This window comes from Lichenostomus cassidix, chromosome 9 (assembly GCF_008360975.1).
Source record: "Lichenostomus cassidix isolate B80296 chromosome 9, HeHo_3.0, whole genome shotgun sequence".
Lineage (NCBI taxonomy): Eukaryota > Metazoa > Chordata > Aves > Passeriformes > Meliphagidae > Lichenostomus > Lichenostomus cassidix.
In genome coordinates, this window is record NC_139490.1 from 823,268 (window position 1) to 875,445 (window position 52,178).

General features: G+C 45.0%; 2 protein-coding genes across 4 annotated transcripts; one reads left to right on the top strand and one right to left on the bottom strand.

Annotated features, from left to right (window-relative positions):
* The first annotated feature begins 287 nt into the window (after positions 1 to 287).
* Positions 288 to 30,448, top strand: MME (membrane metalloendopeptidase). Of its 3 annotated transcripts, none has more exons than XM_085068881.1 (23): positions 288 to 796; positions 3,808 to 3,977; positions 5,096 to 5,131; positions 8,647 to 8,808; positions 9,644 to 9,724; positions 10,397 to 10,492; positions 10,594 to 10,712; positions 11,409 to 11,474; positions 14,104 to 14,238; positions 15,595 to 15,696; positions 17,288 to 17,424; positions 17,517 to 17,610; positions 18,305 to 18,433; positions 19,092 to 19,190; positions 19,678 to 19,758; positions 20,439 to 20,542; positions 20,715 to 20,773; positions 22,672 to 22,791; positions 23,041 to 23,174; positions 24,135 to 24,200; positions 26,050 to 26,145; positions 26,536 to 26,612; positions 29,121 to 30,448. In XM_085068881.1, the coding sequence occupies exons 2-23, from the start codon at positions 3,818 to 3,820 to the stop codon at positions 29,218 to 29,220; spliced, it is 2,253 nt and encodes a 750-aa protein (XP_084925007.1). In that variant the 5' UTR covers positions 288 to 796; positions 3,808 to 3,817; the 3' UTR covers positions 29,221 to 30,448. The 3 variants fall into 3 exon arrangements, with proteins under 3 accessions (XP_084925007.1, XP_084925009.1, XP_084925006.1); XM_085068883.1 differs by lacking the exon at positions 288 to 796 and adding an exon at positions 3,456 to 3,494; XM_085068880.1 differs by lacking the exon at positions 288 to 796 and adding an exon at positions 3,481 to 3,613.
* A 3,343-nt stretch (positions 30,449 to 33,791) lies between these two features.
* On the bottom strand, positions 33,792 to 36,443 carry STRIT1 (small transmembrane regulator of ion transport 1). The gene is made up of 3 exons (XM_085068885.1): positions 36,255 to 36,443; positions 33,986 to 34,119; positions 33,792 to 33,893 (listed from the first exon to the last, which is right to left on the bottom strand). The coding sequence occupies exons 1-2, from the start codon at positions 36,265 to 36,267 to the stop codon at positions 34,025 to 34,027; spliced, it is 108 nt and encodes a 35-aa protein (XP_084925011.1). The 5' UTR covers positions 36,268 to 36,443; the 3' UTR covers positions 33,792 to 33,893; positions 33,986 to 34,024.
* Between the last annotated feature and the right edge of the window lie 15,735 nt (positions 36,444 to 52,178).

Genomic DNA, 52,178 nt, shown 5'->3' on the forward strand with positions numbered 1-52,178 from the left:
AGCTATCTCCCTCCCGAGGAGAAATCACTCGGTGAATGAGGATGCAAGATCCTGCAGAGCGTATGTGACTGCATTAATTTGACAAAGGCGATGAGTGTGCATGGAAGCAGTCACCGAGCCGCAGACATGCAGCCGCTAACCTTGCCCGTGCATCCTCTCCCTCCTTCTCCCGAACCGCCCGGGGAGCGATGAGCAGCCGGCGCGGGCGGGCAGGTGCAGGGGCCGCTCCATCGGACACGGCGCTCCTCCGCCCCGCCCGGCCCGCGCCGCAGCTCCTGCCCCCGCCGCTGCCCCGCCGCCGGGGGAGGCTTGGCGAGGTGCACGGCGTGCTTCGCCGGGGCGGGGGGGCTTGTTTGTTTGTTTCCTGCCCCATCCCGTTTTTATGATCGCGAAGAGGAAGAAGCCTTCAGGTCAGCCGGAGAACTGCTCGTCCGGCGGCCGGCGGACAAGGGCTCCTTTGATCGGCGAGCGGCGGGCAGCGGGGAGCGCCCCGGGCTCTGATGTCCCGGCGATGCGGGCGCCCCGCGGCCCCGCCGCTGCCCGCGGGCGCTGAGCCCCGCCGGCGGCCGCCTGGCACAGCCACGCCAGCCCGAGCCTGAGCCTGAGCCTGAGCCCGAGCCCGAGCCCGAGCCCGAGCCCGAGCCCGAGCCTGAGCCTGAGCCCGAGCCTGCGCCGCCTCCCCCCGGGACCCGCGGGCGCGGACCCGCCGGCTCGGGGCGCCTCCGCCGCCTCCGCCCGGCGCCGCTCGGGGATGTGCGAGGCGGACCCGCAGCCGGAGCCCTGCGAGCGCCAGCGGGTGAGTGCGGAACGGGGCTGCGGGAGCGGGGCGGACGGACGGACGGACGGACGGGGCCGCCCGCGGTTCCCCGAGCCGGGAGCTCCCAGCCGGGAGCTGTGCTACCTAAGCCGGGACGCTGGGTCTGGGGCCAGCCCGCCCTCGGGGGCGGCGGGCCGCGCTCGGCCGGGACTCGCATCCCGGGAGCAGCGCCCCGAGCCCGCGGACGCCCCAGCGGAGCCGGCCCGGGCAGCGGCCGCGGCGGGAGCTGAGAGCGCTCCCCGCCCAGGGCGGCCCGGCCCGGCCCCAGGCGCCTCCCCGGGGGCCGGAGCGGCGCTCGGAGGTCGGCGGAGCTGTGCCCGGCTCCGGGGCTGTGCCCGGCTCCGAGACTGTACCGGGCTCCGGGACTACACCGGGCTCCGGGACTACACCGGGCTCCGGGACTACACCGGGCTCCGGGCTTCGGGCGGTGGAAGAAGTGCAGCCCCCGAAGGCTGCCCGCCGATGCCCCGGGGCACTGCCCAGCCTGCACGGGACAAGCTGCACAAGTTAATGAAAAAAAGTGAACTATTCCTGTGACGTGCTACATTTTCTGTAGAGGCGACGCTGGGAACTAAGTAAGCCACAAACCGATTTTAACAAACCCATTCTAAACCCAAAAACCAATGCATTAATTAACTCCCTGTGCCATCTAGACCAGGATCAGGCGGGACATCATCTCTCTGTGGTGTCTAAGCTTCAGTAGACAGAGCAGAGGGGATCACATAAGCATCAGGAGAAGTGTAAGAAAACCACAATACCGAGGCTTGTATCTGCTTAAATTATTCCTACAGTTTCGCTGTGCTTGCAGTAGCACATAAAGCAGCTTCTACCTGGCGGTTGTTAATGCAGATGGGCTCAACTCTCTAAATAACTAGAAGTAAAAATTAGCCAGATGCCTTTAGACACGAGGAGAACTCCTGCAGGAACAGAATGATTTGCCCGCTTGGAAATCTTAACTGACTGCAAAGAACATATTTGCACATGAAAGGTGCACTGTTTCCTGCTGCTCCACCGAACTGTTTTTTCAGGGCTCAAAGACACCAACAGAGTCAGGAGATAAGCATCATTGCTTCAATGAGGCTCCAACTACTCCGAGGATTCTGGGGACTGGGTAGTATTCACTCCATATAAATAACTTTTTTTTTTTTGCTGCTTAATATGACTGAAAGTGAGGAGATAATGATTAATTTACTTTTTTATTACCGATGAACTTCTAGCTCACAGTTAGTACAGGGCAGTTTTCTCATGCCTTTGCATGGCTCAGTGCGATTTCAGTCCTATGCATCAGAAACCACTGGCTCATTTGACCAAAAATCTTGTTCTTCAGAGAAAAACAGCAGCTCATGAGGAATGTGAAAGCAGTTGTGATGGTCACTGCAGGTGACAAAAGACAGAGGCTGGGCAGACCTTGCAGGATTCCAGCCTCCTGAACCATGGAAGAGCTGCAGTTCTGGCACTGCCAGTCACCTCCTACATCTTGAAGTCCCAGGAGCAGTGACAGAAGGGCAGTTGAGACACACAGAAATAAAATGTCCTCTCATTTATGTAGAGGAATAGTGTGAGAATGTGCAGTGAGTCACTGAGACAGGTGTTGGTAAACCCATGGAAAATGAAATCTCTCTTCACTTACGTCTGTAACACTGGGTTATTTGACATCTTTAGTTTATTAATAAACATACTGTTTAGTGACCTGTTTTTGCAGCAGAGGAGCTGCATTCTAGGGGAGGTGGACATCAGAGGGAGGAAGAAATTATTGGAAACTAAAGCATGTGAATCGGGGAGAAAACGGAGGTCCAGTGGAAAAGCAAAGACTGGAGCCCTGAGAGATTGCAGCAGTTTGAGGAGAGTTTGAGTTGGGATGAACACAAGTCAGCAATTCAACTAAGCTAGTTTAAAATAACGAAGTTCCAAGTCTTAGACTTGACTGGATGCAGAACCTGTGAAGGGTCTCTCACTGACTTATGGGGGGAGGAAAAGGGTGTAAGGAAGGTTGACCTTTGTGTGAGGGGTCTGGGAAATGTAGTGTTCCCATTATTTATCCCAGTGGAATTCCCATGTTCTTTCCCACTGACTGGAAGGACTGTGTACTGCCTGTGGATGTACAGAGCCCCAGGAAATGCTGTGAGGGAGTTTTCATTGTGAAATACTGAGAAATACATGGCTGTGTGTAGGGATTGGAGTCTGGCCTGGATAAGCGGGAGCAGGTGAGGGGAGAGCACAGAGCTGCCAGCAGCAGCACTGCAGAGGTGGCCCAGTTACCTCTGAAGAGCAACAGAAAGACAATCCCCAAACCTACTGCTCGAGTTGCACGAGTGAGTGTGAGCTGGCTGCCACCGGCGTTGCGTGACTCCTGTTTCCCAGAGCTCTAACCTCCAAAGACAGGCCTGCTTGCAGTTCTTTAAAAATTACTGTGAAGACTCACTGTCTTCAGTGTGAATTTGACAGCCTCCTAGCAGAGCCTGATTTTTTTTTTCTATTTTTAGAGCCAGCTGTAAAGCTGTAGTCAAGAACTGCTTACATAATATTTCAGAAATGACAGCGAAGCACAATGGCATATTTTGACCTTTGGCATTAGATAAGTAATTGGCAGGTTAAGTTAATTTTTATTCAAGCAGAGAGACTTGCTTTTTACTTGCTTGTGAACTCCTGTACCTTCACACAAGATTAAACCTCACGGGTACGTTTTAAAAATAGGTTTTGGTTTGCTGGCCTTCCTTTTCTGTGTAGTGTGAAGGAAGCTCCTCCACGTGCAGGAACACCACTCTTGTGCTCTCCATCCATGACACGAAGTGCATGGTATGTGTGTGTTTGTGAGCACGCGGGCCTGGCAGAGGTCAGGAGTCTTCATTTCCTGACTGACAGCCCAGTACTATTACAAATAATTGGAAAACTCACCTAGAAAACACCTTTGTTACTGTGCAGTTGAGGAGCCGGTTTGAAGCCTATGACTCAGGGTAAGTGCTCAGTGAATATTCCCTTTTCCGTTCCAGACGCTGGGTTATGGGCAAGTCGGAAAGCCAGATGGATATAACTGAAATGAATACTCCAAAACCAAAGAAGAAATTGGGATGGAGTGGCCTGGAAATAGGGCTGGCTGTGGTCGTGGTGCTGCTGGCCATCGTGGCCATCACCATGATCGCCCTGTACGCCACGTATGACGGTGAGTACACAGGGACTGGCTGCATGCACAAATACAAGGGAATGGGGAAGGATTTTGGCTGAAATGTTAAGCTGCATCTACACGTCTTATAGCTGGAAAAACTCAGAAACCGTGTCTTTCCAACTGGAACTCGGTAAATTCATTTGTTCATGCAGAGTTGTGGTAAACACAAACCATCTGCTTGCTCTGACTTACGAATACTTCTGTTTGTAATTAATGCTTCAGTAAGCAAAAATCCCAACAAATCACAACATTGCTGAAGAAAATCAAACTCCAGGGCTTCCTTCATGTTCCTGTAGATTTATGAAAATCGTATTTTTTCCTTTGTCAGGCTTTTGCAGCAAGGACTCTCCATGAGTATAGTCATCCTGAGAGGTTTTGTGCTTCAGCAGTCACAGCAAAATGCTAAGAATAATTTCATTCAGGGGTAAATACCCTGATAATTTCTGGAAAAGATAATACAGAGAAACTGAAATTTCCATTTAGGGTCAAACTAGAATATTTCCTGATATTGGAAATTAAGTGCTTTGTTTAATTTTGAAGTACTTAATAGTTTTGTTTAAGCTTTTTATTGAAGCATAGTTCAACTACGGGATGGAAAAATGCCATTATGGAGGGGGGGGGGAAGTTTTATTTCTAAATTCTCAAAAGGAAATATTTTATGTTCCTGAATCCTGTATATTGTTCAGAAGACTTCAGAGTGAATGTCTCAGAATTTTCACATAATTCCTTGAAAATCCTTTTGATATTGTAAAGTATTGCTAAATTCAAACTGACCTTGTCATTCTCTCCAGTCATTGTGATATTTTTCTCTAAATTTCTTCTTTGTTTTAAAAATAGTACTTTTCCCACCTTCAATAGATAGGACATTTTCCTCTGATGACTACAAAAATTCCACATGATGAGTGACTAGCACTGAATGACCCTAAAGGGATGAAGATTATGATATTTTTAGAATCTGATCCTATAAATATTCCCTTACTGAGTGTAAGGTGTCCATTCATATTTATCTTACTGTACACTGCAATTAAATTGACTGTCAATGAAAATATTTACAGTAGGTTTTATTATATTGACATTGAATAAAGAATTAAGACTATGATTGTATTCTCTTTTAGATGGGGTTTGCAAGACGCCAGACTGTATCAAATCAGGTAAGAATGAAAATATATACCTTTTAACTTAATTTATGTGTTTTTAAACAAAATTACTGCCACACACAGAATGTTCCCATCTAAATGCAGGCAAGTATGGCATATGGGAGCCTGATTTTCTTAGTATAGTTGTACACAAGTAAAATCTTGTGCTGTGATATTGTCAGATCTTACAAAGTCATCCTCCATGTCCAAAAGATTCCAAATTTTATAGTCTGACAAGCTACTCCAACCTTCAGTAACAAGTGCATATGAATTCTTGGTTTACATCCCAATCTGAATTCTACAGGAAAGCTGCTACAATGCATCAGGGAAATGCTGAGTCCCACATTCTGTATCCTCTCAGAGAAGGTGAAGGGATTGTTATTTCTGCCCTCCCTTTCCCCTCACCTATAGTCCTCTTGGCCTTTCTGTTTTCTCCTCCAGAGCAATTAATTCCACTTCCTTTGTTTGCCTAATTTACCTTTAAATCACAGAAGGGTTTGAGTTGGAAGAGACCTTCAAGTTCATCTCATTTCACTCCCTGCCATGGGCAGGGAAACCTTCCTGATCAACATCTCTGATGATGATCATTTTCAGCCAAATACACATTGCTAGAAAGGACTGTCACAGACTATGTGATTTTCCAAAAGGAAAAGCAGGAAGAGTTTGGAGAAATGAGGCACAATGTAGCAAGAAATGCCTAAATTATTTAGGCAGAACAATTTTGCTCTTTTATGCTTCCATTAAAAGCTTTAACAGCATTTAACTACTAGAAAGGATAAAGTGAAGATACTGACAGAACTGATTGTTGAGAGAAGAGCTGCAAATAAATGACCAGAGGAAAAAAATGTAGTGAAATAAATAATGAATTAAAAAAATAAGAAAAAATGTAATGAGAAGTCATTGGTTATACCCAGTGTAAAATACCAGTAACTGCATGATGCTGTTGTCCATGGATTTGTGAGAGTACCTGCAGTGCAGCACAGGGAAGTACCATGCAATTTGTACATTTGAGCATTTTTTTGATAAGCTGACATTCTCTGCTAACTTCCTTGAACCCAGACAGCACAGCCTAAAGGAACAGGGGATTTTGATCTCTGTTTCACCTAAGTAAGCACATTGTGTTGCTCCTGAATCCTCCCCAGGTCACTGGTTGTTATGCCAGCTTATATTACTTGTTTGTAAGCTATTAAAGCAGCAGCTGACAATCAGGAGTACTACAATAAGATTAATCATTACAAGGAATTGATATCAAGCTCTACATTCTTGGTGACAGGTAGGAACTGAGTAAACAAGTGACAGTAGGAACAAAGCCAAACACTGGTTTGTCAGAGCATGAAAAGTACACTGCATATTACCTGTATTTGTACAAATTCACCTGGGTTAGACATAAAATAACAAAATATTCATAACATAATCACAGTTCCTTGATTATAATGTATCTGTGGTATCAGCCAAATAATGAGTGGTTACCTTGGAGTTCAGGTGTGCAAATAACACCTTTGAGGAGAGTGTTCTGCATGGTCATACTTAATGTAGATATTTCACATGCAACCCTAAATGGAAGACCACAGTTCCCACGACTGAGCTCTTTCTGGTACTTTTACAGTATGTAAGCTACAAGTTCTGATAAAAGTTATTTAGCTAATATTGGCTGGCCTGAACCTTGGAGCAGGAAAGTTATGAGAGATGATTACTTCTGTGTGACATGAGTAGGCATGGAGGATTATCCAGGTGCTGACTCCAAGCAGAGCAACCCAGCTGCACAGTTCAAGCCTGGTTTGATATTAGACTGTTAATGATTACTCAGATTTAAGCAAGATGTGGATTTCTCCTGGGTTTTGTTGTGAGGTTTTTCCCAAAGTGACACGACTGTGGATAAGGGCTCTTTCCTTGGTGTCAGAAGACACTCTGTCCTACTGTTACTGTTTGGCAGGGCTGTGAATGAGCCAGCTGGGGTGTCTAATCCTGGCTAGGGAAGTCTGTGCTGCTGGACTGACACATGCCAAGGGAATCCAAGGGACAATTCTGCCCTTCAGATGCTGCCCCAGCCTGGCAGAGACTCAGAGGGATACCCAAAAAACAGGAGATGTTAGGGACAATTACAACCTTCATCTTTCACAGCAAACAGGTGGAGTTAGGATGGGAATAAAGTGCAGCATTCAAAACACTCCCCCTAAATGAAAGAGGGCAAAGGAGACAGAGACCAGAACCAGAGCTTCCACAGTCCCAGAGCAGCTGGGCTGCAGCGAGTGTCACACTTACTAAAAACATGACTGAATTTCCCAGTCTCTGTTGGCTTGATCCCTTCAAATAGAAGTCACCCTGAAGCCATTAACTTCAGAAGGGAAACCACCAGGTGCAATGCTTTGTATCTACTTCCATTGTGGGTTTTATGCTACTGAAGCAGTCTGAGATTGAAAATGTACCTGTCCATGGCTTTTTCCATGTTCCAGGCACCAGAACATTGTAAAACCATCAGATTTTGGCCTAGAATGTAACACTTCTAAGCCAGCTGAAAAATGGGAGTAGGCAAGTCAACACAAACACTACAGGCTGTCTCTCCACCTCTCACTTCCACCACCACAAGAGACATGGAAAATATTGAAAGTACTGGAAAAATAACTATAAATATTTGACTTGCCCATGTGGAGGAATGAACACTTGAAATCACAAGCCTCATAATTTACTAAAAATAATGTCAGAAAAATGGGAAGAATATTCAGAATCCTGAGAAGTTCAGAGGTATCCCTATCTCTTGCCTGACTCCTAATTACTCTCCTTTCTGTGAGAGACTCTGTGCTGGCATACTAGTGCTAGAAGCAGTCTGGGTGGAAGAGGAATAGGAATAGGAAAGAGCCCAGAAGGTTTATGGACAGTGGCTACAAAGCTGTCACCAAGGAGTTGGATTTCACTGGAGAATTCCTGTCAGATCAGTGACCAGCCAGTCTTGGACAAGCCACTTATGAGGATCAAAGGGATAGCAAAGAGGCAGTATCAGTTCTAGAGTAAAATGTGGCGCAGGTCTGAAAATGAGTGTAGCTTCAGGAAAGCATTAACAGAAAAATTTTCCTGACAAAAACTGAAATGGTCCAAGTCAGTATTTTATTGAAAGAGACTGGATTCAGTTGAGCCTAAATCATACTTTACCAAAATTGCAGTGGATACTTAACCTCTGCTGTGTCTTGTGCTTTTAACCTCTCTTTTCACCACATTTAAGTACAAAGAAGGGGCAAGTGAAGGGTAAATGAAACATCCTGCATTTTACTTAGATATGTGAGCAACCACTCGCAAGGAGCAGGAATATCTGTCAGTTTACCACCAGTAAACACAGGCAACTGGAAAGTATGGAAGTTGTGGTCAGCACAGGACTAGTAATTCCTTGTTCACTGATGAGTACTTTGTTTGATCTAGAACACTCAAGTAAGCTTGAGCCTATTCTAAACTAAATATATTTATGACTTCCCTCTTCAGAGAAAACAAGTGTATTTGTGTGTTTCTGTAAAGACTCTTTGTGCCATGTGTCCCTGCAGCTGCCCGGATCCTGGAGAACATGGACCCCAGTGCCAGGCCCTGCGAGGACTTCTACCAGTACGCCTGTGGGGGGTGGCTCAAGAGGAACGTCATCCCCGAGACCAGCTCCCGTTATAGCAACTTTGACATTTTGAGAGACGAACTAGAAGTTGTTTTAAAAGGTCAGTGGAGTTTGGGGACTAAATAAAGTTTCTTCTGTGCCTTACTTGTTATCCCAAGAAGCTGTGGTTTTCTAGCAAAGCTTAAAATACTACCAGATATTTCAGGTTTTTGTGTTTGGTTTGGGAGAAATCTACCCCAAACTCTTTGCCTGGAGTAGGCTGCGGGAGTTGTGCTGCAGTTTGACACGAGCAGAGCTGAGCAGACCTGCCTTTGGTGGTATCTGCAGATCAGAGCAACTGTACCAGCGACAGCAGCAGGCAGGTGAAGGAGGAGGAGGAGGAGGTCTGTCTGTGGCAACATCAGCTGAAATGCTGGAAGCTGCTCTGTGGCAGCCCTATGTCCTATATCTGTGTTCCATCAGAAATCCCAAAGAGCAGGCAAGCCATTTTCCAGCCTGTCACATCAACAGTGTCAAATCATTCACATGCCTTTTTTTGGTGAAAATAACAGAGTCAAAGAAGCCAGTTTGTGCTCATGTAACACTCTCCAATCCACTGTCTCCAGACTAAATATCCTTTTTTCACTTGTCTGGTTTTGCCAGCTGTGTCTTCACACAATAGCCTGGTTGCTTAAAACCTGTCCCTGAGAAGTCAGAGCATTTGTCTTTCCCCAAGGGTGACCCACAGAGTACCTACTCCTTTATGTTCCACACATTAACACAGACCGAAGCCATTGCAAGGCATTTCACCTCCAGAGCTTTTCCCCCCAGCTTCTGAAAGGCAGAGCCTCGGTGGAGTTAAGAGATGGACAAGGAGCACTCCTCACCCAGCCCTACTCCTCAGAATGCTGCCAGGACAGAGCAGGAGTGACCATTATTTGCTGTGTGTGTTTCAGATGTCCTCGACACCCCTAGCACTAATGATATCCCAGCAGTGCAGAAGGCAAAAACTCTGTACAGGTCCTGCATAAATGAAAGTAAGTGTCTCCTCAATACATGATATCTAAATAGCAACTAAAAGAGCTCACCTCAGTCACCTACACCTGTATCCTATTCTGTGCATAATTTTTCAGATATGCTTTGTGAAAACTAAAATGTATCTATTCTACAGAGTCTAACAAGAATGCCAGTAAAATTGGTATAGTACCTCCAGCTTTACTAACTTGGGTATTTTAGGTAACTCTTCAGTTACCAGTTTACTGCAGATATATAAGCTCTAGTCCTTTCAGTTAAATGTGAGTTAACTTCTTTTGTAGAAAATACCAGGGATGACGTGAAAGCTACCTGGCACACCAGGCTCTGCCACTAGAACAAAGAGCAGTAGAACTTTGAAGTGCTTCCTAAATCATATCTTTTTAGTTTCTGTAATACAATGAATACTTTTCAAAACTATTATTTCAAGCTATATGCAGAGAGGAAAGAAAAAAGACAGTAGTTTTTCAGCATCGTGGTCTCAACGATCTGCATATGCTGTTTGTAACTGGAACATTTTTACATTAAATGTTAAAGCACAGTCATACATCAGAGCAAACTGCTGCTGTGGTGATGGGGGAAACAATTCTTAGCTTCATTGTTTTGAACTCATTCTAATATATAACATTTGTGACGTTTAAAATGTTGTGGTAACTCATTTCATTTTTTTCCAAAAGCTGTCATTGATAGCAGAGGTGGAAGGCCTTTAATTAGTTTATTGCCAAGTGTGTCTGAGTGGCCTGTAGCAACAACTAACTGGGATGATTCCTATGGTAAGATAACCTGTGCTTATTTCCTTTTAGTTAAAATATCTAAATTATTTGATTTATTGCTTACCCAAAATAGAGACTGACTGTACCTTTCATTTGCTTAGGTACTGCTTGGACAGCTGAGACAGCTATTGCACAACTCAACTCCAGATATGGAAAAAAGGTCCTTATTAATTTTTTTGTTGGCACAGACGATAAAAATTCCACAGCACATATCATTCACGTAAGTCTGCCTGGGTGCCGTGGCCTTGTTGATCATAAACGTGCAGCAAATGACTGGAAGCACAGACATAAATGTTAACCAGGAGAAACATCAGTGAACAGAATTTGATCCAAGTACATTGTAGATGAATTTGTGAATTGATGTTGTTTTCAATTGAAATTCCGGGTTTCACAGTGCCCTGTCTGTTCTCCAAGCTGACATCCTTGTTCTGTGCACTCTTACACTGTTACTGTCAGCGAGATCGGAGTAACAGACAGAAAGGTCATCTCTGAAACTTGAACATCCAGAGGAGGCAGAGAGCCTCTGCTGACTGCTGGGATGCAGCAGTTAGAGGAGCAAAGGGCCAATCTCTCCTGTCAGTGAGTAAATGGATGTGTGAGCACTTCACATGCAGGAATTTCAGAGATGCAGGAGCTGCCTGGCTGTCTGGGCTGTTGTGTCATCTGTACTTCACCTGTTTTCACACTGGCTACCAGCGGCTTGCAGTGTTCAGTAACAGAAAAAAAAAGACTGAAAAGAAAAACAAAAACTATAACAAGAATGAAAATAATTAAAGGTGGGCAAGAGAGTAAAGCCCCTGTGGCCAGAAGATAATTTGGCCCGAGTGAAGCATCAGCACCTGTAGCTGCCAAAAGAACAGTACAAGGCTCTGCCATTTCCCCTTAAGCACTTCTCAGTTTTGATTTGCATTTACAGATTGATCAGCCTGGGCTGGGCCTGCCTTCTCGGGACTACTACGAGTGCACTGGTGCATACAAAGAGGTGAGGGGGAGCTGACACACCACTGATGACAGTTCTCATGTTTTAACTTGTATTTTCAAGGCAGCTGCTTGACTTTTTAGGACCTTTTGGAAGGAGATAAACATGAAACAATTTAGCTTTGTTATACAGCCTCTGCCAGTCTTCACAGCTGGATCAAGAGCTATCCCCTGACTGTCAGAGCTGTATTAAGACAGAATACAAGTGGTCATGGATCAGCCCTGTTCTGCCACTGCAAAAAGGAGGCCACTTATGAGCTATGACTGACTGGCAGCAACTGGCAAATGCTGCAGGTGAACTCCTACCAGTAATAGGCTTGGAAAGAAAAACAGAACCATTCAGAACCAAAGAGACACTGCTGCAGTAAAGACCTGAAAAGATCACAGTCCTCTTCATCAACTGCTGAACACAAACACAGCAGGAAAAGGATGTGATACTGTAGAAATGGCTCAGATACTTGAGACCTCGTGTGGGCTCCTTTAATTTTTGTTTACTCATTACTTCTACAGGTCTCATTAAACTGTTAGCACTGATATTATATCCCTGTTGCTAATCTTGGATGTGCTTTAAGTCCTTGAGAGTGAAGTGTCTGTGCTGAAGTCATGGAGCTGAAACTTCTACCACAGTGACCTTTAATTAACCACATCTCTTCTGTGTAATTAAATGCAGAAGCAATGAGAAAGTGGACAAACCTTTTGGGGTTTGTAGGTATTTTGCTGATGTGCCAACAGTTAATAGTGATTACATTTAATTACAGCTCACATGCTCATTAAGACAATCATTGCCATCTGACCTGCTCAGTTCCATTTGAGATGGCCTTTAGGAGCTGGCTCACATAGCACAGTCTGCTCCTTCCATGTGTTGCGTCAACTGTAGCACTGAGAGACAATTCCTGTCCTCTGACCTACCTGACTATCAGCTCTGCACTGCTGGAAAGTAGAGGAGGAAGTGTCCTTGAAAAATAGCTTTATCACTGGCAGGCAGTAGCTCAGTGTCCTTCCAAGCAAGAGCCGTTCCCCTTCCATCCCCACTCTGCAGCAAAGCCCATTCTTGGCTCTGGTTCTTGCTGTGTTATTCCACTCCAGGAGTTGTACAGAGCAAACATCATCTCTGCCTCCTGCTTTTTCCAGGCCTCTGCCTCCATCAGGACTTCCCAACCCAGAGCTACAAGTGGAATCTGCCAATAAGATAATTTTAAAATCTTTTTCTCTTGTAAGATACAGGATGGCTCTGCTCAGACAGGAATGATTACAATATCCTAAGTTCCCACTGAAAAAGCTGAGTATTTACACAGTCCAGCTGAAATTAGCTGACTTGGTTCTTTGCTACCTGACCTAAGAGCTGCACTTTCAGACAAAAATTCACTGATTGGTACCTGAAAATCTCTGTTGACTTACTGGTGTGAGGTAATAGCTGCACTGAATTTCAAGATGCCTTTTACAGAGTTGGTATGCACTGTCTTCTGTGACTTCTTGTAGCTGTCAGTGATTTCATGGGCTTTTCTGTTTTTGCAATGATTTCCCTTGCTTGCAGCTGGCACTTGCAGCTCAGCCCTTTGGGCTGCTGCAAGGCCTGTCCCTGTCCCTGTCCCCATCCCTGTCCCTGTCCCTGTCGGCAGCCCTGCCCAGAACTGCCCAGTCCCGTGGTGCCACAGCCCCAGCTGGGCACAGCCTGGCCCTGCTGGCAGGGAGGGATGCCCAGGAGGGAATTAGGGAATGGCTGCACACATGGAGCAGTCATTAAAGAGGTGTGTCCCCTGCCTTAGGAGCCGAACATACCAAAATACTTCTATTAATAAAGCTGATAACACGCACACCTTATTAATCCTAGGCTTAATCACTGCTTTGGTACATTACATTGCATGAGCCAGATTTATTATTTGATAGCTAATCCAGTGGTATGTATTTTTTTATTTGCATTGAAAAAGAATATTGAAAACAACATTTCTGTTGACTGAAAAATGAGTGTGACTTATCAATGAGGAATTAGAATTACAAATAATAATGGAATTAAAGTAATACTGAGTTCCACAAAACATAATGACATCTTAAGATATTTGACAGTGTGACATTTGAGAGAATTTGCTGGTGTATTTACATTCTTATCCTTAGTGAATTCTTTTATGTTAAATTTTGTATATACTGTTTATAGTATACCTAACTCTGCATACAGCAACATGAGTTCTGACTGTTCCAAGAAGTACTGGAGGAGGTTCACTGCCTCTGGGAGTGCTTTTCCCACAAAGCCAATTCCCTCATTTTATGTTCCTGGGAACATGGCTCTTTGGAAGCAGTATTTTTGGAAGTTGTAATTAAAGTCAGCTAGAAAAAACATGGCTGGTGGTTTAAATATGGACATACAAATGTCTCATTTTAAATAATGAAAACACAGTGCAGTCATTGAGAGTGTTTAGCTTTGAACAGTGCTCCAATTACACGGCAGTGCTCCATGAGGGAATGTTCAAAGTTAATTTCTAGTTGTGATCTAACAGTATTTCAGATAAAACTGAACTGTTTAAATAAGGGATAAAGAGCTGTAGTTCATAAAAACCAAGATGAAATCTTGAAGATAATCAAGATATGCTCTACTTTGAAGAGTTCTGTCTTTAAAATGTTCCTATTTTTTCCTGCAGGCATGTTCTGCCTATGTTGATTTCATGATTTCTGTAGCTAAACTAATTCTACAAGAAAGAAATATTTCTGTCAGTGAGAGCATGGTTTCTGAACAAATGAGAAGAGTTATGGACCTGGAGAAAGAGATTGCCAATGTAAGAAAAACATTTTCTAACTATCTTTTAAATAACTTACTTTTGCTTTTGACTGTAAACTGAGTTGTTAACATCCTTGCTGATGCTATTTTGTGGGACCAGAAATGAGTGGAGCCTGTTACACCTGAAGGAACAGACAGTAATACAGCCATGTCCTGGGTGGAGCAAGGGAAGGTATTTTAGCCAAGCAATGCCAAGTTTTCCAAGCAACAAAATGTTTTATCCTGATCTGTTCACAGAAGCCCTGCAGAGCAGAGAGAGACAGACTTGGGTTTTGTGTAATGTGGTTTAGAGTGTAAGTTTTGGGAGACGCTTTGGGGCCTCTCCTCCCTTTGTCCTATTTTCCCGTGGGCTGTTTGGATCCCAGAGCAGCAGATTCCTAGCCCTTGGCCTGTTGTGAACACAAAGTCATGTTTGTGCTGCACAAGCTCCTCCACAATGCTGATTGTTCCAAGGGCATTTTTAACCAAACACTGTTCTCCTTTAAAAGAAAAGGACAAAGGAAAAATAATATCATGAGTTTGACTTTGGAGAAATAGTGAGAGTTCGAATGTGCATGGACAAAACCAAAGGCGTTCACAAGCAAACCACAGCTGATTATTATTAACCATTGCAGCAGGACCTGAAGCTGAGGATGGTGGTGAAACAGGATTATACGTATTTTATAACTTCAGCTATTTTTGAAGTTACACTGATAGTAAGGGCATGTACTTGGGAAAACCATTTGTATAAACTAAAACCATTTGATTCTGATTTTCTTCTTTTTCCTGAGAAACACACCTCTGGGCTTGGATCAGAGATGGGCAATTATTATCAAAAAAGGAATTAACTGAAGAAAGGTTTTAAAGAGGAGTATGAAAGGACCCCACACCTGCAATGACCCTGCAGCAGTTGCTGCTGGTGGTGTCCAGCTGGTGCTGGGGAAGCTGCCACTGCCTGGGATTTGAACCTCTCATCCAAAACTCAGTATCAGCCTGAATGTGACTGAAGAGAGCTGGCATTGTGCTCTTGGGAATTTGTTAAAAAACACAGAAAAAACCCACTGAATGCACAATGGAATAGGAAAGAGGAAGCAGAAGAGAAGGATAGAGATAAAAGGAGGCTTGGCATAACTGATTTTTCGAAGCACTTTAAAAGGATAACATCTGCTATTGTGGATGCAGATGCTTAACGCAGCGGTGCAAACCCCCAGTGCCCAGAGCAGCACAGAGCTGTGTGAGCTGTGGGCTGTGCCTCCCCAGCAGCACAGCAGGTCACAAAGAATGGATAGGGCAGCACATGCATCCTGAGCAGAACTGAAATTCCTGGGAACTGACCCAATGTACTTAGTAATATTCTCCTGATTAACTCTGACAGGCAACAACCAAATCTGAAGACAGAAATGATCCACTTTTGCTGTACAATAAAATGACCTTGGCACAACTCCAAAACAACTTCTCACTGGAAATCAATCATAAGGTGAGTGATCAATAATACTGATCACTGATATTTCAACCTTTAATTTATCACTGATGGGATTAAACGATGAAGCCTGAAATTTTTTCTGTTAAAGACATGACATATTTGCAATTGAATAGTATCCCTGATGCACACAGTCTTACCTACACTTCTGATGACACTGAACTGTACGTACGTTCTGTACCCACTGCTTCTCCTAACCTGAAGGCACATCTTCCCATCTGCCTCAACATAAAGAGATGGAAAAAGACAAAAGAAAAAAAAATATCCTGTGGAAGGTGTCTCTGCCTATGGCAGAGGGTTGGAACTAGATGATCTTTAGGGTCCCTTCCAATCCCAATTGTGTGATTCTATTACTTAGCCTGATGAGCTCAGGGCCCAGGACAAAAGTCAAGCCCATAGCCACCAACTAGTTCAGGGGTGTTGTAGTGGACTACTCAGCCCAACTCTGTTAGTCCAGTGCTGCAGATTCAGAACAAAAGGCCCTGTTTGTCCAATATTCCCTCTGTAAATATAGCTCCCACGGCAAGCAGAAAGGAGCCCAGGCATCAGGCCCACGAAATAGGACAATTCTCCACATCCCTCCCACTGCAGCTCCCCCAGGATGTGTCAGCTCTACACTTTACCCTGAGCCACATGCTGTTTGTGCAGAGCAGCCTTTAACTCACGGCACCAAAGCCCAGCTGAAAACCAGCCCAAGCTTTGCTAACACAGCTCTGTCTCCTCAGGAACATTATGTTGTACTAGACATGGGTAGTTTTTATTCTCATTACTTTTACTGAAGTTTCTAAAGCCAGTAAGGTGCTATGAAACACGATTATTCTTGGCACTTTTTCATAATCACTGCAATTCTATTGACTTTAGATTCTTCACCTTTAATTCTCTGACAGTTCCCTCCTGCCTGGTTTAATTGGTTTCATAATTCACCATCTCCCACAGGTGTAGTTGGTTACCATTACAGTCATCCTGTCAGAAAACAACTTCTCCTGTCACAGAATGGCATTGCCCTGGTTATTATTAGTTCCTGGGGCGTGCTGCAGATCAGCACTAATTGAAATTTATTCCAAAATGCTCAAAAGTCACTTGATGGGAGTTGGTAGTGTTGTAATGTCTAAGCATAGAACAGCAATTATTCCCAAGATTAGCCTAAGTTTGTTGCTTGTCTCTCAGACCTGCAGTGACTTCTCCTGAAAGCTTATCTGCTCTCCTCAGCTACATTCCTCTGTCTGATGGAAGACTTTACCTCTTCCAACAAACCTTTCCAAAGACAGACTGGGAAAAATCACCAACACTTTTCAAAGTAACAGGCAGAACAAAAAATTTAAAAATTAACAAAAAATTGTGTTGGTTTGAAATCAAAACGATTTATTGTCCCTTTCTGCCAAATACCCCACTATGTTAACAGGATTTTAGAGTCATTAAAGATCTCAGACCAGTTATTATTACAATGACCCCATTTACAAGCAGGGCAACTATGAGGGAAACTAAAGGCAGAGTATTTGTGTCATGCAAACATATTCAAACTGGAAAAAGCAGCTAAATGCTGACTGTTTATGACTGAACCATGTAATAATGCATGTTAATTTTCCAGGTGTTCAACTGGTCAGAATTCATAAATGCTATCATGTCAACTGTCCAAATCAACATTGACAACACTGAACACGTCATTGTTTATGACCCCGACTACCTTCTCAAGCTCAGGTCTATTCTCAAAAAATACTCTCCTAGGTAAGTGTGTTATGGATTCTTGGTATTTTTTTCCAGAAAATTTAAAAAGCCTCAAAACATTACCAGCTTACTATTGTTGTTTTGTTAAATAGAGACCTTCAAAATTACATGACCTGGCGATTTGTGATGGATCTTGTCAACAGCCTCAGCCGGGACTACAAGGACACAAGGAATGCTTTCCGTAAGGTGCAGAAATTCATCTCTCTTCCCAAGTTTTAAAGATGGCTTTTGTGAGCCACAAGAGATAGTTTTTTATGTAGGTGTAGTATATAAATATTTAATGTATTTTGGATTTTGCACACAAAAGCCAGATGTGCTTGCTGAGCCTCTGCTGGAGTGTATCTATAATTTATGGGATTTATGCCTGACAGCTGAGTGGATTTGAAAGCACAGCTCTGGCACTTGGTCTCTTGTTTTTCTGAATCTAAATGAATCCCCATTTTGGTATCATAACAGTCCCATTTATTTGCAAGGGATTACCGTTCTGACTGACTTGTTACAAACTCTTCATCATCCGAAGGAATGTATTCCAAGGCAAACATTATGGACTCAATCTTGGTTTTCAGTCATTCGATCCTGCAGATAGCTTAGTGCTTTCAAGGAAGTGCTGCACAATTTCAGCAACTGGGCATGGAAGTTCTATGTATTTCCACAGCAGAACTTCTTCCTCTGTAAGAATTTTGCTAATGATCCTCCCATTACAGAGTGAGTCCACCTAAGAGCCCTAAACATGAGTATGAATTTACTGTGTGCCCTGAAGGTCGAGGAGGCTCCTGTGAAACACACAGCTGCCAGTCAGTGGCTGTCCTGCTCCCCCGGGTGGGCCCGGATGTGCCCGTTTGCCCAGATGTGCTGTCAGCCCTGATGTTGTGTCCCACAGGCCCTGTATGGCACCACCTCCGAGACTGCTGTGTGGCGCCGCTGCGCCAACTACGTCAACGGGAACATGGAGAACGCCGTGGGCCGGCTCTACGTGGAGGAGGCCTTTGCTGGGGACAGCAAACATGTGGTAAAGCCTTCAGCAAACTCAGCCACAGTGACACCAAAGCGGCACTTGATCATCACTGTGCACTTCTTTACACAGCTTTGATTGCACTTTTCATTACAGTGTAATCAAAGGGCGTTTGATTTCTAAGTCTTTATTGAAGTGTTAATAACAGTTATTATAAAGGTTTAAAAACTAAAGTTTTTATTACTGTTCTGTGTGAAATGTGAGGATTGCACATGCACAGCTGGAGGGGGAGAGGCACCTGCCTGCTCCCTTGGCTGTCTGAGCCAGATCCATGGATGGGCTGTGCACAAGCCAATCCTCACATCCCAGGAATAGCACTCACTGGCACCAATAGTCACTGCTGTTCTTTGAGACTGACACTAATTCATAACCTGCCACCACTGGGCACAGGGGCAGTTGGTTATTTCTGTTTGCCTTCAGCCACACAGAAAATGCCTAAAAATGAACCTGAAGTGAAGCCTTAGTTGATTTCGATCACCACTGGAATCCTGGTGTGAAACAACCCATTTTTGGAGTTGGCATAAACACAACAATTCCATTGGATGCACAACATCCAGCGGGGCAATGTCTGCCAGGTTTTGGTCACCTGAATGACTGAACTGCACTGCCTACAGTCTTACTCTGTGGGTTTGTAACATTCTGATGTTTTTTCCAGGTTGAGGAAATGATTGCAGATATACGTGATGTTTTTATAAAAACCTTAGATGAACTTCCCTGGATGGATGCAGAGACCAAAAAGAGAGCAGAACAAAAAGTAAGTTCTGTCTTAAATATTGGTAATGCGTAGTTCTGTAAAATCAGTATTTCAGTCCTGACAAAAAGTAAGCAATAACTTCTATTACTATTTTATAATACAAACACATTTATACTTGTGTTCATGTAGGCACAGCAGCTTCCATGGGAGGGAGCCTCTGGAGATAGGAACACAAAATAGGAGAAATCTGTATAAAGATTAAGACCTCTCAGGCAAATCAGTGACTAAGGGGCTAGATAATGAGTATCAATAGGAAAATAATACTGAAAATGAGAAGGAATGATTTCTGGTGATTTGACAAGCTTTTAGGAGCAACAGGATAAAAACCATGAACTAGTGCTTTCAGTGAATAAAACTGTAAACAAAACCTATATATAATTAACATCCTGGGGTTTCTGCAGTAGCTTTCATACTGCCTTTCTTATATTATTTATGATTTAAAAACATAGCTGGATTTGCTATGGATATCAAATTCCCTTGTCCCTAGGCAACAGCAATTAGAGAGAGGATTGGTTATCCTGATGAGATTGTGACAGATGACAACAAGCTCAACAGTGAGTACCAGGAGGTAAGTTTACACAATGGGCAGGAGGATTACAAAAGGATCTTCAGAGAAAAAAACCATACGTTTGCCCTCCTTGCCATGTTGAACCCCGTGCACCTGCAGAGAGCAGCCCTGTGTGTGCTCAGCTGCACGGGGAGGGGAGGATGTGAGCAGCCAGTCTGGCACGGCTGAGCCAGGCCTGATGTGGCAGGGTTTGATGGCATTCCGAGGACATGTGTACATTCTAGAGGGATTATGCTAGGATGAGCGTGGAGCCAGCATTCCATGTGCACAGCCTGACCCAGCACTGGGTGCAGTGGACGCACAGGCACAGAGCAACTGCTGTGCTCTGTCCAGGTGGAACCACACCTCACCAAAATGGCAGCGGCTGGTTTGGAACAGCTCTGACCTTCCAGAGGTGCAGGTCAGCACCAACAACTGCTGAACTCTGCTCAAAATATGTGCAGAAAGAGAGAATAAAGAACTCTGAAAATATATCCAGCTGCTAACATATTTCCAGATACAATATCAAGTCTGTGATGTAGAAGAGCTCTACAAACCAAGGTCTAATTGCATATCAAAAAATACTCTCAGAAATTCATTGCTTAGCTCATCATGCTTAAGACCAGATTTTCCTCATCCGTGTGTCTTTTATCCCAAATCAATAACACCACCACTAACTCCTTTTCCCCCTGTCTTTTCAGTTGAACTACAAAGAAGAAGAATACTTTGAAAACATTATTCAAAATTTAGTATTTACCCAGAAGAAAAGGTTGAAAAAGCTTAGAGAAAAGGTGGACAAAGAGGAGTAAGTATTTAATAATACTGTGTCTAGTCTTTTATCCAGTTTGCAAAGGAGAATATTTTCTGACTTAGAATATTCTGTGATTCTGCTACATGGTTTCTAGGTTTATTCTAGCAATCATTAACTTTGCCATTAATAACTGAAATTCTAACGTTTATTCTTCTGGTGTTACCAGGTGGATAAGTGGAGCTGCTGTTGTCAATGCTTTTTACTCAGCAAGTAGGAATCAGATAGGTAAGGTTTACCAACTTATTAATGTGATTCAGATTTAATGGCAAATTATCTGTTTTATACATATGTATGTATTTTTTAAATCAGGAAGTGAAACAATCTCGATATTACAAATTTGAATATAAAGATTTCTAATGGCAGCCTATCCAAAGCCATCCATGGAAATAAAAAACCCATCCATTCTAGCTAAAGATTAGAAGCACATGGAGGCCCTGAGGTTTCTCATCTTGTGAGCCATCCCAGCTCCTTTCACAGTGCTGCAAGGCTTGCAAGAGTTACAAAACATTTCACAACAGTAATTATGCCTCTCCTTATTTCTGTCATGTCCATTCTGCAAATAGTGTTTCAATTTTAGTCATGCAAATGTCACAGACTGCAGTGTCCTTTCTGGGCCATCAGTGAGGTACTGTGATCCACCTGTAACCCCTGAAAACAAGTCTAAAAAAATGGAAAAACCTTGTCCTGCACAGAAGTGAAACAAGATTATTCCCTGATGTGACCATGTAGCTCTTTACTGAGCAGTTAACACAAAAACTTGCAGAAGGCTTTATTTAAAATAGCTTTGTTCAGTAATTTGTAGGAAAGGAATCTTGATGTGGAAGACTGATACTGGTGACTGGCAGTTAATGTGAGTCATAAATTCTTACCTCATCCTTTAACTATGGCATGCACAGGATAATTAAAGCAGTCTGATCTTTAGAGTGATGTCTGAATTAGCTTAGAACTAGGCTTTTGAAAAACCCCTCTAAAATGCAGTTCTGCACATGATGTTTAGGGAGCTTAGAGCTCTGTTACTACATTTGAGTATGACCCAACCTGCACTGCTCCATCAGCAGCTCGGACCATCAGGAAGCCCTCAGCTTCCAGAGATCACTCCTCTACCAGGAGCCCTTCACTTACACTGTTGTTACTATCAGTGCTTTCTGTTAACAGCATAAAACATTGGGATATTCAAGTCCAGAGCAAACCAGCACTGTACTGGGACTGCTGTGGCAGCAGCTTACATAGACAGCAGAACTGGGTTATTTCTAACCTGTTTATTATTTTCTGATTTTCTCAGTTTTTTCTCCTCCTAAAAGGAACCCCTAGAACTGAACTGGATTTATACTGAAATGCAAGAAGTATCAATCTTCTTCCTTTTGCTCTGTGGAAATTGTCACACAGTTCTTCCTGTCTGTTCATGCTCTCCAGAGTTACATCCACCTCCGTCTCAGGGAGAATTAACACTTTACATTGTTGCAGTGAGCAGGGGGACAGAAAAAGGCCTGCACTAGATACTGAGTGGAACTGAATATTTTATAGTATTTTATTACTCTTAATTTATAGAAATATCAGAATTGCAACATAGTTTCTTTTTAATTGATTTGTTTCTTAGAAGCCTAGAAAAATGAATGCAGAAGTGGGTAAAAAGAACTGCCTTGTTCCAGTTCTTTTATTGCCAGCTTGGCCTATTTTTATTGATTCTAGTGGGAGTTACTTGTATTTTATGGAGAAGAATAAATTCCTGTCTCGGAGATTGATTTGTGATGGAATGATCAAATAATTTATTCTTCTAGGGGGACACCCTCCCACTTCTCACAATGTTGTGAGGTTTACTGAGATGAGACAGAAGTCTGCAAATGCTAACTGATGTAAATTGGAACAAACTGCTTTTTTTTGCAAAGCAAAATAGTAGCAAAGCAAAAGCTGGTCATGATTTTGGAAGTGTCGGAAGAGGGGGGTGGTCCTGCTGCTCTGTTCCTCCTGTCCTACAGCATTCCCATGTGTCAGTCACTTATTGCTGGCAGGAGATCAGAGGGAACAGCGTGATTTTGGTTAAAGCCCATAAAGGTTGTCTAGCTCCGCTGCACATGCAGGATAACGAGGCAGGGCCTTAACTGCGGTGTTGCCTTTTTTTTCAGTCTTCCCTGCAGGCATTTTGCAGCCCCCTTTCTTCAGTGCCTCCCAGCCCAAATCTCTGAATTACGGCGGCATAGGAATGGTCATCGGGCACGAGATCACACACGGCTTTGACGACAACGGTGAGGCACTGAGCTTCTGGCAACAAAACACTCAATGCACAGGGTGTTTTACATGCTTTAGTGTTAACCCTTTCAGGGACCACATAAAAGAAAGATGAATTTCTGTATGTAAGATCAAATCTGGATTTCTGAGGCATGACAATGTTTCTATCCCAAAAGTGCAATCCAAAGACTTTTACTCACTCCCCTCCTCACTGCACCAAACCCTCTCTTCCTGTATAAGTAATTCTGTTTAACATACTGTTACAGGCAGGAATTTTAATGAGAATGGAGACCTTGTGGACTGGTGGACTGAAAAATCAGCACAGAATTTCAAGGAGCTGTCGCAGTGCATGGTGTACCAGTATGGGAACTTCTCGTGGGACCTGGCAGGTGGACAGAACGTATGTCCTGCTTGTGTAACTCCCTGTGCTGGTTGCATGAGACAGCACTGCTTGTGGTGCTACATGGAAGGCACAAAAAGTTATTTCTCTCAATTCTGCTGGCTGGTTTTTTATAGCCTGACAGTATAATCACACAGAATAGGGAAAAGATAAAACTCCCAGCCCTGAGGTTTTCCCAAACCATGTGTTGAAGTGTTGTGACTCAGAGAGAGGCCAGTAAAAAGAGAGAAGAAAATTTCAATATATCTTTCTGCCCTTTTTTTCATACATTAAGTTCAGTCAAAGGACATTTCTAGATTTTGCAGCTTTGACTATCATAAATCAGTATGTTGGGCTAAAGGTTAAAACCATGTTTTCTTAAAAATAAAATTAGGGATTTCCCATTACCAAAGCTTCATCATCTTTGGTGATATTTGACTGACTGTAGAATACCTGCTAAATAGAAACTGTCTATGTATCTGGCTGCCAAAAAGCTACTGAACTTGCCAAACATGCAGAAAAACACCTTGTAGCAGGTTTGCTGATGACTGTTAACAGTTAATTTCAGCAATTTGGAGTTTGAATTTTAACTTGTTCTGCAGACTGTACAAATTCTGCCCAATTCCTCTAACTGGGACTGTGGTAAGAAACTGAGAATTAAAGACAAGGAGAAAAGAGGAAAAATAAATGAGCAATGACTAAATAGCAGAAAATCTGGGTGAAAGCGATAGAGAGCTGAGAAAGTTGCCTGGAGGGGAAGGAAGAGGATTAGAGAAAACAATAGAATCTCAAAATACAGATTTTGAGACAAGAGGCACAAAGACTTTTCAGAGATGTTAACATAATCTTCCGCTTAATCTGCAGATCTTAATCTGCAGTAATCCTTGGCTTTATAAAGTGGAAAATGCACAAAGTTTAGCGTTACAGGTCCTGGATGAGCTCATTTTTCAGAAACCAATACTCTTCCTTTCTATTTCACAGCTGAGTGGAATCAACACACTAGGAGAAAATATTGCTGATAATGGGGGTGTGAGACAAGCATACAAGGTAAGAAGTATCCATTTTTCTATTTTAGCTGAAACTGTCAGAGATTAAGAAAATCGGTTTCAGAGTCTTGGAAGAAGAAACATGATTTCAGTGGTAGGGATGGTAGCAGACCTACTGTGCCGTCCAGGCATGGATTAAAGCTACTGGCCAGCTGAGCTATTTCTCTCACCCTGTTAATCATGTCAGGCTACATATTACCTGGTCCTAGGGAACTCTTTTTCAACTGACTTTTTTTTCCCCTTTGTGATTAAGGAATGTGTAGAATGGAAACATTCACTGGCTCACAATTAGCCCATGACCTAACTGAAGTGTTGATGTTCTTGAGATTGTGGGGATGTTTCATCTTTTCCAAAGAATTCTGAACGAGGCTAGAATACAAGAGTTATAAACATGTGAAGCTAAAGCTACAGCCTTACCAAGCAGCGAACCTGCTAAAAAAAATAAAATAAAATAGCCCGAAAAGCTATCAAAGCTACCAGTCCAACTGAGTGCTGTCGCTGCTCAACCTCTGGGATGCATGGGCCAACTCATACTTCTGCAAGTTACCATTGCAGCTTCTGCAAGGAAAGCTCTCAGCAACACTTTCCTCACTGCAAATGGACGTGTTTGAGAGCAAATAAAATTACTAATGAGAGTTTAAAGAATTATTTGGAAGGCTAAAAGAGGCATCAGGCTTATTATATTAGTCTGAGCTTCAGTTACTGTAACATTTGTACAAAGTACAAAGCCATGAAAGGGGATACTCTTTCTGACAGCAATGGGAGTAGCCAGAAAAATTAGGTCAGAAGTATTAAAAATTATTATGACATCATATAAATAGTAAAAAAGGTCCAAAAGGAATCTTGAGAGGTTACTAGTCCACCCCCCTCTCCAAGCAGGTAGAATCAACCCTTTCTGTATCCTTCCAACTTCCTGCAGGAGCATTCCCAGTCCCTCCTTGTGGCACTGCCCAGTGCCATCATGGCCCTGCTTCCAACAGTGCAAACACAACAATCCGCTCCTTTCTCTCCTGTGACCTTTCACATATTTGAAGACTTACATGCTTCAAGGCCCAGACTTCTCTCCTTTAGACTAAACAAACCCAATTCCTTCGATCTTTCCTCATAGGTCATGTTTGCTAGACCTCTGCTCATTTTTGCTGCTTTCTTCTGGACTCTGTCCAGTTGGTCCACATCTTTCTTGAAGGGCAGTGCCCAAAACTGGACAGAGCACTCCAGCTGAGGCCTGGCCAGCGCCAAGTGGAGTAGAAAGATTACTTCGTGTATTTCATATAAGCCACTCCTGTTTACACATCCCAGTATGACACTTGCCTTTTTTGAAGTGCTGTGGTACTGTTGGCTCTTGTTCAGCTGTTATCCACTGAAACTTCCAGAGCCTTTTCCATGGACGTGCTATCTGTTCACTCCTCAGCTGTGCTTGGGCAGATGATTGGCTTTACTCGGGCGGTACTTTGGCCCTGACTTCAGGCAGAACATTTTTGCAGCATCTTTCGTCAGTAATGATCCACTAACAACACATCATTTGACACATGTCTCCATAAGAAATATGAAAGCAGCTGTTCTTTCAGTGGCAAGGTTTTAAAGCCTTCTGCAAGTCACTTTAAAAAAACCAAAACCCAAAAACCCACAGTGGAAAAAATCTCCTTTTCATGATGCAGCATTAGATAATTGATACCACAGTACTAAGAACTGGCCCTGTAGTCTTCTGCTCAAAGGTGGTACATGTGGGACGGATGGCCAAGGGAGGCAACGATTAATTACGTCAAAGGATCCATGTTCCTCTTTGTCATAATTTTGTTTTGTTTGTCCGGGCTGGAAGTTTTAACATTTCTACTCACTTCATTCTACAGGCTTATGAAAACTTTGTGAGAAAACATGGAAAAGAAAAGCTTCTTCCTGGTCTCGACATGAACCACAAACAGCTGTTTTTTCTGAACTTTGCACAGGTATCCTTTACTTCTTGCCTGAAGGCTTTGAAAACCACCTGACATTACAGTTTAACAGCAAGTCAAAACAGGCTGACTCCTATGGGTTAACTAGGAGCTGGCAGAGCTGCAGCGCTGAGCAGTGTTCACTGCAAAGCAGTGTTAGGTGATTTTTATCTTCCCTAAAGAAATAAATTCAGCCACTCATAAGCCTGGTAGGAAGTTTCTTGTGCCCAAGTGCCTTTGTCTGAGGACAATGACGTACTTTTTTAACAAAATACACCCTTTTTTCTCTATGGTCTAATGTGGAATTTATTCTCATGAACATTAGGTGTTTCATAGTTAAAAGACAGCAGGTCTCTTCCTGGACAATCTAAGGGCTAATGATGCTTTTCTTTGTTACCTGTGCAGGTCTGGTGTGGAACATACAGACCAGAATATGCAGTGAACTCCATCAAGACAGACGTGCACAGTCCAGGCAAATTCAGGTCAGCACAGACAACAGTCCTCAGTGCAACCCTGAGGTGTAACACAGCTGTGTGTGGTGGAACTGGAAGGATCCTGCCCAAGGGCTGGGCTTCCCTTGCCAGGGGAGGTTTAACATACACACATCTACAGGCAGAGCACACTGGGGCTGGTTAAGAGGAGATAGACACAGTTTCCCTCTCCCTTCCAGCCCGGCACAGCCCTGTGCTGCACAAACAGGCAAAGCCCTTTCCAGGAAGCTCCACCGGCAGAGTAAGGATGTGGGAGAGTTGTCTCATCCTTGAGAAGATCCAACTTCACTCTGTCCACACCATGGAGCAGCTTTGAACAGTCTATATCACAGGACACACACACCATCAGCTGGCTGTCACTGCCTGACTGTTACAGCAGGGTCCCAGTGAGTGTGCCTGGGATCCAGGGCTCTGCCACAAGGCCCCTGGTTCCTGCAATAGCTCCTGACAGGGTTCTTATAAAACAACAGCACAGATGGACTTTTGTCCTCCACCGAAGTCACAGTAAAATCAGTGGGAGATCACTGCCCCCCACACTTAACAAACCCATGGGCTGTGGTACAATAGCAGACATGTATTTTGTGTCTGGTGTGCTCAGCCAGCCTTCCCAAGATCAGCTGGGCTCAGTTCAGTAGAGCCGTGCAGGAAATGTGGCTGCCCAGGGTGGAAGCCTTTGGGCCAGACTAGGATGTTTTCTTTCCATCTGAAGTCAGAGCAGCCTATTCATCAGCAGTGTAACAATGCGCTCTAATAAACCTGTTTGGTCCAATGCCACGAGATCAGTGTAGTGCAGTTATCACAGCATCTGGCTGGCTCTGGAAGGCTGAGTCATCTCCAGGGTCCTTGTCCACAATAGCCAAGTTCTGTACTGATACAATCCACTACATTAATTCCAGTATCTTTCTTTCAGAGGCTTTTCACCAAATCTTGTTTATCCCACACACTCAAATATTTAGTGAAAGCAGCGACTGTTCCCTCACAGCTCCTTGCCTGGTTTCACTGCGGGTGGGTTGTGCTATCTGAGATCTCTCCCAGAGGCAGTTTGTGCACCAGATCCTACAGTCATTCCTGTCTGGTCTCAGTGCTAATGAGGCTCCAGAGGCTCTTCAGAACCTCAGCACATCTGATTTGGATGAGGCACAAGGCCTTTGAAGTTCACTCGTTCAGCACCTCTGTGACAAACTGTGCTTGTGTGTACCCTGGGTATCTTAGATCGTGTTGTGCTGTCTGTACCTCGGTAGGACAGGCTGTAAACTTTATATGCAATGATACAAGTGTTCATGAGAAACCAGACAACATTCTTAGAATGGGAAGTCATTTCCAAGATGAGGCCCCCCAAGAGCTCTAAAGCAGAAAGCATTTCATGAGACTTACCCACAAAATTAATGCCTAATAACATACTGTAGAAGTGTCACAAAGGCTCCCAATGTGCCTTTTCCGATTATTATTTGGGGACTGGGATGGGCCTTTTCAACACCTGCTACACTGACTGCAGGCTGTTTCTCCTTACAAGTAGGACAGGCAACTCTTTGTAAAAACTTTTAATTGCATAGCATCCCATTTTAGCAGTTCTAGTTCTTTGGAGCAGTGAAGCACACCAAAATGCATGACTTTTTTGATAAGCCTTTTTCTGTGCCATCTCCTATTCCACTTCTGGCCTTGTAGAACAGTTAAAGTATTGCAGGTGTCACTGCTAACTTCACCATGGCTTCTGTGGGCACATCCTGGTTCTAATGGTGAACATTATTCTCAGAAAAATCATTAGTTACTCAAAGAAACAGTTCTTTAAAGAGCTCCTGGGCCACAATCAAGGTCCACCAGTATCTGTGTTTGACACTGGAGGCTGCTTCCCTGTGTAGGTATGTGCTGCTGTATTGCCATTCGTGAGGGAACAAGTGACTCTTAACAGATCTATCCACACATGTTCACAATTACACATATAAAATCAGCCTTAGCTGGAATGGCCTCATACTCACTTCTCATGTTCGGTTGAAAGCCATTGTTTGTATGAGTCTTTTTGCCAAGGAAACTCATTCACTGGAAAATCTGTGCAGAACGTCCAGAGGACAAGCATGATCTGAGTTAAAACTTGGTCGATGTAAAAATGTAAATGAACATTCACTGACAAGTTACCACCACAGCCTTTGACCTCAAGGTCTTGTTTTCCCTTCACCAAGAAAATTGTCAGCAAAACATAGCTGAAAAAATCCTCTGTGAAAACTACTGACAAGCAAGAAATCTGTTCTAGGTGAAAGAACTGGTTTGTGAGAGCCAGCCATGAGGAAGGGACAGGTCCTGTATTTTTGGGGTTGCAATAGCATACTTGGCCATACAAACTGAAAAAGAAAGGACAGCCAGCCCTCGAGGTGAAATGAAGCAACAGGGCGTTCCTCACACTCCTGTGAGGTGACACAAAAAAACAAGTTACAAAATATGGGTCATGTTGTTTGTTTCAAACCAAGGCAAGCAGCAATGACAGCGTGTTATTTTGCTTTGAAGGGTCCTGGGATCACTGCAGAACTCCCCAGAGTTTTCAGAAGCCTTTTCATGCACCACAGCAGACAACATGGATCCTGCTAAGAAGTGCTGCGTTTGGTGATGGACTGCAAACCTCACATCTCGAGGAGCTTTCCAGGAAAACAGACCTTTCCAATTGATTTTGAGATGGAGGAGGAAGAAAACAGAGGGGGAATATGCTAGAGACATGACTGTAATTCTTGGTAACGTGCAAACCCCAAATCATCACCCATCAAAGCACTGAAGAAGGACTGAGGCAGCACTGAGCTGCTGTGGCTGCTGGGCTGCTTCTCCCCCATGGAGCCCTGCAGGACCTTAACTCACCTGGCAGTGTACAGCAACACTTCACCTGTAGATTTAACCCTGCTCCCCACAGCCAGGGGCTTTCTGGATTCATTTTAAAATGGCAAAGATCTCCCCCCAGTCAGTGAGTGCAGATTTCTGATCGGGGGAGGAAGGAAATACTCAGCAACACACATTTTAGCCATCATAACGTGATAGACAACAGTTTATATCCCAGTGTCAGACTTTGTACCCTCTGCTCCTATGGGAAATCTGTTCTACCAAATGTTTTCATTTTTACTTGAAACCATTTATACAAGAGGCGTCCAAAGACCTGCTGTACTTAAGTAACTTCTCACTAATTACTCCAGCGTGTATTACCTAAAATCCCTATTTACAACAGTTTATTTACAGCTTTCCAGCCCAACTGAAAGTGTCGGTAATTTATTAATTTTTTAATCTGTAATCTGTAAGATTGTGATCAAAGACCCTTTCACCATTTTCTAAGCTTTTTCTTGCTTTCTCTAAAGTTGCTCTTTTTAAAATTTTCTAGTAATGTATAAATCATAGTTTTTATATTTAAATCTAGAGCTACACTTTTGACTTGAAGTATTGTAACATATTTTATCAGTGGCTGCATAGAACTGGGAAATTGGAGTAGAGCATGGTATCAGGCAATAAGATGTAAAGCCTACAAAACTGAGTTCTTCAATGGAAGCAACCAGCACTGGAGTGTTCAGGCTGACTGTCAGTGCTTAGGCTCTGATCCTGCACCTAACTGTACATCGTTATATGTTTTATGAGGGTAAAAGGCTTTAAATCTGCAATGATATGTATTTAACATCCTCATGCAGATTGCAAAGGAACTTACTGCTTTGTTTATCAAAGCAAAGAAATTTCCAAACCAATTACCAGATACCTCAGATGACTGCTACAATAGGTCTATTTAAAAACCTATGTCCTTTTAGCTTTCTGAGTTTGCCATCTGATCAAAACATTTTGATAATAAACTGAAATTACGAGCCAAATACAGCGTGTGTTCTTCACAGGAATTATAAAAGTACAAAACAAAAATTCTCCACAAATAAATATCTGCACTTGCCCCTCATGCCCGCAGCTCAGCAATCTCAGCCCACAGCAAACACATCCCTCACACATCTCCAGGGTTGGCTTTGCACAGCAGCGAGCCTCTCACAGAGACGGGAAACCCAGAGCTCCTCTGTTTTCACACAGAAACCAACATTTCCCACAGGAACCAACATTCCCCACAGCTTTGCACAGAACAAGGACAGAGAAAAGCCTCCAGCTCTCGGAAAGAAGCTGGGACGGGGCTGGAGAGCAGGCGGGCGGGCCCTGCGCAGGTGAGGGAGGGAGCGCCGCACCTGGCTGCGAACCGCTGCCCTGATGGATCCCGGGGCAGGGCCGGGGCACACCGCCGCTCACAGCGGCCGGGGCTCCTACCTGAGCCGTGCCGCGGCTCCGGGCGGTGAGGCTGCCGGCGGTGAGGCTGCGGGCGGTGAGGCTCCAGGTGCTCCAGGAGCTCCAGGCGCTCCGCGGGGTCAGCCGGGCTGCCCGGGGCTGAGCGGCATGGCGCCTCAGGGCGGTGAGGGCAGCTGCGACAGCGCCCCCCAGCGGACACCGCGAGCCGCGCTCCTCCCGCGCAGAGCAGAGCAGAGCAGAGCAGCGGGAGCTGCACCGGGATCGGTGTGACAGTAACGGGGACACCGCCGGGATCGGTGTGACAGTAACGGGGACACCGCCGGGGTCTGTGTGACAGTAACGGGGACACCGCCGGGGTCTGTGTGACAGTAACGGGGACACCGCCGGGGTCTGTGTGACACAGCAATGGGGACAGCGCTGGGGTCTGTGTGACAGTAATGGGGACAGCGCTGGGGTCTGTGTGACAGTAATGGGGACAGCGCTGGGGTCTGTGTGACACAGTAATGGGGACACCGCCGGGGTCTGTGTGACAGTAATGGGGACAGCGCCGGGGTCTGTGTGCCACAGTAATGGGGACACCGCCGGGGTCTGTGTGACAGTAATGGGGACAGCGCCGGGGTCTGTGTGCCACAGTAATGGGGACACCGCCGGGGTCTGTGTGCCACAGTAATGGGGACACCGCCGGGGTCTGTGTGACAGTAATGGGGACAGCGCCGGGGTCTGTGTGACAGTAACGGGGACACCGCTGGGGTCTGTGTGACAGTAATGGGGACAGCGCTGGGGTCTGTGTGACAGTAACGGGGACACCGCCGGGGGTCTGTGTGCGACAATAGTGGGGACAACGCTGAGCCCGGCCGTGAGCGCTGAGAGCCAGCAGCACGTTCACCTGGAAGGCTGGGAACCTGCCTGGGCTGGAGCAGGAGGGACACGGGAGGGACAGCGCCCTGGAGCTGCTGGCATTGGCGTGGGACTGGGAATGTGCCATGATAAACGCTCACAGGCAGGTGTCATCCCTGTCCCACACCAAACTCTAGCTCACAGGTAGGTGTTACCCCACAGCTCTGCTCTACACCACAGAGAAGAACACAGCCATGCTTAAATTGGATTACAAGCATTAAAATAATATAAACATGAGCCTGGAGCAGTTTCCAGGATGCCACATGCAGCATCCCAGGGCAGGTGGGCAGATTTGCCCCTTCTTGATTTACTCCAAGAGCTGTTCAGGGCAAACAAGGACAGCCAGGCAGTAAGCAGAGCTTCACACTTACAGCTGCACCATGAGTAGATTCATGGGCTGTCCGAAGGTGGTTACAGAAGGTCACTCTGCAGAGTGCTCAGTGATCTTCCAACAGTGTGGGGGATGCATATTTTCTTGGAATAATCCTGTCTTTATTACCCCACAAAACTGGCAGGAACTTTTCCTTTGTATACAGCAAGTCAGCTTGACGATACTGAAGCCAGCCTAGAAACTTATTTTGGTTTGTTCTGCCAAATCAGATCTCAAAAATCAGGTAAAATCACTACCACATTGTAGTGTTTATGTTTTAGCTCTGTAACATTTTAATTGGAAACATTTGATTTCCAGCTTTGCAGGACACCCAAAGAGCTGCTTGGGCCAGTGGGATCTTTCAGAACTATAGCCCTCTGTGCCTGGTAAATGAAGTGAGATGTGAAAACACAGCCATGGTCACTGTGGAGTCACTGCTGGCCCTGTGTCAGTCAGAGCTGATCAGGCTGGGTGGGCTCAGCCTTAGGCACAGGAATTGGTCCTGAGGTGAGACCTGAGGTGTCTGGGGGGGAGGGATGGAGATGTTCCCACCTGCAGGGACTCCCTGAGGTGCTGCTCAGGAGCTCACTGGACACAGCAGCTGTGCAGGGATCAGGAATCTCCAGGCTTTAGCCCCTCTTTCAGGACATCTGATGAAACTGGATCCCCCCTCTGCCCTCAGGTCATCCACAGGTGAAGAAACCTGGTGTTAAGACAATTCCCAGATGGAATGTCACACTTCAGTGCTCCTGCTGACTGCTGGAGTGGCCCAGGAATGTTCATGGCTGCACTATGGTCAAATCTATTTGTGTTTCCATTCCTAAAGCTCAACAGACAGTGCCCGCAGATGGAGACAGCATGTCTGACTGATGTGCCTTCCTCACATTCTCAAAATTATACAAATTGTCTTAGCAGGAGTTAAAAAAATAGTTTCTTCCTCTATTTAGCCCCATCAGGGATCATTAAGTCTTTTTTAACTTTCCCTTAAACATATATCTTGTTGGGATCTTCCAGACATGCCTCTCACAATCAATTCTCTGCTTTAACTGGGGATTGAATTATTAATGATTTCATCTTCTAAGAACTGCAGTTCTTCAGTATAGAAATCTTCATGCTCAAAAGCCCAAAGCTGTCTGTGAAAATGCAGTGATCTGATGCTCAGTTGTGATTTAAATGGCAAAGTCATTGGAAGTTCACAAGGCTTATTATTGACTGGGGGAATATAATTATCTCTAATTATAATTAAAAAATGCAAAACCCCAGTTCAAGACACTCAGGGCCCCCAGTGAGCCTAAGCCACGATTGCAGACACACTCAGCTGTACAGCCCTCCCAGCCCTGAATAAGCCTGAGGTTTTCTTTTCTAAGGACATACATGTTTCTGTTTCATAACAATAGATTCCAAGAGATTTTCCCCGTAATAAGGCTAAAAATACTTCTCCAGGCCCCATGAGAAATTAACTCTTGCCTGTTTCTAGCAAGCTTGAAGTTCCTTAGCTGGTTGCAGGTAGTTTAAATTTGCTGTTCAGCAAGCAGGCAGGTATCTGACATACCATGAGATCCCAAAAACCACTCCCTCCACTGCAAACCATCTGAAAACAGGGAAATTGGTTTGGTGATTCTTCCTAATGCTGTGGATAAGAAGTGCACACAACACTTACAGTGTTCATACTAAAAATAACTCATTTTATACTTATTTCAATCATTAGAAATCTCAACTGAACTTCCAGGTTCTTCTTAATCAACATCCTTGTAAGGTGTTCTGACCTGTAAGACACAGAAACTTCCATTTAAAAGGGTGGCAGTGCCAAGCAGGGCAAGCAGGGCTGGTGTGTGACACTGCCCCTGCCCTCACTCACCGCAGGGCTGCTGTGTGACACTGCCATCCCCTGCTGCCATCAGGAGAACACGATGTACACCATGAGGGCACAGCCCACAATCCAGCCCAGCGCCAGCAGCAGGGGCACAACCAGACGGGACAGCGGGGCCTGGGCTGGGACAGAGAAAGGTCACGTTACATCCACAGGGAACCTGCTAGATTCATGCCAGCAACCCAGGATTGTCACAGAGCAAAGGGACAGCCGGGAGCTCGGGCCACACTGTCAGTGATGGCTGTTTCCAGCACGGAGTCACCATGTCCTGCAGCCTTGAAGGGAGAATCCAGAGCCCAGTGAGGTTCCCACACTCTGGACTCTGCCATCAGCCCAGGGCAAGGCTGGGCACTTCCCAAAGCAGTGGGGACAGGGAGATGAGCACGGGCTGGCCCTGGGCTCCACAGGAACATCCAACAGCAGAGCCAGGATCTGAGCCCTGGCACCTGCAGCACCTGCCAGGAGCCTCACTGGGCTGCCAGCAGGAAACCAAAAATGCAGTGACAACTGAACACTGCAGTCAGTCCAGTGGGGCAGCAGTGAGGGGAGGCTGGATGCTCTCCCACACCCTAAGGGATGCTGGCAGTGCTGCAGTGAAGGATTCACAGCTCATCTCTCTGCCCCCCATAGCCTCTCCCATCCTGCCATCATGGTGTTATGGGGTAGCTCAGGCTGAGGTAATCACCCACTGCAGAGGTGTTCCCTCCTTTCCAGCAGGAAAATACCATGAGTTTGTCATGTGGATGTCCCAGGTGCCCTGAGGCACCACAGGCTCAGCAGAGCCCAGTGCAGGCTGTGGTTCTCCACAGAGCAGGACTGGCTTTGCATAAATACATTTCCATACAGCATCAGAATTTTAAAGACCCTTCTATCAGTTTCCCGCAAACAACACACTCTTGCCAGAAAGCAGAATAAATAACAACCTTTGAGCTCCTATTATTTACCAATATTTTACAACCTCTTATAGAACATCTTTCCACAGTTAATAGAATTACAGGTTTTTAAAGGGATTAATAAATTATGTAAAACTATTCACAACACCTTGCACAGTTTAGATCAAGTGGGCAGACTCAGAGGGATGCTTAATAATTTAAGGATTGCCACATTGTTCTTGTAAAGCTCTGCACAGCAAACCTGTCTCACCATGACACTGCACAGTGTGTCTGCCAGAGGGAGAGAGAGCAAACAGAGAGAAAATCTGCATGTGCTGCCATGAAAATATTAAACACATGAACAGCCACACAGCAAAAAAATCCTGCCCTGAAACTGGGAGTCCTTTAGCCCCAGGGGAGTGCCTCACCTGTGTCGAGAGACTGTTATTGCTTTGACACTGTAAGGTGGAGCTGCTGGGGATCATTTCCCTGCACTTGCATTTCTCTAAAGGTCTAATCACAAACCCAGTGGATCCTCTGGGATGCACAGAGGAGTTTCTCAGAGCTCTGCCGAGTGCTGCTGAGGCTACTGACTGGGGGGTTTGTTATGGGAGCTCCAGTTTAAACCAGCAGCAGGGTAATTGCTGGGGCTATCAATGAAAACTCAAAGAAACAGCATTCAGTATCCTGTTGTACCTTAGCAGAAACCCCCTCTCCTTAGATACCAGAGTAAATGGTGCAAAACACCCAGGACAGAAGTTTTAAAACTTTGACCATACATATGAAGATGTATTAAAAAGTTCCCTTTGCAAGGACAAGTGGTACATGAGTAACTGTGCACAGCACACACCACACAGCTGTAAGTTTAAGTGAAATAAATAAAAAATGACAATAGATAAAAAATGCATTTTTATAAACTGCCATTTCTCCTTGGAGACACTGAAGTGTGCTTACAATGGAAAGGCTATTATTAAAATTTCATTTTGCTCTTCTACTTGAGCTTTGTGGGGTTAAAATCTAAATTATTCTGTGTTCACTTGGCACTACACTTGGAGCTCAGCTACACACAGTAAAATGAAAATGCTGTCAAACAAAACTCATTTTACACATTCTGTTCTATTGTATTATCTAACTTGGAAAGACAGCTGCAAAAAATAAAAAAGCAAAACTGGTAGGATTCAAAAATACAGGAGGAACCCAAGCTGCTTTAAACTCACTGCCATTAATAGAATTAGCTTTTAAAGTGATTACACTTTCTTACTGAAAAGTAAAATATCTAGAGTGTATCAGACAAGAATACAAGTAGCTGAGTATATTCACACTGCAATGCCCAGACCTATTAATTCCAGTATATTGTTACATTCACGTTTAATTGTGCCTCTTACCTGGTTCTGCCATTCCCTCTCTGTTAGTTTAATGGCAGGTTAAGGTTTGCCTCTGCAGTTGCTCTGGGAGCCTTGGGATGCTTTAAATAGAGCAATATTTGGAATGTGCTGCAGCTGCTGGGCTCACTGGTGCCAGGGGTTGGCTGTAAGCATTCAATTGTCTAAAAAGGCAGCGATTCAGGGGCTCAGGGTTACCTCTGCCTCTTCCTCCAACTGCACCTCTGTTTTGGAGAAATCTGACTAAAGAGGGGTCAGTTTATTGAAAAGGGAGGGAAACAAGGGTGAAAACTGCTTTATGGTCTCTTTATAGCCATGAAGCTCCCCATGGTAAGTTCAGATAATATTCATGACCAGCCCTGTATTTGCAGCAGGACAGGGATCTGTGTGTCCTCAGACTCCACATCTTCTCTCATCCCTCTCCTGTGGAAAGCCCAGCCAAGCCCTGCTCAGGATTCCTGTACAGGTATTCCTGTAACTATCAGCTCTCTGCCAAAGCAGCACCAGCTATGTGGGACTTGTAAGAGAGGTTCAGTCCCAAGGAAGAGCTGCTTTACAGGATCTCTCTGCAGGGCAGAGCAGGGGCTGCAGGAACATTCCCAACATCACACCTACAACTCAGCTGGCAGGGACAGCCCTTCCCAGGCACCACCTAAGGAAGGTGATTTCATTACTGCTTCTCCAAATTGGGTGCAATCTTAAAATAAAACTCAGGGCTATAAAACACTTTCTTATGCCATGCACAGTTCAGCCTACCACAGCATTTTGAGACACGAGAATAAACTGAGCTTTACTTTCTTTGTCTGGCTTCACTATAGAGTAAATCTTTCTGGGATAAGATCCAATTTGTTGTAAAAAGAAATACAACTCCATTTAAAATATTTCTTGAAAAAAAAAAAATCTCTGATGCAATAACTTCATTGGCTGCACAGCTGTTCCTGTAAGAATCCTATTTGGTTTGGTTCTGCTAACTATATATATCCATCTGATCTCATGGAAATAATTTCCAGCAGGAACCATGTATTCCTGACAAGCCCATCTGACCTTGAGGATTGGGATCCTTCCAGGCCCAGTTGCCACCAGCAAGGACAGCAAGTCACTGCTGCTCCCCCAGCTTGGGTAGCTGCTGCCCCAGTGAGTGCTGTCCTGCACGTCCAAAGCTGGAGCTGAAGAGGAGAAAGGCTGTAACTGCAGCAAAGAATGGAGTAACAATATAGACATTATTTCAAACAACACAAATTCTGTTTGGAACTGAGAAATGAACTGCAGACGTCAATTCTACAATGGACCTCAGTCCAACAGACAAAAAAAAAAGACAGAGGGCCAGTTTCAAAATATAAAAACAAAGCAAGGACATAAGGCTTAAGAAAATACTCAGAATGATCCGTGGCAAAACGCATCTACTGCTTTGCTGCTGGAGAACAATACACAAGAACAACAATTCCCTCATTTTTGTGTTTCCAGTTACATGATCTGTTTTTAATGTTTTTCCCCCTGTGTTTGTGCTGTGACACTGAGACAGTCAATATCCAGAGTTCCACTTGGATGGGCAGTTTGGCTCAGAAATGAGATTTCTTTTTCAGCCTGCAGCTCACCAAGGTGCTCAAACAGATTGGTCTAGGGCAACCTTTGGGGAAGCCTCCTGGACTTCATTCCCATCACCTGCTTGAAGCTGGGAATCACTTCACATGCTTTAAATGTCTACAGTGCTTTAAGGGAGTTGGGGCAAAAATTAGGAGGAACAGAGTAAGGCAGCAGGGCTGCAAGGCTTTCTGTAAGAGAAGTGATTTTGAGGGGAAAAGTCCTTTTAATGCCTGGTGTTTGGGCAGGAGCTGTCAGAACCTCCCTGACCTGCCCCCACTTGGCAGAGCAAGTTGGCCATTTCTAGAGTTAAAATAACCAATATGTTGAGAGCAGACCCCAATCTTCATCACTGCAGCAGTACAGAGAGATCAGATATTGGAATGTCACATTTCTGTCTTTGTTACTGTACTTGTAAGATCTGGGAATCTGCACCCACATGCAGGAGGCTGGCAAAGAAACGCTTTGTTTCACAAATTCTATATGATCCCTATAAATAACTGCAGCCTACATTGCTTTAGAGGAGATTACAAGGACAGACCAACTCATCTTCACTAAAGGAATGCTCCAAGTCATAAAATCTTCATAGCTTTGTAATACTGGTATTAATTTTTAAATCACATTTCTTTCAGTTGATCTTTTTCCTGTAAGAAAAAGCCCTGATTTACTAGCAAATCAAAATCCAGGTTTATATGCTTTGAATTATTTTATGACTTTACCAAACTCTCTTGTGACTTTCAGACTAACGTGAGAATATCAGATTATTGCATTGACAAAATAGGTTTATGTGTGGAAAATTTGTCTAATGAAATGCATTTTATTAATCACACCAATCTTAGCATTTGAAAGCTCCCTTACAAATTGCTAGACATAACATCTACTCACATTTACATCATGAAAATAAAGGCTGATTTATTTGATAACTGTGCAACTGAAGACCTGAAAAAATCCATGTATTAAGATACTAAATAATTAATTCCAATGCTGCTTCCTAAGGCTCGGGTCTACACATCATTTCTCCTGGCAGAGAGAAGCATCACTCAGCTGAGATACCTGCAAAAAACAGCTGCAAGCATGATGGGGAAACAGCACCATGGTGTAGGACATCCACATGAGCCATGTCATTCCTGATCTGTCCCTCTGGTGCCCCAGAATAGCATCGATAACGATGGGCTTTGCCTTTGTACAGCTCCATTCCTGGCAGCTGAGGCACAGCAAATTCCTCTGGAGCTGGCACAGGGCAGGGCTGGGGATCATCTGCCTCACACACCAGTTACCAGCCTTGGCTCCCAGGGCTCTGGGATCCTGCAGGGCTGCAGGCAGCTGAGAGGTGAGCAGCAGCACCTCAGCCCAGGGCAGAGCCCAGGCAGGTCTAGGAGGAAGACATGACTGCAACCACCAAGTGCTTAGAGAAAAGGCGTGTGAAGAACAGCAGCTCCAAACTGGTGCTGCAGTTCCCTCTTGTGACAGCCAGAGTAAATTCCTACTTGCAGGGAGCCAGGATGTTCTGCTGCATCAGTCAGCAGAGCCACTGCAGCTCTGTGCACACAGGAAGGTGTGGGTTGGGGATTTTAAACAAACTAAACAAGCTGTACTTGAAACATCCCTCAGGAAAGATGCATTCACTGTTTTGAGGCTTTGGAAAAGGACTTTGCCCACCCTGGGCTGCTGTTGCCCCTGGTCACATCAATCCCACAACAGCTACAGGGAATGAAGCACCTGAACCCCTTCCTCAGCCTGAGGTGCCTCTGGCACTGGCCAAGGATGCTCCAGAGGGACAGGCAGAGGCACTTGGGCTGCTGGTCAGATCCTGAGTAACTAAGAGCAATATTCACAGGCAGGAACACAGACTTTGCTGTTTGCTTGACATTAATTCTCCCTGCCCTTCTCATTTCTGCAGCTTCTTCACTGAGAATGCATTTTACCCCAAACTAAGCTCCCAGAGTTGACTGAGTTTAACTTTTGGAAGCCAGTTCTTGGTTTAGGTTGGAAGAGACCTTAAAGCCCATCCTGTCCCACACCCTGCCATGGGCAGGGACACCTTCCACAGACCAGGCTGGTCCAAGCCCTGTCCAAGGCTTTAACACCTCCAGGGAGTGCTCCTGACTCCCAGATGTGATCACTGGTTCTCTGTCCTGGCACACACTGGTCAATGCTGGACACTGCACCTGGCTCAGGCTGTGCCCCTGATGCCTTACTGGCTGGTAAAAATATGAAGCAGACACAGCAGTACAAGAAAAAAGGATATTACCTTGGTTTAATAGGATCCCAGGTGCTCAACTTGGCAAATGTGGAAACACCCTGAGAAGCATCCTCTGTACAACACATATACAATTTTATGGACCTCACAAATTAGCATATCTACCTAAAATCCACCAGTGAGAAACTAAACAAATTAAGTATTTGTCCCCCAATTCTGATTACCTCCCCCAAATGAGACTCCAGCCTAGTTTACACAAACATGCTCCAGAGAGGAGCTCCAGCCAAGGTTGGAGCCTCTAGTTCTGATTTAGTAGGGATGTTTGGTCTTCCCACCCTGCAAAACCCCCAAATTAAGCTAAATGTCAGACTACAAGAGTTATAAACATGTGGGGCTAAGGCACAAGGAGTGTTTGTGAAGGGTACAAGGAAAGGGAAAGGGTATAAAAATGTATAAAAAGGGTATAAAAAGAAAGGACAAAAACCCATCAGGCATCAGCCCCGCTGGCACCACGCCAGGCTCTTTGGCCATGGCAGACAGGACTCGTGGCACACCTCTGTCACTGCCCAGCTCAGGTGGAATGGCTGGGCACCCAGCAAGGCACAGAGCTCCTGCAGGACCTGAGGGGTGCCAGTCTCTCCTGGAATCCCTGCTGCTCCGGGCAGGGCTGGCTGCCAGCAGGTGGCAATCCCTGCCCACAGTGCTGGGCAGCCAGGCCAGAGAATGTCTCAGGGCTTGGGAAAAAAGGCTTCTGAATGATAAAAAAATGTAAAAATTTGGTATTCCTAGAATGAATTGTATTACATACTGTTTCCACAGGATAAACATTATTTTATCTTGGATTTGTGGATGCAAACCTCTCCTCTTGGGACAGAGAACCTACAGACAGAGGATAGTGAGGCAGCTCTCCCTTCTCCCCCAGCCACCTCAGTGACACCTCACAGCCATCAGGAAATAATTTCAAATAATCAGCACATAAGACAAGATCAGCACTGGGAAGGGAGCTCCTTCTGCATCAGCCCTGCCCTGGAAAACACTTCCATGATCCACTTTCTGTTACTCTGCCTCTCAACCTCCCTTTCTTGTTTCTAGGGAGCAGAGGATAGTGACTGAAGTTGTCTTTCCTCGAAATTCAGTGTGTTTTGCAATGTACCCCCAATGACAAAGGAGGTCACAAATGAAATTTCCCCAAAATTGGTGTTATTTTTGAAGGCAAATGGGTTTATAAAATCCCCATTCAAAAGATAAAAGGCCAATGGTCCTTTTTGGAAGCCCTTTCCTGCACCCAGGAATTCACCACTTTAATTACTCCACTTTAAAGTTAATTGCTGAAAAATGCAGAAATGATTAGTTCAGTAAAAGGCTTTCCTCAGAGTCAGTTTATTCTTGGTTCATTTAAATTAATCTGAAATAAGCTATCTTCAAACCTCATCAAGAGCATGTTATCTCCTGTAAGGGCTTAAGTGCTTTAAGCTCATTCTGCCAGTAAAAGGACAGGCAGAAAAGCCTGAAGGCTGGGGGGAAAAAAGATTCTTTTGAAGATTTTTACAGGGGTATAATATTTAAAAATAGTATTTGATAAGTTCTCTTGAAGTTTGAATTTAAAGCAGAAATGGAGGAAAATCATCCTCCTGGGGGTGTGATATCTGCTGGATCATCTTATTGGCAGATAGCAAGAATTTCATCTTTTCTGAGTGTGTCTCAGAATTATTAATGGATTTTTACCTGGGCACCAACCTCTGCTAGTTCAGCAGGTGCTCTGAACTGCAACTGAGATTTCTAGGTTACAAAAATCACCAAAAATACTGAAGTCAAAACATTGCACGTTACGTGAACAGTTAGGAACATCGTCGACCACCAGCAATAGTTTGTAACATTAAAAAATACAAAGTATACATAAGGCTCACTTACTTCTCCTCTCCAGAGAAACTGCTGTTGCTGATAGTTGATACAAATATATTCAGTGAATATTACTGTTATTATTATCTGATACATTCCTTCATGCAAACGGAGGACTCTAAAATCCCAAGGCTTATTTTTGTATGAGGAGACACATGGGAAGGAAATTGAAACAAGAGTTTAATTTGCAAATAGTTTTGGATTTCTCAGGTATTCCCTAAGTGGCTTCTTTCCCTTAGGAGTTACTTCTGAACAAGCAACATAAAGTTTAAATGCTGTCAAATGCCAAAGGATGGTTTCTTCTAAATGAATGCTAATTAAATTAGTAGCAAAAGGTAATTACATTGACCTTAAATTCTGGAGGTATTAAGTGACATTCAAATGGAGACAATTAATATTCAGTGTCATGTCTTTCTGCACTGATATATTAACATATAATTCTTAATGGTGCACAGCTATCAAATCAAGGATCTCTAATGCACTGACCACATCCCTGATGTCTGTTTCTGCAGCTGTGACACTGCCAGTGCCAGGTGTCCTCATCCCACAGGTGACATGGGACAGCTCTGCAGGTCAGTGCAGGATTTGGTGCCATGGCTCCTTATACTTCTGAAAGAAACTCAGGGGAGTTGAAATTGATCCCAGAGAATTTAATTTAAAACAGCATCCTTCACACAGCCTAAAGGACCCTTTGGGTTATCCCTTCTGTGACTCCTTCCAGCAGTTATGAACTCACCAAATGCCACCCCTGACCTCCCAACAACTCCAGAGCAGCAGGACTTGGGGAAGGACACGAGGAACTTGGGAAAGAACATCAGGCTGGAGTGCAGGACACAGGGAATGGCTTCCCACTGCCATGGGCAGGGTTAGCTGGGATACTGGGAAGGAATTGTTTCCTGTTCTCCTTGGGGGAAGAGCAAGGGCAGCAGCAACATTCAGATTTAGTCCAATCATATCACAACCTCCAACGTGCCAGGGCACATGGCAATGACAGCAGTAAAAACCTACTGAAAACAGAGAGAAACAGTCTGAAAAGGCCATTCTCTGGCCCTTGCCCTGTGCCTGACAAGTGTCCCTGCCAGCTGGAGAGAGGGGGGTTTGTGCCACCAGCTCATCCCAAAGCAGCCCCGTGCCCTCATGTGGAAACAATCCCCAGCCTCCCTGGCAGGGCTGCGTTTGGGGAGCAGCAGGTGAGCAGTGCTGCTCCTGCCCTCATTGTCACAGCACCTGTGCCTCAGCTGCTGGTGACTGACAGCGTGCTGAGTTCCAGCTTTGGTGATGTACACTCTATTTTTGGCTGATTTATTTTTAATTTGCCTTCTGTACTACACTTACTGCTGCAAAATCCCTGGGCTGCATTTCCCACTGCAGTGCTCACCCCTTTCCCACTGCACCTCACCCACCAGTCACTCCAAGAGCATGAAGTTGTGCATATATTAGATATTAGATATAGATATATGTAGATAGGAGTCACTAAGATCACAGCTTTGATCTCTTTGTGCTCTGCCCTGGGCTCTGACACTGGACTGAAGACATAAAAAGCCTTGCACAACTGAGGTATTTCAAAGTATTATCCTCTAGCCTCCCCAAAGTAGTCAATATGCTTTAAAATGTCAATAAATGAATTTTCCCCTATTAAAATAAAATGCTGTGGATGGTTCTCTCCAGGCTGGTCAATAATACTGACAGAAGGAGATGGTTTGGGGCCTTAAACCACAACTATTTCTATTCACTCTGACAAATCATTGATTTCCTTGCTTTTCTGGCTGTGAGGAAGAGCTCTCCCTGTCCATTCAGGTATATCCACCAAGCTCCTCACAACATTATCTCACCACAGCAATATCCACCCACAGCACTACACTCAATCCCATCCCTACAGTGACAGTTCCCAGCCACAGGGAAGCTACTGATCCTATCATTTCAACAGCCTCACCTTTAAATGCTGCACCTGGAAACACATTTTAAAATTTAGCATGAGATAATGTTAACGAATTCCCAGTATTGCACTTATCCCTTATTTAAAAGGCTTAAGATAGATCCCTTTCTCCTCGTATAAACCAATTCAAGTTATATAATGTATGTGGATTTACTTTGCCCCAGTTCCAGCTGGCAATATATTGCTAAGCCAAGGCTGTACAATTGCAATTTGGCAGAAAACAGGTCAGGGTTTTATTACACGTCAAAACTCTCAAACTGTTCTGAATATTTCAAATTAAAAAGGCAAATAGAAAATAACCCTTGTGTCAGAATGATCCCATTCCATTACCTTGGTCATAAATTTATACTGGGAGCACATTTGATTAGTTCTTTTGCTACTTTTCCACATCTGTAGGTGCAGTTTGTTGCGACAAATCCTGGGACAAAGCAAGGGTGGGAGTGCATGGATCCAGGAGGAGGAGAAAGCTGCAGCCAGCCCCTCCTGCCCAGGCACAGGAAGGGCTCCAGCTCAGATCCTCCAGGGAAAAGGCAGAAAGGTGAGGAAGGAGCAGTAAGGCAAAGAAGGGACATGGAGCAACACCTGACAGGTGAACCTGACAGGCAGAAGGTTTGGTGATCCTGGCAGGACATTGGGCTGTGACCCAGGACACAGGAGGGACACTGGGCTGTGACCCAGGAGACAGGAGGGACACTGGGCTGTGACCCAGGACACAGGAGGGACACTGGGGCAGGATCATCTCTGGAGCAAAGATCTCCCTGCCAGCAACCCGAGGGACACTACTGCCTTTTCAGTGCCATCTCCCTTGAACCAAAGCATGTGGAATGTCAGACTGCTCTTTCCCCTGCAACTCCAGGGCAGCCCTCAATAACCCAGCAAATCCATGAATTTCCAGCCTTGTCCTTCCCTGGCACACGGGGTCATTGCTGCCTGTGAGCTGTGCTCGTGGCTGCTGCTTTGGGCAGATTCACTTTGCCTCCCCACTGCTCAGCCACTTCCTGGCCTGCCTTAATCCTCTCAACATTATATTTTTAGCATAATTACAGCTGTTTGCTAATTTGCTGCTAACAGATGATCCCAAGTTCATTGAAGGAGACACCAGAACTACAAAGAGCCTCTGTGACTCCCCACTACCAACTTTAACAAATATCAAGGAGTCTCTAATAGGCCACAATAGTATTGAAATCAAGCTGCACATTGGCTTTTCTGGGAAAAATATCTCCATAACAACCTAGATTTACACTAATTACAGATGTTAAATTATGGGACTGTCTTGCACCAAACGTGTCAACCCAATATCAGCATGTCCCAGTATAAACTCCTACTGCCTCTGAACTCTCCCTACTCCACCCTTTTACCTCTGAGATGTCACACAGTGTTGTGTGCTTTGATTTCATAAACAGCAGCTGTGCCAGGAAAACAAAACACAGATCGTTTCCTTCCTTATTAAATCTCCTTTGCACATTGCTTTCTTAAGAAGAAAAACAGGACCCCGTTTTTCCTCAATACATTGCAAAGCTGATCATCTAATCTTAAAGATTAATGAAAGCATCTAAACCCTGGGATGCTGCTGTTGGTGGCTCGGATGCAGGGGGATGTGTTATGGATGGCACCCCAAGGGTGGAGCACAGGGTTTTGGGATGGAAGGGAGTCAGAGCCAAGAGGGGACAGAGGCAGGAGCAGCTGGAGGAGCAGCCCTGCAGAGGCTCTGCAGGAGAAGGGCAGCATGCAGGAGTGGTGAGCATGAACTGTTGGCCACTCACTTTGTTCTGGTTAACAGAGAAATGCTTTGCTCCAAGGCCACATTGATACACCTGATCCTATCACTCCCTAGTGCTTTTTAGTGGAAAGAAGGTGTTCTTTAGCCTGAAGTGAAGCAGATCTCCCCAGGCAGAAGAGACAGTGGGCAGCATCTCTGTCTGTGTGGCTGCACAACCTGAGGTGCCCAACCAGCCCACTCCCCATGCAGCATCCCAGTGTGATTCCAGGTACTGCCACAGCTCCTTGGCTTCAGGGAAAAGCCCTCACAAACTCTGCCCTCTGCCATTAAAGTGCTTGGAAGAGTAAGGGTGGCTCAAGCCTGTCTAAACAGTTGTCATTTATTAACTTATGTTTTATGGCACCAGCTCTACTGCTGCAAGGAATTAGTCACTTATTTAGTTCTGACATTTCCTCTCCTGTCATTAAATTCAGTCTTCTGTATAATACAGAGAAAATAAAACAATTCCCCCATAGCTATTCAAACTTTATGTATAACAATTCTCTGAACAAGATGATGATTGTGTGGGCTGAAATCTCAGAGCACTACAGTGGGACTCAGGATCATTTCCAGATAGCTTTAAAATCCTATTAAAATCCATCCATATTCGTTATCTGTATCTCCTGACATGTGACAACTTATTGCACCACAAATCAATGAATTTTCATGGCCACAAATGTATTTTCCCAGCACATCTTTGCACACAGGGCTCGATCCCTTCTCCCTCCCCACTGGGGAGGATTGCTGCCACACGCAAGGAGCTGTGAACAGTCTTGGTACAGAAGTCAGACTTGCACATTCTTGGGGTTTTGTGATTCAGTAAAACACACTTTGCTACAGAATTCCCTACTTCCTGGTGGCACAGGGAAAGGTGCTGGGCATTGCCAGTCTGAGGAGTGACCCAGTTGCTGGACAAGCTAAGCTAAGGGGGAGGAGCAGGAATCCTCCATGGGCTTTTACTGCTGTTCCACAGAACTATTTGCTCCACATACAGGAGACATTCCCTCTTGGGTTTGCTTCCCTCCATGCAGCAAAGCCAGGCCTGCTGGAGGTGAGAATTCCTGCTGGGAACTGGGGCAGGGCAGCTCAGCTCCCTCAGGGATGAACCCTGGGCACTAAAATCCCTGACTCCAGAGATCCCAGCTTGTGAGGGAGCTCATCAGCCTCAGACAGGTTTGAAACTGAGCTCCTACACTGAATTACAGAAATAAAACCCTGAACATTCTTCTCAGTGCCATATCCCAGTATTAAACACACTGCAATTCAATACACCAAACGCTGAGGAAATAAATTCTCCTCTCTGAACACGAGTGCAGGGAGCCAAGGATGACAACAAAGTTGTTATCATCTAACAAAACCAAGGCAGGACCATGAGTACATTTAGCAAAATAATTAGCTCAAGATGCAGAAAAGCTAAACAAAGTCAAGCTTCACTGCATTGATGCTTCAGAGCTCTTGCCTTCAAACAGGACCTGGCACACTGCAATCCTGTCACAGGGGGACAATTAATCATGGGAAGTCAGATGATAAAGGCTTTTTTATCCCTATCCAACAGTTCACAGATTCACATATATATGACTAATGAGATATTTTCCATCATATTTTCCCACCTCCTCAGTTTCTGTCATTTCTAGATAGAGGTCCTCTTGCTTTTGTTTTATAAAGAACAGAAGGGAGCTGCTGTACCTGCTGATTTTCTTGGCTTATACCCTCCATGTTCAGAGCAGGGGCTGTGGGAGAGGGGCTTTGGAGAGTTACCCTTTGTTTTCAAGCACAGATCCACTCACGTTTATCCCACTGAATTTTAATTTGAAGTGTAATATTCTGCATATGCCACTCTGATTCTTTGTTCCAGTTTCCCGAAAGCAAAAGGAATTGACAGGGGGCCAAAAGAGGCAGAACCGTCTGAGCGAGTTCCAGCTGCACCTCGAGAGCTCCTGCTTTGCTTTAGGAAGCTCCTGGTCTCCATGGCTACAGAGGAGTTGAAAAATAATGATCAAATGTTACCTTAAATGCTCCTATGCAGCATAAAAAACAACCATGCTCAGGATGCCCTGCTCTGACAGCCCACTGGAGCGTGACCCCACATCCTGCTCTGGGCTGACTGCAGCCCTCTGCTCGGGGTGCTGCTGGCACTGCAGTGGCTGAGCCCCCAGAGCAGCCCCAGCACCCCAAACCCTGCCCCACAGGACAGCCCAGGCGCTCCTCCCCAGGGCCAAAAAGTGCCACGAGGTGGGGGAGCAGTGGGAAAGCTCCTGTCGCAGCCCCTGTCAAGCCCAGAGCTGCAGGCTGAGAGCTGCTAATGAGGCTGAGCTCACAGAAGGGAAAGGCACGCCTGGAGAGCAAAGGCACCCCGCAGCTCCTCCAGTGCAGATGGCATTTGTTTCATTTAGAAAAGGGCAAAGAACAAAGCCTCTGATTCACGTTTTTAAAAAAACCCAAAGAAACAAACTGCAAAACTCAAACTAAATCTCCAAACATTTCAGAAAGCCCAGCTCTCCGGCTGTCCTGGAGCTGGGGCAGGGAGAGACCCACGGTGGGAAGGAATGACCCTGCACTCCTGGTTTGACACAAGGCTCATCTCTGCTGCCACTCTTCAACCCCTCTTTGGCTCCTCCTGCCCTCCCCTAGGGTGAGGATGTGCAGGGGATGTGTCCTGGGATGGAGGGACAGTTGTGTTGTGAGTCCTGACAACGTAACAAAGTCACCAGTAAAAAGGGACATTCACCAGTGAAAGGGGACATGTGCCAGGGCTGCCACACAGAGAGGTCATGAGGGCAGCCCAGTGACAAAAACACAAAACCATTTTTTGTCTATAGCGTGGATTAGTCCAAAAAAAAAAAAAAAAACAAAGGAGCAGTGCACGAGAGATGGAGGAGAAAAATTCTAAACAAATTCTGACCCCAGAGAATATATGACTTCACAAAGTCTGACAAATCTGACACCCCTAAGTATCTCTAAATAGATTTATTAAAGCCACTGAGGTTTAACCTGTCCCTGGAGACCAAAGGATCCATTTCAGCTTGGAGGAGCTGAGTGTTATTCAGACACCAACAGGCAAGTACGACTCCCAAAGTGCACAAGGCATCAGGGTGACACCACAGTTGTGACAAATCTGTTCTGCAGCCACTCAGGCTCTCTGCCAGCACTGGCAGCAGAGACACGTGGCACTGACAGAACCCAGGTGTCTCAGAGCTGGATCCACCTCAGTGTCTGAGTGATAAATTAAACTTTAATGAGTGTCTGTCTGGCAGCTATTTAGTTATTGTGCCCAGCTCCATACACGTGTTTGTGTGGCTCAGGGAGCCAAGTTAAACCCCAAAGGGTTTCTGTCAAATCCTTCCCTGCTGTGCTGCCACCCCTTGGTCCCTTCCTGCCACCTCCAAGTCTTCCAGGCCCAGGTGTGCCCCGGTGTGCCCAGGTGTGCCAGGTGTGCCCAGGTGTGCCAGGCCTGGCACTCTGCAGAGAGGCTGCAGCTGTTGAGTGCATACCTGTTCTGGAGAGGTTCCCAGCTTTTGCCAAACAAAGCTTTGTGTGGAGCTGTGGGTAGCTCAGGAGCTGCCTGGATGGCAAAGCCTTTGGCAGGAGGATCAGATCCATGTCAGATGGGCAGCCCTGGGCTCCCTCAGCCCCTGAGCTTCCCCATCACATTCTGGATTGGTGTTGGCAAGGTCTCCAATGATCTCTGTTCCTTTTCCCTTCTTTATTTCTTTAAGCTTAAGAAAAAGCTGCTGCCAAGTCATTCAGCAAAGCCCTGTCAGCCAGTCTGCCTCGCTGTGAAATATTAGCAAACAAGCACTTACGGTACCACAGCCAAGTTTAACAAGATCTCCACTTATTATCCTGTCATTTTTGGTGGGAGAATATGGCATTGCTGTCAGATCCATCTGTTCAGTGCACAGCCCATGCATAGAAATCACCTCGTCTCACACATGGGGAAAAGATCTGGGAGAAATCTGAAGGTAAGAGTGAAAGATGAATTAAAGATCTGTTAATAACTACTGAGAACTCAATTAAGATAATTGACTGTCTGAGAGCAGGCAGGGTTGGTTCTGGTGTGGAGGGAGTGAAAATTCTGTCTCTCTGGCCCAACACAAACAGGATTTGTTGTAGTCTGGATTGAATGTTATCCACAGCTTGGATCACCACAAAGTGATACACACAGGAGGCACATGAGCATTGCCGGGAAAAGCCATGGAAGAAAAGCTCCTAAGAAGGTACAATTTAAACTTTTTTTTCCCCAGAAATCAGCAAATTAACCTGATCACTTGCCACAAAAAGCACTGCTGGTGTAGTTGGAGTAACTTCCTTGGAAGAAGTGGAAATGGAATGGAAAAACTAACAAATGCTAGAGAAACTTCAAGGGATAAATAGATATTCCTAATAATATTCCATTATAGTTTATCCTGTTATATCTAAGAGGTTGAAGAAAAGTTGCTGGGCAAGAGAAACAGCTGATGGCATGATTTCCTCAAAAAAAGCAGGAGGCTGCCATTGGATTCCGCTGGGGGGTGAAAACTGTGAGCTCTGATGGGTTGTGCTCCTGTTCCTCCTGCAGAGGAGATGCCTCAGCAAAAGTAAAATCCAAACTGGATATCATATTCCAGTTCTTATCAATCAATCAATAATGATTTGACTAACTCTAAACCATTTTAATAAAAAATGAACACAAATCCATTCAGCAACTGCAGCCTCTGGACTGTGTTGAGCCTGGGAAGGGTTTGGTGGATCCACACCCCAGGACTGCCAGCACTCTCACAATGTTTTCACTTGAAAACAAATGAAAATATATTGGATGTGTATGACCAACAACTCAGAATTTTGGTTTAATTTAGATTATTACATACCTCAAACAAAATACATGGAGTTACTCCTTGTTTAAAGCTTCCAGTCAGAGCAGCACTGGGCCTTGCTGTGTGAATTCCTCCTGCTGAGCTCTCAGCAGCTCCATTACGAGCAGCAGGAGATGCTGCCAAAACCATCCCAGGGAGAAGAACCATTTCTGCCTTGGACTGAACCATTCCCAGCACAGACCCACAGCAGAGCAGAGCCTGCTGGCCTGATGATGGATGAACCTGAGCTCCTAGCTAAAGAAACACCTCTCTGGAGTCAAAACAAGGGCTCTTCTGCAAGGCAATCAAAGGGACAATTCCTGAACATGTGTGCATCAGCCTTTCCCCTCACTCCTGCTGTCAGTCCAGCAGCATTCCTGCTGTGAGGTTTTCTCAGCTCTGTGCCTGAACAGAGACCAGAGGAGCTGCTGACAATTTATCTTTCCAATTAAAAACCATATTGATTAGTAAATCTTGGTTTCTCTCATGAAAGCACATATTGGCTTCACGAAATGCAGAAAGACTAAATCCTCCACAGTTTTCCTCTCAGTTCGGATGGGGAAGGACCCCACTGCAACAAGGGCCTCATGGCTCTAGTGCTCCCACAACTCCACTGAATTCTTGAACCTTGAATTCTCAATTAGCTGTAGAGAGCTAACGAGCACCCAATTAAGAACAGTCCCCTTCCACACCCCATGCAGCCGAATTTTTGTGTTACTGAAAAAATGTTACCAGTGCTGGAAATAAGAAAGTCACATTAAATGACTTGCAGTTCTCTGCATCTCTCCATATTCTGTTCTCTGAGCAGTGTTCTTTTGCACAACTCCACCGAATTTAAAAGTATCACTTTAGACAAACACATCTTTAACTGAAATCAGATTTTGATTATAAATGTTTAAGATGTGAAGCACTAAATTAAAGAATCCACTTTAAAGAGCTTGTAAGTTAAATGAGTGCTTGAAAACTCAGCACAAATTAATCATCTGCTTCCAGACATCTGCTTCCCTTAAAAACGTGCTTCTTAAGACTATTACTCCTTAAAATGGGATCACAGCAATGCTGTCTGGCTGCAGGGCGAATGGAAGTCTGTCCCCAGCTGTGCTTTAATTACCCAGCCAAGTAATGCCATTAGCAGGGGCTGCAGTGGAGCAGCAGAGCAGCAGCACTCAGGGGAAATCGCTGCCACACAAAGGCCTTGGAGTGCAGGTAATTCGGTGCCTGAGCCCCAGAGCTGCTCCTGATGGGGACACTGCAAACGCCCCACAGTGCTGCAGGAATGCTTTGTCCCACAACTGGGGGTTTCTTCTGGAATCTCCTTGTGTCACAGCTCAGAGCAATGGACCCAGCGAGGTGGTTGCTCAAGGAGGGAGGTTCCAGCCCTCCCTCACAGCACAGGGCTGTCCCACACCCAAAGTTTTGGGCTGTCAGACACCAGAGGTCCCACTGCTGGTGTCACTTTGTACACAGCTGCAGGTATTTCCACTTCCATGGCTTTCTACATACACAAAATTCCACCTCGACTAGGCCAGCCAGGCACTGCTCATTTTAATTTCTTTCTGTCTCAACCAACGCGGGACTTTAAAAGATAATCTCTGGTAGAAATTCAATTTATTTCTCCTCCTGCACATCTAAGCAGATCTGTAATCACTGTAATCACTGTGCCACTGTCTCGTGTGTGACTGAGGCTCCTGCACAGGATTTCCCTTTTGCAAACAGGAAC

Coding starts and splice junctions, on each gene's coding strand:
- MME (XM_085068881.1), top strand. CDS start 3,818: ATGGGCAAGTCGGAAAGCCAGATGGATATAACTGAAATGAATACTCCA. Junction 15,697..17,287: donor CACTGGAAATCAATCATAAG/GTGAGTGATCAA, acceptor TTAATTTTCCAG/GTGTTCAACTGGTCAGAATT. Junction 20,774..22,671: donor AGCAAGTAGGAATCAGATAG/GTAAGGTTTACC, acceptor CTTTTTTTTCAG/TCTTCCCTGCAGGCATTTTG.